At 45.6% G+C, this 71,829-nt stretch overlaps 1 protein-coding gene across 1 annotated transcript; it reads left to right on the plus strand.

Annotated features, from left to right (window-relative positions):
- The first annotated feature begins 15,825 nt into the window (after window positions 1-15,825).
- Window positions 15,826-54,830, plus strand: CCDC69 (coiled-coil domain containing 69). Its single transcript, XM_040241545.1, has 10 exons — window positions 15,826-15,911; window positions 18,505-18,703; window positions 34,560-34,629; window positions 39,977-40,083; window positions 40,601-40,688; window positions 49,232-49,305; window positions 50,182-50,283; window positions 50,774-50,893; window positions 51,817-51,914; window positions 52,549-54,830. The coding sequence occupies exons 1-10, from the start codon at window positions 15,826-15,828 to the stop codon at window positions 52,724-52,726; spliced, it is 1,122 nt and encodes a 373-aa protein (XP_040097479.1). The 3' UTR covers window positions 52,727-54,830.
- Window positions 54,831-71,829: the final 16,999 nt, after the last annotated feature.

Genomic DNA, 71,829 nt, shown 5'->3' on the forward strand with positions numbered 1-71,829 from the left:
CGGGGTTCTGCAGTCTCCACAGCCCCTACAGGCCACGTGACTCTCACTTTTGTTACCACCTGGTTATGATAGGGACAGAGTGAGGGGACAAAGTAGGTGATTTAATAGTTATTTGCACTAGGGGATTTTAAGTAGAAAAAATATGGGAGACCCCTGGAAGTTATTGATTACTCAAGAAAGCAGATTTTCTTAACCACAAAACCAAGCAGGCTTGCTTAGCAACAAAGCCATACAGTAGATGCATGATACATTCCCCCAAACAACACAATACTGATGACATGAGACTCATATGCCTCCCAGTGAGTGCAGTAAGTTAATGATCCCCAGGACATGCTCTCTGCACACATAAAAAAACAATAATTTGTGGACCTAGCTTGACCATGTAGGGACAAAAAACTCTCCCGCCCAATCTGGAGGAGGATCTGATGATGGAAACATGACATCTACTCAAGAAAAACAAAGTTCTTCTCCCCTCCCCACTTTTCCTTTGATTATAAAACTGTAGCCCAATAAGCTCTTGGGGCATGGCACCCCCACAACCACACACTTGAAAGCCTCACAGCAGTCCTGTTCTAAAGAGTCACTTCTTATTTATCATCTCACCTCTCGATGAATTCTTTTCTGCTGTAGGACATAAAGGACTGTGGTACTGGAACTCTTTGGAGCCCCTGAAATGACATCCCAATGGTTTCAGTCTCTGTGAGTTTCAGCCCCAAATTTAGCCTGGACCTCTGGTTTTAAACAAGTTAGAACTGGACATGGAACAACTGACTGGTTCCAAATCAGGAAAGGAGTATGTCAGGCTGTATATTGTCATCCTGCTTATTTAACTTATATGCAGAGTACATCACGAGAAACGCTGGGCTGGAGTAAGCACAGCTGGAATCAAGATTGCTGGGAGAAATATCAATAACCTCAGATACGCAGATGACACGACCCTTATGGCAGAAAGTGAAGAACAACTAAAGAGCCTCTTGGTGAAAGTGAAAGAGGAGAGTGAAAAAGTTGGCTTAAAACTCAACATTCAGAAAATTAAGATCATGGTATCTGGTCCCATCACTTCATGGCAAATAGATGGGGAAACAGTGGCTGACTTTATTTTCTTGGGCTCCAAAATCACTGCAGATGGTTGATTGCAGCCATGAAATTAAAAGATGCTTGCTCCTTGGAAGAAAAGTTATGACCAACCTAGAAAGCATATTAAAAAGAAGAGACATTACTTGGCCAACAAAGCTCCATCTAGTCAAAGCTGTGGTTTTTCCAGGAGTCATGTATGGATGTGAGAGTCAGACTATAAAGAAAGCTGAGTGCTGAAGAATTTATGCTTTTGAAACTGTGGTGTTGGAGAAGACTCTTGAGAGTCCCTTCAACTGTAAGAAGATCCAACCAGTCTATCTTAAAGGAAATCAGTCCTGAATATTCAGTGTAAGGACTGATGCTGAAGCTGAAACTGAATACTTTGGCCACCTATGCAAAGAGGTGACTCACTGGAAAAGACCTTGATGCTGGGAAAGATTGAAAGTGGGAGGAGAAGGGGACGATAGAAGATGAGACAGTTGGATGGCATCACCGACTCAATGGACATGAGTTTGAGTAAACTCTGGGAGTTGGTGATGGACAGGGAGGCCTGGCATGCTGCAGTCCACGGAGTCTCAAAGAGTCAGAGATGACTGAGCAACTGAACTGAGCTGAACTGGTTTTAAATCTTGGCTATTCTTCTTATTAAATTCTTTTCAAACTTTTAAAAAGGTAAAATCATAACTCTCATACAGATGTGAAATAAGCTTGCTGTAGTGATTTATTTTAACTCTTTTAATGCACGAACCTGTGAGATGTTACAGCCAGTGTAAAGGAGAGTCCAAAGAACAAACACAAGTGTGGATCACGAATTGAGATAAACATACCACATATGGAGGCAAAATTAGCCTCTTCCATAGTGGGGGAATGCAGGGAATGTCTACAATGCGGGAGACCAGGGTTCAATCCCTGGTTTGGGAAGACCCTCTGGAGAAGGAAATGGCAATCCACTCCAGTACTATTGCCTGGAAAATCCCATGGACAGAGGAGCCTGGTAGGGTACAGTCCATGGGGTCGCAAAGAGTCGGACACGACTGAGCAACTTCACTTCACTATAGTGGGGGAGAGAAGTCAGTTTAACAAGTCACAGGACAAAAATGACTGTCTATAGGCAAAGATTATTTTCCATTGCTCTGGGTTATCTACATCTTCAGTCAGCTCTTCGCATCAGGTGGCCAAAGTATTGGAGCTTCAGCTTCAGCATCATTCCGCCCAATGAATACTCAGGGTTGATTTTCTTTAGGATTAACTGTTTTGATCTCCTTGCTGTCCAAGGGACTCTCAAGAGTCTTATTCAGCACCACCGTTTGAAAGCATCAATTCTTCAGAGCTCAGCCTTCCTTATGGTCCAACTCTCACATCCATACATGACTACTGGAAAAACCATAGATTTGACTATATGGACCTTTGTCAGCGAAGTGATGCTTCTGCTTTTTATTATGCTGTCCAAGTTTGTCATAGTTTTTCTTCCAAGGAGCAAATATCTTTTAATTTCATGGTTGCCATCACCATCCACAGTGATTTTGGAGCCCCCCCAAAAATAGTCTGTCACTGTTTCCATTGTTTCCCCATCTATTTCCCATGAAGTGATGGGACCGGATGCCATGATCTTAATTTTTTGAATGTTGAGTTTTAAGCCAGCTTTTTCACTCTCCTCTTTCACTTTCATCAAGAAGCTCTTTAATTCTTCTTTGCTTTTTTCCATAAAGGTGGTGTCATCTGCACATCTGAGGTTATTGATATTTCTCCCGGCAATCTTGATTCCAGATTGTGCTTTACCTACCCTGGCATTTCACATGATGTACTCCGCATATAAGTTAAATAAGCAGGGTGACAATATACAGCCTTGACACACTCCTTTCCTGATTTGGAACCAGTCTGTTGTTCCATGTCCAGTTCTAACTGTTGCTTCTTGACTTGAGTACAGGTTTCTCAGAAGGCAGATAAGGTGGTCTGGTATTCCCATCTCTTTAAGAATTTTCCACAGCTTGTTGTGATCCACAGTGTCAAAGGCTTTAGCATAAATGAAGAAGAAGTAGATGTTTTTTTGGAATTCTCTTGCTTTTTCTATGATCCAGCAGATGTTGGCAATTTGACCTCTGGTTCCTCTGCCTTTCATAAATCCAGCTTGTACATCTGAAAGTTCTCAGTTCGTGTACTGTTGAAGCCTAGCTAGAAGAATTTTGAGTGTTGCTTTGCTAGCATGTGAAATGAGTGCACTTGTGTGGTACTTTGAACTTTCTTTGGCATTGCCTTTCTTTGGGATTGGAATGAAAACTGACCTTTTCCAGTCCTGTGGCCACTGCTGAGTTTTCCATATTTGCTGGCATAGTGAATGCAGCACTTTAACAGCATCATCCTTTAGGATTTGAAATAGTTCAGCTGGAATTCCACCACCTCCACTAGCTCTGTTCATAGTGATGCTTCCTAAGGACCACTTGACTTCACACTCCAGGATGTTTGGCTCTAGGTGAGTGATCACACCATCGTGGTTATCTGCATCATTAAGACCTTTTTTGTACAGTTTTTCTGTGTATTCTTGCCACCTGTTCTTAATATGTTCTGCTTCTGTTAGATCCATACCATTTGTGTCCTTTGTTGAGCCCATCCTTGCATGAAATGTTCCCTTCATATCTCTAATTTTCTTGAAGAGATCGCTAGTCTTTCCCATTCTATTGTTTTCCTCTATTTCTTTGCATTATTCACTTAGGAAGGCTTTCTTCTCTTTCCTTGCTATTCTTTGGAACGCTGTATTCAGCTGGGGATATCTTTCCTTTTCTCCTTTACCTTTCATTTCTCTTCTTTTCTCAGCTATTGTAAGGCTTCCTCAGACAACCACTTTGCCTTTTTGCATTTCTTTTTCTTGGGGATGGTTTTGATCACTGCCTCCTATAAAATGTTACAAACTTCCATCTGTAGTTCCTCGGGCATTCTATCAGATCTAATCCCTTGAATCTATTTGTTGCTTCCACTGTATCATCATAAGGGATTTTATTTAGGTCACACCTGAATGGCCTAGGGGTTTTCTCTATGTTCTTCAATTTAAGTCTGAATTTTACATTAAGGTGTTCATGATCTGAGCCACAGTCACCTCCCAGTTTTGTTTTGCTGACTGAATAGAGCTTCTCCATCTTTGGCTGCAAAGGATATAATCAATCTGATTTCGGTGTTGACCATCTGGTGATGTCCATGTGTAGAGTCTTCTCTTGTGTTGTTGGAATAGGATGTTTGCTTGACCAGTGCGTTCTCTTGGCAAAACTCCGTTAGCCTTTGCCCTGCTTCATTTTGTACTCCAAGGCCAAACTTGCCTATTACTCCACGTATCTCTTGACTTCCTATTTTTGCATTCCAGTTCCCAGTGATGAAAAGGACATCTTTTTGGTGTTAGTTCTAGAAGGTCTTGTGGGTGTTCATAGAACTGTTCAACTTCTTCCTCTTTGGCATTAGTGGCTGGTGCGTAGCCTTGGATTACTGTGATATTGAATGGTTTGCCTTGGAAACGAACAGAGATCATTCTGCTGTTTTTGAGACTGTACCAAAGAACTGCATTGAGGACTCTTTTGTTGACTGTGATGGCTACTCCATTTCTTCTAAGGGATTTTTGCCCACAGTAGTAGATATAATGGTCATCTGAATTAAATCTGCCCATTCCCATCCATTTTAGTTCACTGGTTCCTAAAATGTCGATGTTCACTCTTGTCATCTCCTGTTTGACCATTCCAATTTACTTTGATCATGGTCCTAACATTCCAGGTTCCTATGCAGTATTGTTCTTTACAGCATCAGACATGACTTTTGCCACTAGACATACCCACAACTGGGCATTGTTTCCACTTTGGCTCAGCCTCTTCATTCCATCTGAAGCTATTTCTCCACTCTTCTCCAGTAGATATTGGACACCTACTGACCTGGGGGATTAATCATTCAGTGTCGTATCTTTTTGCCTTTTCGTATTGTTCATGTATTCTCAAGGCAGGAATGCTGAAGTGGTTTGCCATTCCCTTTTCCAGTGGACCACGTTTTGTCAGAAATCTCCACCATGACCTGTCCATCTTGGGTTGTCCTACACGGCATGGCTCATAGTTTCATTAAGTTACACAAAGCTGTGATCCATGTAATCATTTTGATTAGTTTTCTGTGATTATGGTTTTCATTCTGTCTGCCCTCTGATGGATGAGGATGAGAGGCTTATGCAAGCTTCCTGATGCCCTTAACTTTACTGGGCCTCAGTTTCCCCATTTGTTAGAAAGTAAGATCAAACTAGATGATCCCCAAGGTCCCTTTCAACTTTGAGAGTCTATCTATACATGTAGATTGAGCTTCCCTAATGCCTCAGCTGGTAAAGAATCTGCCTGCAATACAGGAGACACAGGTTTGATCCCTAGGTCAGGAAGATACTCTGGAAGAGGAAACAGTGGCCCACTCCAGTGTTCTTGCCTGAAAAATCTAATGGACAGAGAAGCCTGCCGGGCTACAGTCCAGTCCAAAGGGTCACAAAGAGTCGGACTTGACTGAGCAATTAAACACACATACCCGTAGGTGGACCTATGGCTGATTCATGTTGATAGTTGGTAGACGCCAACACAATACTGTCAAGCCATTATCCTTCGATCAAAAATAAATAAATTTTTTAAAACACATACATACATACCTGTAGAAAACTGGTAGGAATGCTCTGGAAGTCATTTCAATCCCCTTTGGCTACCCCATTTTAGAGATGAAGAAATTGAAGCCCAGAGAGGGACAGACCTTGCCCAAGGCTACCCAGCAGAAATGAGATGATAATCCAGGTTTCTGGCCTCTCGCTCAGGCTCACACCTCTGGGTGGCATTGCAAAAGCACAGCCCCTTTCTCACTTCACCTTTCTGAACCATGAAAGCAGTTGGAGGCCTGATAGGGCCTTGGGGAGCAGAGGTTGGACTACTCAGGCAGGCCTGGCAGGGCTGGGGAAGGTGCCACAGGAGTACCCAGGGTGGGATGCCCCATTCAAATTTGCATTGCTTTTATTCCCCGAGATTTTCATCTCATTAGAGCCTTTGCCTAGAGCTGTGATTCTCAATGCTGGCTATACACTGGAATCACCAGGAGAGCCTTGAGCAAACGACCTAGGATTCCAGGCCCAGGCTGCACCGCAGAGTGGGACCCAGGCAGCAACATTTTTTTAAAGTAACCCCCAGATGATTCCTAGGTGCAGCCAACTTGGAGAATTACTGGACAAAAGCAGCTTTTCTCTAACTGTAATAAACATGCACAATACCTGGGATCTCATTAAAATGCAGATTTATGCTTCAGCAGGTCTGGGTAGAGCCCAAGAATCTGTGTTTCTAAGAAGCTGCTGATGAGGCCAGGGTTATCCAGGAGACCACAGGGTAGCAATGGTCAGGACCAGACACTCTCTCCACCCCTGAGTTGTAGGGGTGGGATACAGATGGAATCTCTTATTTCCTCCCAAGAAAGGCATCTGGTGAACTTATTTCCTCCTCCTCTGTTTATTGAAACAGAGCAGAAAGGACAAAGCCTCAGCTGTTGCCAGATTCTCACTCTACACCTCATTGCCCTGCTACATGTCGAGGCAGGATGGATTCCGTGATGGCTGAAGGTCAATGCAGATGAAGAACCCTTTGGTTCTGTGAAGTGTCTCTCTCCAGTGAGCTGCCCAAGGGGAGCTGAGTGGATCCAGGCAGTCTGGCCTAAAGCCTGTTCTTTGAACAGCTCTCCTCAACCTTTCCTACCCTTCCTCCTGACTCCTTCCCTGCCCCTTCACTAGCCTCCAAAGTGGCTCTCAAGATAGTTTGAATCAAACAGACTTTGGCTGTTGTGCTAGTAACCTTCCAACCAAGGACAGCCCCACTGACTTATGAGGAAGGAGGGCAATGCCTAACTGAGGAGGAGAGTATTAGGAACTTTGTCCCTACTAAGGGCTTGGGACATGGACTCAGGGACAGGGTCACAATGCAACAGATTTCAGTTGGGCAGCACCTTGCTCAAAACTCCTGCAAGTGTGCCTTTACAATTGAAATTGAGTCCCCCTAAAACTGAACTCCCTCTCTATCCAAACTTTATTCTCTTTTTTGTCCTCTCTGACCTCAAGCCTGTACTAACTGAAAACTAATCAACTAGAGTCAGATAACTAAAATTACTGTTGTCAGTAACATGTTAATGTACCAAAATTACTATTGTAGATATCATTATTAATGTACAAACTCAGGTAGTTTTTCGAGGGGCAAGATGAGCTAACAGACCCCTGAGCCATGGATCACCTGGCTCGAGAATCATAAACCAGAGATATCCTGACCTCCTGAAATTACGATTAAGAAATGTCACAAGGATAATTAATTCCAACCTCTTTGTTCCTCCCCTTGCAGAAACGCCTAATCAGCAACTGCACTGGAGTGGACCTCTGAGGCTTGTCTCCCAGTTCCCTACCGTGGCACCCGGCAGGGAGTGCTGTTCTTTTCTTCACTACCATGCTGTTTGGGTACATTGGCTTTCCCGTGCATTGGAGCAGCAGATCCGAGTTGGTTTGGTAATATTCATAACAGTTCCCACAGATTTCTATCAGCTATCTAATTCATTCATTCATTCAGCAAGCATTTGCTGGGCAGAGCAATGCCAGTGTCGCAACCCTGGGATGCAATCCGCCAGCACTCACTTCTATTGCTTCAGGCACCTCACACCCTGCAGGGCTGGTCGGAAATAAGCCCTCAGCAACCACCTGTAGTACATTCATGTCGCCAGCAGGGGGAGACTACTACCCAATTTGGGCTCCTTACCTGACACACTGGCCCAGTGTGGACAGACCTGGTTTTTCAAGAGAAGCTGGGAGTCCAGATTTTTATGTGAATGTTTCAAATCATTAAGGATGGGGAGAGAATTCAGATCGTAATAAAAAACTGTGTAAGTTAAAAATAAGTCTGTAAGACAGATATCCCTAAATAACCCGAGTGGACACACTCTGAAGTTGACCCCAAAGTGTGGGATCCTGAAATTCATTCAAAAATGCCAGGGCTTCACATCATTCATTTAATGCTCGCTTTTGACATGTGGGGAGACTGAGGACCAGAGAGAAGGGAGACTTGCCCAGGTTTGTTAGGGCAGAGTCAAGAGTTGGTGCCTGGGGTCCTACTTCTGGTCCAGGTCATCTAGCCGTGGGAAGCATTCCCACCAAAACCCTGGGGTCCTCAGGGAGACGAGACTGGCATGCTCCGAGAGCTGGTCCTGACTAGGGGAGCCCTGATGGGACCGGGGAGGTCGCCAGAGCCCAAGGGCAGGAGGGGGAGCCGGAGTTTATTTTTAGCTGCCTAGAATGTGCCTCTAAGCCTTATTTAGACATCAGGCGACAGAGTGAGCTGGAGGCAGCAGGGACGGGGGAGGAGAAAGCCCCCCCTCCCTGGGCTCCTCTTACAATTGCTCTTCCCTGCCCTGCCCCTTATCATCCTTTCTGGGGGCTCTGGGGCTGCTCTAAATAGCAGCCCTTGCTGGCGTGGGTGCTGTCCTGCTCTGGCTGGCTGGCTGGCTTCCTCCTCCACCTCCACCCTTCTTCCCATTCCCCACAGTCAAACAGAGAAATAGAACTCCAAGATCCTGGAATGTTTTTTCTTCATCTTCTGGGCTCACAGATCCCTTTGAGAAGCTGTAGTAATTTACTACGGTGGTTTAGAGCTTACGTTGTGGAGTGTGATGGACCTGAGTTCAACTTCAGCACACGACCCTAAGCAAGACCATACACTCCCCAAACTCGTTTCCACTTCAGTAAAGTGGAAATAGTAACCCCCTCCCACCCCCGCCCACAACCTCCATTATGGTTCCTGAAGATTAAATGTGATAAAATATGTACAGACCTTAGCCTGTCATAACAAATCCTCAGTAAATTATGGCAAGTGATTAAAGCTACAGACCTACCCAGAAAAAACAGAATTGCTCATACATGTACAGTTGTGAATGTAATTTCAAGATGTTCAGGTAGCCCCTGAAGCCTGCTGATCCCAGTCCAACTTCGGACCCAATTCAGCTAATTCAACCATTCATTCATTTGTTCAACAGATTTTGCTAGAGTTTACTCCATGCCTGGCACTGGGTAAAGTGTGGGGTCGGGGGATGTGAGGCCTGAGAAGGGAATGTATGTGAATTATCCAGGGTTAAAAATGGAAACCAATAGCAAGTTAAAGATGAGAATGAAAGTCTTTCTCTTTATTGAAGGAACTTTCTTAAGGTATAATTTATATACACACACACACACACACAAATTGCACATATTTAACCTATATGACTGAATGAGTCTGGTCATATGCATGCACCCCTGAAACCATCACCACAATCAAGGTAAGAGACATGTCCATCACTTCCAAAATTGTCCTTGCTCCCCTTTGTTTTTTGGTTTTGTTTGTTTTGTTTTTGTGGAAAGAATACTTACCATGAGATCCACCTTCTTAACAATGTTCAAGTGCACAATACTACTGTTAACTCCAGACACTGTGTTGTTCCATAGAATCTCTGGAACCACCGAACTCCTCTCTGCTTCTAAGACATTATTTGAGATACCTCATATGAGTGGATTCATGCAGTATTTGTCCTTCTGTAACTGGTTCTTTTTGCTTAGCACAATATTTTCCAGGTTCAGCCATGTTGTCCCAAGTGGCAGAATTTCTTTTTAAAGGCTAACTAAACTTTGATTGTATGCATACAATCATTTATCTGTCATCGGACCTCTGGCTGATTCCAGATCTTGGCTTTTGTTAATGTTACCGTGGACATTAGGAGTACAAATAACTCTTCACCATCCTGATTTCAATTCTTTTGAAAATATACCCAGAAGTGAGATTGCTGGATTATAGTACTGTATTTTTTTAATTTTTTGAGAACCCTCCATACTGTTTTTCATAGCGACTATACCATTTTATATTCCCACCAACATGTACCAGAATGCAAGTGTCTTGGGTGCCAATCTTGGTTTCTTTGAGGAAGAATTTCTGTGTCTGGAAAAAAAAAAAATTAGTCACTCAGTCTTGTCTGACTTTTTGCAACCCCATGGACTTGTAGCCCATCAGGCTCCTCTGTCCATGGAATTCTTCAGGCAAGAATACTGGAGTAGGTAAGCCATTCCCTTCTCCAGGGAATCTTCCCAACCCAGGGATCGAATGTAGGTCTCCTGCATTGCAGGCTGATAGATTCTTAACCCTCTGAGCCATCAGATGGTGTCCCCATGTCTGAAAGCGAACCACAATGAAGACTTCTTCAAGTCACAATCACAATGGATCTGGACATCCATTCCCTCAGGACCCCTACCCCAGCAGGCCCTTGCGTGCTTTTTCCAACATGCTTTACCTCCCAGTGTTAGCCTCCCTCAATGGGGACCTCACTGCCAAGCTGGACCCCTGAATCTTGGACCAGCTGAAAGGTCTTTCTTCCCAAGGAGGTGGAGCCCCAACAATCCCTGATTGCTCTACCCACTGCATCTAGTTTTCCAGGAACACTGATTATCTTCAAGTGCTTGAGATGCAAAAGTGCCTTGAAAAAGGCACAGTGGCAGTGGGGTGACCTGAAGATCTGATCTCCTTCCCACCTTGCCCAACTTCCAAGGCCTTCCTGACCTCGGGCTCCCCCAGCAGTCCAGGTTCCAGATCCCTCCCTCTGCAGCTGCTTCTTTAAGAAGCATCATAGGAACTGGTCCTGCTACTGTCCTTGGATCCTGTCCAGGGCCCTGATTTAAAAGGTATTGCAACGGTTTAAAAAAAAAAAAAAAAGTGCTGTAACCCAAGGCCCTGGTAACCACAACACTGCCGGCTGCTACAGCCGCCTCCTAGGCGAGAGAGAGGAAACTGCTCCCCGCCTACCCGGACAGACACTCATGCTCAGCCTCCGTGCAGCTCCCGCCTCCCTACCACATTATCTCTGGCTGCATGCTCAGCGGGGTCGGGGCCTGAGCCGGACCCGGGGGCTGCAGGCCTTCTGGACCCTAGTGCCTTTGGGAAGCGCCCCCGTTCCCTCCTGAACAGTTTCGGGAGATGTTTGAGAAGAGCCCACTCTGTCCGCTCTCCACCTGAGCCCCGAGAGGGACCGTGAATAATAACCCCAATCCGATTGCGCCACTCCCACTGTCCACATGATTAAGTAAGAACGTCTTGGCCAAGATTTCAATGTCCTCTGGTCTCTTTCCGTCCCCCACACTCCTTGCTCTCGCCGGACACACGCAAAGCAGCTGAGCCCCTCTGAAATCCCACCCAGCACTGTGCACTGGGCACGCGTGTTCTTCCCACTTTCTTTTCATTTTATACATGTATAGATTGCAGAATAATCAGCACAATAAGGTCAGTTAACGCAGCCATCTCCTCACAGAGCTATACTTTCCCACTTTCTTGATAAGAAGAATCCCTGCTTAGTCTACATAGCTCAGGTCAAATGTGACATCCCTGGGGAAGCCGGCCCTTCCTTTTCCTCCCAGATAGTGTTGGTTACTCCTTTTGCTTCCATGGTATTTTTCCATACCCCTTGTTACATTATCTGCCTACCTAGACTAGAAGAGATGTAACCGCCCGAAAATATTTTCTTTAGTTTGCATCATGGTGTGTGTGTGAGAGAGAGGAAAGAAAAACCAGATTTTAAAAATCCACCAAGATTTCTAGTTTCTCTTGAAAAGTTGGAAGGTCAGGCCAGCTTGGGGTTTCATTTCCTTCTAACACCGTCCACGCTAACATATCCACTTGTGCTTCTTTTAGAGGGGTATGTGGTCCCTGGTTTATACCCCATCCGTGTCTTATGCCTCTTCTCATTTATGTACCTTCCCAGTCTCATAGACAGGTTTTAAGCCTTAGAGCTGGATCATACCTCTCATATGTTCTGGGTTACTCCTGTTTACAAAATATTCTGCCTCCTTGTCCCCATAAACCATTTGGATGCCCTAGAAATTCCAGTATGTTGGCAAAGAGTAAGTGAATAGAATCAGGTAAATAAAAAATGTACAAGTCACAAATTCCTTTGCTAAATCATGTGTTCCAACTTTTTACTTAGAAAACAGTCCCTGCTTCACCATCTTCTAATTCTCGCTCCTGTTAGTTCACTGTGGGGAAGATGCTCCCAATGAAGTTGAGCAAGGAAGGAGGCATCAGGCAGGAAACACAGGATTTTCCAGGAAGGAAGGATTTAGGGGAAGTTATCTGTTAGAAAAGGGTTGCTTAAATTTTGATTACATAGCAGGTGACATAGATGAGAAAATATGGAAAACAGGGCACCACTCATGGACTCAGCCCTGGACCCCACTCAATCTCTCATCTCTGTGCCCATTAAAAAATGAATGTCAGGAAGACAAGGTTGAAAGCAGTTCAAACGTAAGCACACATCAGAATTATCTGGAGGATTCATAAAACACAGATTCAAGTGTCCCCTACCCAGAATTTCTGAGGCAGCTGGTCTGGGTCAGAGCTCCAAAATTTGCATTTCTAACCATTTCCCAAGAAATGCTGATGCTTCTGATCCCCAGACCACATTTGAGAACCACTGATGTTAAAAAAAAAAAAAGAGAGAGAAGGGTTTGCTACTGTTCATTACTAGCAGCCTGCAGACCCTAGAAACCACTTAAAGAGTTGATGCATATTAATAATTTTCCCTGGACTCCCTTGGCGACGCTCTGTACCCTCCTACTCTGCATCACCAAAGAAGCCCCTTGAGGTCCCGTGAGGAACTCCATCCAAACTTCATCAAACAGAGAAAGAAGTAAGCAATGATGATTGCTGTTGTTTAGTTACAAAGTCATGTCCAATCATTTGCAACCTTGTGGACTGTAGCCCTTCAGGCTCCTCTGCCCATAGGATTTCCCAGGCAAGAATACTGGAGTGGGTTGCCATTTCCTTCTCCAGGGTATCTTCCCACCCCAGGGGTCGAACTTGCTTCTCTTGCATTGGCAGGCAGATTCTTTACCACTGAACCACCAAGGAAGCCCCTGAACAATGATTGTGGCATGAAATCATTCTTGGTTTAAAGGAAGTGGTAAAGTGAATCTTGCTGCCTCTCCCAAGGCAGCCCCAAGTCCCAAACCACTGGTCTTCTGGGAAAATAGGCAGGGATGGCTTCTTGCTAATTATTATTACTCAGGCTCACTTCTCCTTTCCAAGGACCTCCCCATTAATTCAGTTCAACCCAACTCAATATGATTAATGTAGCAATTTGATTCCCCAGAGAGATGACCCACCACAACCACTGGAGCAATCAGGTTCAAATTTTAGTGTAAAAATTCCTCAGACTCAGCCCTGCAGGGCCTGACTGAATAGACGGCAAAAGGATCCAGATGATTCTGTAGCACACGAATCTGCCCACGCCTTGAGAAACACTCCAATGGAAGCCTAACAATTCAACAATTTTAGGACCCCTCTCATTTATTTCTCTTACATATATTTCCAAGAGGAAGCTGTCAAAACTAACATTTCTGTCAAGAGTCTGGCAAATCCAGGATACCTTTTCAGCAGGTCCTCCTGTTCTGCCCCTCGAACTGAAGCTGGGGTACACGCAGTATCTCCAAGAGTAAATTATTCTAATTAAATTAAATATAACAAACTTTAATTAGTGATTTATGAACTGATTAGAAATGGCATTCTACTGCAAAATCTCAGTGGCAGTAGCTTAAACAAATATTCTATTTATTCTATTATGTGATAATGTTAGGAAGGAGCTGATCAAAGCTGGTCTTGAGGCTGCATCAATTCAGAGATCAAGGCTCCTTCCACCTTTTTGCTCAGGGTTATAAAATGGCTTCTGTAATTCAGCCATCATGTCTGTATTCCAAGCAGGAAAAGCAGGGGCAAGGAAAGGGGAGTCCTGCTCCCAGCTGAGTCATTCTTCTATTACACGTTTTCCTGGAAGCTCCAACCAGTAGTGTCCTCTTACGTATCACTGACTAGCTGAGTAAGTAGCGTGTTTTCCCAGCATACCGCTGACCCAGAGAGCATCAGGATTCCATCACTAAGGAAGGAGGAAGACTGGAAGTTGAGTAAGGTGACTAGAAGTCTCTGCCATGACCTACTAAGGACCAGGAGGTATGAGGAGGGAGGAGGCAGAGCTGTGTAACCTGTAGTCCATTAGGGAGGACTCACAAAGCACACAAACAAGAGAGCTGAAGGACAGAAGCTGTAGGGCTTTGGGAAGAAGAGGGGATATGAGCTGCTTCCTGATGTGCAGGTAGAATGATAACCACACAGACAGATGGTGAAGAAAGTCACTCCCAGCAGACAACATGTTTGGGAAACTACCGGGCCCAGTCGGAACCCACACAGAGAAAACTTTCAGGGCTAGAATGTGGCTAGCGATCACTGCATTGAGAGGTACTTAACCCAGTATCCACACACAGTCGCACTGTGTGTGGGCTGCAGGGAGCCCTGAGCTTCCTGAAATTCTAGGTAAAACTTTTTATGTGTGAGTATATTGTAATTTTCATATGAAAAATGTTCAAGATAATTCCCATATCGGTCTTTCCAGTCTTTCCCCAAAATTGTTCACCCCATTCTCAGCTTTTGTTCCTTTATACCAACTTAGTCACCAACACATTCCTCCTTCCCCAGCTCCCCAGCCTCCACATTTATCCTGACTTGACCCATGCTCTTGATCCTCCCCCTCTTTTCCTCTCTCTGTTTTATTTTTTAAACTATGGAAGTATGACAACACATTTACAGGAGATATGGAAAATACAGAACAGAGTTATTTATAGTTCCACTGTATATTACAGTTATTTTTAAGTAGATAAATTAAGATTTTTAGTTAGAGTTTTGATATCAAACTCCCAAAAATTAATAGAATGAATATACAGAAAAGTAGAAGGATATAGTAGACCTGAAAAGCACTATGAACCAATTCATCATAATTAAGAATTATACAATTTTCACACAACGGTAGGATACAAATTCTATTCATGTTCCCAAAGACTATAAGCTGATCCTCCCTCTTGTAATTACTCCTTCTTGTTTCTCCTCTTCCCCCTAGATATGGAAAATAGGCAATCACTGGAAGTATTTTAACATAGACTTCACAAACACAGTCAGAAGGATAATTATAGAAGAGAAATTATTAAAAAAGATTTATCTGAGTTGCAAACAACGAAAGCAAAGCATCAAATTCCATCTCAACCTGAGACTCTAGGATTCCTTTTGCCATGAATGCCCTTTGGCTTTTGTGTTTCTCCAGGAAATCCTTCTTCCCCATCCCCATCCACCATGGTCTCTTATCTCCTTTTAATTCTAACACTGCCCACGTGGATTATGCAACTTTACTTTTGCTTTATAACCTGTTTTTATATTTTCCATCTTTTACTATATATAGGTCTAGTATCAAGAAAATAGATTATAACTAATTCAAGACAAAAACTGAGTCTTCTCTATGCCTTGCCATAGGGTGACCAACCATTCCAGGGTACCTAGTACTGATGAGTCTCCTGGGTAGTGGGACTTGGAATGCTACAAGTGGGAAATCCTGAGCAGACCAAGATGAGTTAGTCACCCTACTTGCCCAAGAAATGGGCACATCATAGTATTTGCTTTTTGATTGCTGTCTATGACAGACATCTCTGCTGTTCACCAGTATTTCTGGTTCTCTTCTCCCTCGGGGCACACATTACACGTTTCCATCCCCTTGAAGTTACCCATGGCCGTGTGACTTGCTTTAGCCAATAAAATCTGAGTGGACTTAATGTGTGTCGCTCCTGAGTGGAAAGATTTCAGACCCCAGGCACCACTCTCCATATACTGCCTTCTGAAAAACCGTGCAGCCATGGTGTTGGGATGGCTGCATCTTGGGATGCTGTCGAATGTCTCTGTGAAGCAGAGCCCTCAGCCTCCACATACTGGCTTCACATGGTATGAGCAAAGCTTCATTTCACTCATGATAAGTTGCTGAAACTTGTATGTTTTTCATCATGGCAGCAAAACCTAACCTAACCTGACTGGCTCAACAACTTCTAAAAATCTCATTAGCAGCTTATTCAAACTCAAATTCCTAAAGGAAAAAAAAAAATACTTAGGGCTTCTTTCTCAAGCGGAAACTTCAAAGCATGTAGCCAAAAAGCCGGTTGTGTGAAAGTGGGAATCTGAACCTGGACTCCCAAGCAGTTTAAAGAAGCTGGAGGCAAGAGCTCCTGAGAACAGAGGCTTCAGAAACAGAATTTGCCTTCCGGTTCCTAACCCCCTTCCCCCAAGCCCAAGTTATTGATTTCAACTCCTGATATTAAAATTGGAGATCCATTTTAGAAAGCTCAATTGTTTGATGTTCAGATGGGAAACTCTCCCAAAGGAGAAGCAAGAGGCTCAGGACCACACAGGGCATTGCTAGTTATGATGTCCCTACACATTTTTGGCCCTGTTGGCCCTTTACATGGTTTTTCTACCTAGTTCGTTCACAATCATTGTCTATTTCTTTGGGATTTCACATATTTATACCTATCACTTGCTGGTGGAAAACTAGTCTCAATCTCATGCCTGGGTTCAAAAACATAGTTTTTAGAAAACTTTTTCTTATCACAATAAAAGTTTTCATTATAGTAAGTACGTACTCATTTTTTTAAATGTAAGAAAATGAGTAATCAGAATCTCACCCTCATCTAGAGGTAACCACTATTAACACTTTTTAATATATATATAAATGTATTTATTTGTTTTTGGCTGAGCTGGGTCTTAGTTGCTGCCCACGGGCTTTCTCTAGTTGCGGTGCGCGGGCTTCTCTTTGCGGTGGATTCTCTTGTTGCAGCGTGGGGCTTTAGGGCGTGCAGTCTTCAGTGGTTGCTGTGTGTGGGCTCAATAGTCTCGACTCGCCAGCTTAGTTGCCTCTGACGTGGAATCTTCGACCAGGAATCGAAGCGTGTCCCCTGCATTGGCACTAGACCACCACAGAAGTCCAACTTTTTTTTTTTTAATAAGAATGAATTTTTTACATGGTATGACATTTTAAAACTTTATCCTTATCAGAATGCTAGCAGGTTACATGATATTCTATCTTCATGGATATATCATAATTTATTAACCAAGCTCGTTTTCTTGGATATTTAGATTGTTCTAGTCTTTTGCTTGTTGGTTGGTTTGGATTTTTAGTAAATCATGAGCATTGTTTCACAGTCACTGATAATTTAAGTAGACACTCTTTCCTCATTACCTGTTCAACACGTTGTGCAGCAGTGGTTCTCACAGGAGCATGGCTCAGAATCACCGGGAGGGCTGGGAACCGAGAGGTTGCTGAGCCCCATCTCAAGTTCAGGATATGTAGGTCTGGGTGGGGTCTGAGCTTTTGTATTTCTTTTTGTAAATATTTATTTCTATTTATTTATTTAGCTGCAGTCAGCTGCAGCACACAGGATCTTTAGTCGCAGCATGCAAACTCTTAGTTTTGGCATTGTAGGATCTAGTTCCCTGAACAGGGATCAAACCAGAGCCCCCTGCATTGGGAGCGTGGAGTCTTAGCCACTGGACTACTAGGAAGTCCCGAGCATTTGTGTTTCTCACAAAGATCTCTGGTAGTGCTGATGCTGTTGACTTGGGGGCCACACTTTGTGAATCACCGTCTTCTATTATTCTTCTTTCCAAGGACCTAATATAACCTGTGTCCTCAGTTTCCTTTCTTGGAACCTACTGTGATTGGTCTACTCTGGAGGGGAAGTTCTTTTGGGGTCTCACGTTCTTTTTCCATTACTGACCATAAGTCCCTTTCATCAATACATCTTTCTAAGTGTCTCTGGGCTGTGTATCATTTTCTAACATACACACTCACACTGACTTTCAAAGTTGCCCTGCATTGCCACTCCCAGAAACCTCAGCTAATAACAAAGCAAAGGTAAACAAAAGTTCTTTTTCCTAGTTTCTGACATTGTACGTCCCTTATTCTTCCTGCATCTGCCTATCTACCTCACAGAGTTGTTGTGATTGGTAACCTCTATTCAAAATGGATACAGTAGAATATTAGAGATGAGTGTGAGCTGGAAAGTGTTATGGACCCAGAGTGAAAGATCATTACAATTAATTTTCACATTATTATGTATTTGTAGGGAAATGGCTGAAAGCTTAGGTTCTGGAGTTAGAACTGGTTTTTATCTGGGCTTTGGTTCTGACTAGCTAGGTGAGTGTAAGCAGATCACACAGCTGAGCCTCGTTTTCCTCACGTGTAAAGTGGAGGAACTAATAATACCTTTGTGGCAAGGAGATGGCAAGAAATAGAAATAATATGTGCAAGGAAGCCAGGACAGAAACAACTTTTGATAAAGTTGCTTTAATTTTTTTCCTAGCCTTTTCTCTGCTGCGAGTCTGGAAAGAAATCCATTGTTCATTGGGACCTTTTCGGCCCTGACCCGAGTTTTCTGTCATTTACTAAATTTCTGATCACCTGTCGCAGGCGGCAGCACAGCGAGCCCCACGGGCTTCCCTGAGGCCCTGCTTTTCGGGTATTTACGGCACACGGCCGCCCCAGCTCCGGCTCAAGTCTGCGCTTCCAGGTTCAGTTTCAGGGTCTCGCCGGCTGCCCTGGCCGGCGGGCGCCAAGCGGGCAGCAGAGCTTGGACGGCAGGGTTCTCTGGGGGCCCCAGAGTTGGGAGGCGGAGTCCGGGAGCCCCCAGAGGAGGATGGGCTGCGGACACAGCAGACTGAGCTGCTGCAAACCCCCCAAAAAGGTAAAGGGCGCCGGCGGAGAAGTTTGCCTTCGGAAAGGAAGGCGGGTGCGGAACCGCTCCGCCGCTGGGGACCCAGGGCGCCCCGGGTGTACTGGGGATGCCGGGCGGTGAACACTTAGAGGCCGGCAGGCAGGGAGGCGGGTAAGGCTCGGCCGGGCGGCTCTCTCCCTGACCCAGGGCTGAGCCACGAGGGGCAGCCGAGTTTACAAACACAGCCCCAGGGCCGGGACAGGCACCTGATCCCAGCTGGCGGAGATGGGAACTGTCTAGCAGCGGCTGCAGCGGGTGCCCTTTTCCTCTGGTCAGGCGCTGCTCGCTGTGGGGCCATGGACGAGTGACTTGACCTCTCTGGGCCTTTGGCTTTCCTACCATTAAGAGGCAGATTCTCTAGGGCCGCTACTTGCGCGGCAGAATGGCCCACAGATGTACATCATCGGCATCACCTAGGACTTGCAGAATCTCGGGCTGTGTTCCCCACGTGCTAAAATAGAACTTGTCTTTTAATAAGATGCCCAGGTGACTACAATATGCTTTAAAGTTTGAGAAGCGCTGGCCTAGAGCCTCTTCAGGCCCTAGAGCCGGTGCATGTGGGCTGTCCTCAGGGGAGCTGGGAGGGGCCAACCAGGGAGGAGATTTGCGGCCTTCTGCTGCCCTTCCCTCCCTTCCTGTCGCTCCCCCAAGGGGCCTCCGAGCTGGGTTAGGGCCCAGGAGACACTACTCGGGTTTCTGGCAGTGGGACCAGCTGCCCCTTGGGTTCTGACAAGCCCGGAAGGTCAGAGGCTGGAGCCAGAGGACAACCTGAGGCAGAGAGAGGGAAGGGCGGACCCTCGAGTCCTGAGCCTTCTTCCTACTACTGCCTGCCCTCCAGTCAGGTGGGAAGAGGTGGTCCTAGGAACTTGATGATCAGTCCCCTGAGGCCCCGAGAGGCCCCACATTGTGATACTATTCAGTAATTTTTCACTGAACTTGAGCCTCTGCTGCTTTGCTTGCGCCTGAGCCCAAGCTTTTCTGCCTGTTGAGCATGCAGTACTGTCCCGAACCTGAATGATTCTATTTCTGCTCTGTGCCTAGTCCAGGGAAAAGGACTTTTGTCCCAAGTACAGCGCCTTCCCCCTTATCCTTGCTCCTCCTTATTTCCCAGTTCAAAATACCTCGTGGAGCTCTGACCCAGAAGCCCTCCTGTCTTCCTGGCTCCAAGAGGGAAACTGATGCTTGCCTCCATCCGTGGAAGCAGAAGTCTGGCTGACGGGATGATGAATAGTTAAACCTGAGACCTGCCTGAGACTTATAACAAAGCTGGTGATCGTTTCTCAGTGGTAATCCTGGCTCTGCCACAAACATGCCCGTAGTACTCTCTGTGCCTCAGTTTCTCCCTCTATATGGACAGGGAGGGCTTTGAGCAGGATGATTTCTAGGAGTCAGAGAGCCTGTGTTCTCTGCACCTGTGTTAACCACTCAGCTTGCAAAGTCCGCCAAGGGTGAATTCCATCTACTCGGTGGCGGGAAGAGACTGGAGTAGCCCTGTTCCAGGCCTTGACTTTTCCGTAGTCTGGGAAAGGGGCCCACAGTGAGCAAGGATTCCCCTGCCTGTCTGAGAGCCTTGGCAGCTGTCCCTGTCCATCCCTGGCACAGCCTGAACTGGACCCCTGTCCCAAACTGTGAAGGAAGGGCAAGTACAGTCAGCAGAGACTATCCCAGTGGGAAAGGACCTTGGGTACCACCTGTGCTGATGCACTCAACATGCAGCTGGGAGGTTAAAGCCTGGAGAGGGAAGGGTCTTGACTGAGGTCAGAGAACAGCTTAGAGCAGAACCCAAATTCCCAGTCCCCAAGCCCAGTGTCCTTCGTCTCTGCCCCTACTCAGTGCTTCCAGTGGCTTCTGATTGATTCCAAAGCCCTTTGGCACTAAAGCCTTTGCCCTGTTGCCTCAGAGCAGCCTGGGTTGCCTTTCTGCCCCAGCAGTGCCAGGCTCCTGCCCATGAGTGGCAGGATTTATAAGCTGATTTTGTTTAAAGTTCATACTAGTTTCTATCCCTCTGTGCTATGCTCCTGCCCGGTTTCTCATCCAGGTGCCAACCCCTAAAAGGCCTGAACGTCCAAGCTCACCCCCAGCAGGTTGTCAGCCCCCTAGGAGAGAGGGAACCTCTGAGGATGGGGTATACAAAACTGAGCTCAGACCCTAGGAGGCTCAGGTCACGACAACAATGACTCACCCTGAGTGGCAGTTTACAGAGTACTTTCACATCCTGCCGGCATCTCTAAAGCCTGGAAGTCAGGCTGAGCTGTGGGATCTTCTCCACTTTATAGATGAGGAGACTGAGGTTCAGGGAGGAGTGATGTCATTCAGTAGGTTGGTGGCCGAACCATGCAGTGGAGCCTGGTTTTGCTGCCTGCCCCTCCCCGCCGTTGGTACTTACTGCCTTCCACAGAGCCCAGAGCTGGTGCCTCCTAAATATTTGAGTGTGAATGAGGGCCACATCAGAGCTGGACTAGAAGTTAACCCAGAGTGCAGCAGGAGTATCTCATCTAGCCTTGAGAGACACAGGATGGCTTCTTGGGTGAGGGCTGGGCATGCCTTGGCTGGGTGATGAAGGTTTGGTAGGAATGACCCAGTTGAGGCAGAGAGGACAGCCTGAGTGGAGGCTGAGCCAAAGAAGCAAAGTGATGGTGCTGGTTGCAGAGTGGGAGTGGCCAGCCATGAGGAATGAGGCCAGGGCTTTCAGGGGGGACTTCCCTGGCGAGGGATAGGGGCTTGACCACTAGGACTTTTCAAGGTCCCTCCCAGGGGCCAGGCCTTAAGGGTTTGCTGAGTCGTATGGCTGGCAGTGCCAGTAGCCTTAGCTGACCAGCTGTCCTAGACCCCACTGAGAGGCCTGACCTGGGGCCAAGTGTTACTGGGACTTTTGGTGACAAGTTGAAATCCTGGTGAAAAAATGAGTGGAGATCCCTAACAGGCTGGGTGTAGGTACTGAAGAATCATCTGCATTATGTGGTCCTTCCTAAACCCTTTTGACAAAGACTATGGCTGCTGCGGCCACATCAGGAGGATGTGGGAGAAGGCCAGACAGAGAGGGGCAGGGCCAAGGAAACAAGCCCTCCGTGGACTTGCCCATAGGATGACATGGGGGTTTTTAGGGCCCTTCCATCCCCAAAACGTTACCAGCCCCATCTGGGCCCAGGTGGGGAGGGAACCCTAGTGCCTCTTGGTCAACCCTCTGAGTGTGCCTCATGTGACCCAGGGTTCAGAGCTTTGGCTCTGGCCCCCATGCCACAGCCCTGAGCAACACACCTGAGACCTGGGCTCAGTACTGCTCCAGAGCGGGGCCTCGGGCAACAGGTTCTCTGGGGTCAGTATCTCTTCATGAGCACTTCCAGGTAGCAGGCCAGGTGAAAGAGGCAGAGATACAAAGCGAAAGACATGGAAGTTTGGCATGGGCACAACTAATTCTAAACCAAAACCATAGACACTAAGGGCCAAGGCTTTAGAACCGAGTCCACATAATTCATTTATTGGGGCAGCCCCAGTGGCCCAGTGGTGAAGAAGGCCTGCCAGTGCAGGAGAAGCGGGTGCGATCCCTGGGTCGGGAAGGTCCCCTGGAGGAGGAAATGGCAACCCGCTCCAGTATTCTCGCCTGAAAAATCCTGTGGACAGAGGAGCCTGGGGGGCTACGGTCCATAGGACTGCCAAAAGTTGGACACAACTGAGCACATTCATTTATTAACTCTGCTCTCCAGACTCTGGGCCAGGTGCCACTTCAGTTCTGGCACCATCGTGGACCATTAAGTGACCCTGGAAGGAATTTGGGTTTTCCATGCCTCAATTTCCTCATCTGTAAAATAGACGTGATGTAGCTCCTGAGTCATAGGGTTCTGAGATTAGGTGAAAGAATGCATGTGATAGGGTCCCTGATGCACTGACTGGTTAGCAGGGAATGTAGGTGAGGGACATCACCACCTGGATTGTACCCAAGGAAAGCAAACAGGGATGCGGGAGAAGGGGGCCATGAATGTACTTGGAAGGCCGTTTGGGGTTGCGAAGATAAAGTCTGGAGCCTGGCCACTGCCTTCCAGCCTCTGAAGTGTTGTAAAGCGGCATGGAGTACAACCTGGTTCTCTGTTGGCCCCAGAATGCAGATTGTGGCCAGTGAGGGGAAGCTAAGGGGAGCCAGATTCTACTTCTCACCAGGAAGAAGGGTAGTGAGTTCCCCATCCTGGAGGAGTTCAAGCAGAGGTCAGATGCGATTGTGACAGAAATAGAAGGGGGGAGGAATAGAAGACGTGTTGCAAACCTCGGACTAGGAAATACTAAGATTCCACTCGACACCTAACTACTGTGATTATTCATAATGTTTGAGGCGAAATTTAAAATTTGGTAAAATATAAAGAAATTTAAAAATAGGTTTTAATCCCACCATGAAGAGATCACCTCTGTGTACACTTCAGTGTCATTTTTCTTCTGTTTTCCTCACTAGTATGCTATATGTGAGTGTGACTATTTTTGCAGAATTAGGGATATATTTTAAATGATTATATTCTATTAACAGTTATTGGGGTGACTAAAAAGTTTGTAACATGTTACAGGGAAACCTGAACAAACTTTTTGACCAACCCTATGCTTAATATTTTGCTGGGGGCAGTCTTGCATGTTAAAAGTCTGTGGAAATGTGATTTTTAATGGCCATCTAAGGTTCTGTGGATGTTCTGTGGCTTTTTTAACCAGTTTGGACACTTGGTTATTTACACTCTCCACTCCTACCCTTGTTATTCATGAGCATCCTTGTGTTTTCATCCTAATCCTGGGAGAGAGTGCCTTTTTGTTGGAGGGAAGAGGTGGGGGGAGGGAAGGCCTCCAGAGAAGAGATGGCATCTTGGCTGGGTTCTGAAGGTGGGTGGGGGCCAAACACTTGTGTCAGGGTGACTGGGGTACATAAGATGCAGGGTCCCTGACACCTGATCCATAGGAGTAGGGCAAACTGGACTTTTTAACTCATTTTGGACAGAGGGTCTGTGAAAGGAAATGGCCTTTGCCAGGCCCTGAGCCCCCTGTCCCAAACACTGTGGGGACACTGGTGTATATGTGGCTTCTGAGCTAATGGGTTTTGCCCAGCTCAGTTCAGTTGCTCAGTCGTGTCCGACTCTTTGCGACCCCATGGACTGCAGCATGCCAGGCCTCCCTGTCCATCACCAACTCCCGGAGCTTACTCAAACTCACGTCCATTGAGTTGGTGATGCCATCCAACCATCTCATCCTCTGTTGCCCCCTTCTTCTCCCACCTTCAATCTTTCCCAGCATCAGGGTCTTTTCCAGTGAGTCAGCTCTTTGCATCAGGTGGCCAAAGTATTGCAGTTTCAGCTTCAGCATCAGTCCTTCCAATGAATATTCAGGACTGATCTCCCTTAGGATGGACTGGTTGGATCTCCTTGCAGTCCAAGGGACTCTCAAGAGTCTTCTCCAACACCACAGTTCAGAAGCATTGACTCTTCGGTGCTCAGCTTTCTTTATAGTCCACCTCTCACATCCATACACGACTACTGGAAAAATCATAGCTTTGACTAGATGGACCTTTGTTGGCAAAGTAATGTCTCCGCTTTATAATATGCTGTCTAGGTTGGTCATAGCTTTTCTTCCAAGGAGCAAGCGTCTTTCAATTTCATGGTTGCAGTCACCATCTGCAGTGACTTTGGAGCCCCCCAAAATAGAGTCTGTCACTGTTTCCACCGTTTCCCTATCTATTTGCTAAGAAGTGATGGGACCAGATGCCATGATCTTTTATGTAGCTTCAGTAATTTAGACCTTTATGTAGGTATGAAGTGAAGTGAAAGTCACTCAGTTGTGTCCAACTCTTTGGTTCCCCATGGGCTATACAGTCCATGGAATTCTCCAGGCTAGAATACTGGAGTGGGTAGACTTTCCCTTCTCCAGCGGATCTTCCCAGCCCAGGAATTGAACCCAGGCCTCCCTCATTGTAGGCAGATTCTTTACCAGCTGAGCCACCAGGAAAGCCCTGGTTTTTGCCCAACCCACAATGTGATGTCCTCTCATCCCAGTTAAAGCCAATACAAGCTTCCATACATATGTACTGTGACACATATAGGTCTGACAGAGGGACCAACCAAGACTCCACTGCAGGCAGAGAGAAAGAGCAAGAGAAAATAAGAAAATCCATCCATCTTTAGCGTAGATAGATCTAAATCTATCCATCACCTGCAGACAAGCCATCCAACTTCTCTCACCAGGTAAATGTGGATCCCTAAAAATCATTTATCTTGTGTCACTTTATTTTCAAGACTGAATCTTCCAGAACATCTAGGCCAAATGCCTCATAATACATCCATCCCACACATCCCACGTCCCATGCCTTCTCCCCAGATAAGCAATGTACAGACTGACCTACTTCCAATTCTCCTTCCTCCCCAGGAGTGAAGTTCTTTTTCAGAGTGTACAACGAACTTTGTCATTCCTCCTCCGTCCTGTGCAACTCTATCCCCTGCACCCTCCTGGAGGAAACAGCTGTGACATCAGAAAAGTTACCTGTAATGGGCTAAATAGTGTCCCCCCCAAACTCACGTACACCCAGGACCTGTGAGTATGACCTTATTAGAAACAGGGCTTTTGCAGATGTAATCTGTCAAGATGAGGTCATCCTGGGGGATGGTGGGCTTCAGTCCAAGGACTGATGTCCTTGTGAGAAGAAGGGACAGAGAAGCAAGGGAAGAAGGCCATATGCTGACAGAAGCAGAGATGGTTGTGATGCGTCTGCAAGCCAGGGAACGTCAAGGGTTGCTGCGACCACGAGAAGCTAGGAAGGACGGATGGAGCAGAAATTCCCTCAGAGCCTCCAGACTGACCCAATCCACCTGACACCTTGACTCTGGACTTCTCGCCTCCAGAACTGGAAGAGAAGAAATTTCTGTTGTTTCAAGTCACCAACCGCATGGTAATTTGTTACAGCAGCCCTAGATGTATATATTTTATTGATTCCCCACCCTCTCTCACCCCTCCCTGACCTGGCCACCAGTTGAAATGGGCAGGGGAGACCCAGCGCCTCTTCTTTGGCAGCAAAGTAGGGAGCACGGTACACAAGGAGGTGCTTGGGCGCGGCCCCAGTGCTTTCGGACCAGCTGCAGCATCTGCAGAGGGAAGAACACTGGGCCGGGGGTCAAGAGTGGGTCCTAGTCCTTCCCGGTTCACTAACTTGCCATGTGATCGCTACCCAGGCCGTGACCTCCCCACCTGTAAAATGACCTCCTTGGCTGCTTTTAGGTTCCAAGAGAGGTATTGATTCTGTCTGCTGTTCATTTCTTTGTACACGAGTCAAACTTGAATATACCGTTGTTTTAAAAATTCTAAGAACTTAGGCAAAACTGCAGCTTCCCCTCACAATAATTCTAGTCTTTTCTCCAGAGATGATGACTGACTGCCCTTGGTGTGTGCTTTTCTAGGTAGTTTTTCCTGTGCATGTTTGTACAGTAGAAATTGTTTATTTTGCTATTGATATTCTACCAAATGACTTCCCACCTTTGTTGGTGAATACCTACTTGTTTTTCTAAACAGATGAGTGGCTTTGCATAGTGTCATGTATTGATACGTTAGTGTGTGGAGCCAATGCCCCGTTGTAGATGCGAGGCTGGTTTCCAGTGTTTCCCTGTTCTAAGTGGCCCTGCCCCAAGCACCCTGCAGAGGCCATCGTCCTCACTAATGGGTGCCTCTCTCTCTGCTGGCAGTTCTGAGGCAGGGCGCTTGCTGCCTGTACTTTGCGTGGTGGCTGCTGGGCTATGTCCTCCTCTTCTCTAGGCACTCCAGTCCCCGCTTTTACAGCTTCCCCACAGGGGCTGCTCAAGAACAGAGGGTGGTCTGAAGGGTTCAGGACACTCCCCCCACAGGCCCTCCTGAGCAAGTACCCCTCCTGCCTTGTCCTGCAGAGAAGCCCTCTGCATGAGGGGGCTGGCCACTGAGTGTGTGCAGCCACCAGCCCTGCTGTGCTGGGAACCAGGAAGCGTGACAGGACTGATAGAGGGTGAGGTGTCAGAATGACCTCACTCTGCCGCTTCTCTTGCGTCCATAGCATATCAAGGCCAGAAGGGCCATGATGTATCCCATTGCCCAACTCCATGCCTGAGAGAGGAGGACACAGAAGCCCAGAGAGGGGCGGGTGCTCCCCCAAGGTCACACAGCAAGCAAGTAGCAAGTCAGGGCCCTGACTCTGGACTCGCACTGCGGGGTTTGCCACTGGGTTGGCGAGACAGGCGGACATCCGGCCGTGTGTCTGCGTCCTCAGCCTGTCTCTTCTCCCATGGTGGCTACTAACACCACTTTCTGTCCTGCTCCTTCAGAGTCCTTCTCCCACATCAGCTGACCCAAATGCCAGAAATGCTGCTGAGTGCTTCTGCCAGCTCTGGCCCCTCTCAGGAGATCAGAGCAGGCAGACCCATGCGAGGCTGATACAGGACAGGAGAAGGTGGGCTGTAGGGAGGAATGAAGGGCTATGGTGTATTGGAAACCCTTCCCTAGGCCTCAACCTCTCATCCGTGCAGGAGGGGCTGGGCCCTGTGCTCACTGTCTGGCGTGGGCAGTCTCAGCAGGTGCTTGGGGGGAAGTGGTTCTGTCCTCCCCTGAGACCTTTCATCACCTGGTCAGATAGGAGGGATAGAGACCACATCCGCCCCTGACTCGGGGTGTTCTGGGGGCATTGCAGGTGTTCAGAGAATAAGCAGGGCCTCCTGACACAGCCGGGAAGAACCTGCGGTTGCTCCTGCCTTTCACTGGGCTATGTGGTCACGTTGGTGTGTCCCCAGGCAGGTACTGGGTAATGCTTGACAATGTAATGTGTAAAATGAACGAGTCAAAGTCAATCTTTAGTTGTCCTGGCTGCGTGAAAATGAAATCACGTTCAGGCATTGCTTGACAAAATACTTCTGCCCATCTTAGAGATGCGGAAGCTGAGGCCAGTGATTGTGGTATTCTTACCTCTGAGCCTCTGTAGTCTGGGTGTGAAGGCTAACATTTCTCAACAGCTCTGAACATTTAGGCCCCGCCTTTCCTCCACCCCAGGCCCTTGAGGGAGCCCCTTGAGTCTCCGCCCCACCTCCTTCCTGCCTCTACCCTCAGCCAATGGGCTCTGCCTGTGGTTGTTCAGATCCGAAACCAGTGGTGCCAGGGCCCCACCCGTGCATGAGTCCTGACACTGGAAAGGCAGCTCTGATGTTGCAAAGGAGTGTGACCTGAGTCCCTTGAGGCTCAGAATTCCCTAAATGTTGGACTGCTTGGATCAATCTGGCGTATGCACGAAGGAAGGGGAAGGGCTCCGCCTTGAGTCTGGACTCCCAGGAGGCTCTGATCCTGCTTTGTGGCCCCTCTGACAGGCCCTGCCCACTCCACCTCTGGGCCTCAGTTTTTCCATCTGGAAATAGAAGGTGGGGGTTGGATAAGCTGTTTCCAGGGTCCCTTCCAACCCTATCTTCTGGGTCCCAGTAAGCCTTCCACAGCCAAGGAGGGTGTGACAGAACTACATGGCCAAGGGAATCCAGGTCTGCAGTTTATGGGGACAGTGGAGGAGCTTGGTGAACTCTCAAGGGTCCTTTGATTATGAAATTCTCTAAGCTAGTCAGGGATAATGAGGCCATAAATCACACCACTCAATCAGAAACACACAATGCCTGAAGGGCCATGAAAAGGATGGCATGATGGTCCCTAAAGCAAGGTGAGACCCAGTGTCTTCAGGAAAGGCTGTACCATCCTCAGGGTTCGACTTCCATCCTGGTAGAATCCCGGAGGTAGAAAATAGCTGGGCAGCTTCTATCCAAGTTGCTTCTGCCTTCCTCAGTCTTTCATGGTGAAAGAAATTCCCAGCTCAAGTTTGAGGGAAGTTGAGGAGTCTATCCCTGACGCTTTAGTATAAGACTATGAAAATTCACCCTGAATTCAACTTGAATAATACTCAACAGAGCCCACTGAGATGCTGTTACTATTGGTGGGTTTTTCATACCACCTGCACTAGCTAAACACTTTGTTTAACAGAGATATTTACTTCTTAAATGTCAAGGATATCTTACAGAATTGGATTGTTGGAGTTGATTGTTGGAGTTTAGGGGCCTCTGAGATCAGTCAGTCCAACCTTCAAAATGAAGTTTGCTTCTTGCATGCTACCAGTGATGGAGAGCTCACTACCGCCAGCCCACTCCACCCTCCAAGACAGCAGCCTATCTCTGGGACCATTCTGAGATCCTTCAAGTTGCACTAAAACTTCTTGAAACTTCTAGTCCTTGGTCACCATCCTGTCCTCTAAGGTTGCGGACCACACTAGCAGCCTTCACATCATGGTGGTTCTGCAGAGATTTGAAGCCAGAGTCCAGAGTCTTTGTTTTTTGCATTTTTTATTTTTCAAGGCTGATCAACCGTTACTAGTCCCTCCTGTTAATTTACCCTCTAAAATGCAAGCAAATTTGAGGGGGTCTTGCCAGGACCAGTCCAAGCTTGCTGCTCTCCCCGCCACTCTGCTGTCCTTTTGCTCTGCCTGGACTCTGTGTTTGAAACCATATTCTGCCACAGACCAGAATTACCTCTGGTTGACCCCAGAGCAGAGCTCTGGTCTGCTTGAGAGCAAGGAGCTGGGCCCCAGAACTGCGCACAGTCCCAAGATGGAGAGGCCCTGTTTCCAGCCCTCCTGGTCAAAGGGCTGCCCTGGAGCCCATAAGGAGTGAGAAGAACCTCTGTTCCAACCCTGACCCATCAAAGAGGGTCCAGAGAGGGGACAGCACTTCCCTAGAGTCACACAGTGAAGCTGAGACTTGGGTGTGCTGGCCTTCCCCCTCCTCCCCGGTCCAGTCTGTGCTGCTGGCAGCCACCTCATAGTGTCTTCTCCCAAGTTTCCATTGACACAGGAAGCCTCCAGCCCTCTTCCAGAGCTCAGCCGGATGACCCTCCCAGCCTGAGGCCTGCCCCACTCTGCTTTTGGACGGAGAAATCCTTGTGGCCCCCTCCCAGCTGCCGTGCTCGCCCACTGTAGAGTGAACTCTGCTCCTGACCTCTGAGGAGAAAGCAGCCCAGGCCCCGCCATGGGAATTTCCCATGCAGGAGTTGCTTATTGATTCCTGCTCAGTTCTGGGCTATGCGCCTTCAGGAGCCCCAGGATCACCTGGATGCGGTGGTAGAGCGGAGCTTCCCAGACCGCACACACACCCTCAGATTCTGTAGGTCCAGAACTGGGCCTGGGAGCTATGGTAAGCAAGTGCTTCAGGCGGTCCTGAAACAGGAGACCTTCTGTTAGGCCTCAAAATCCCTAGAAATACTGTCTGGGCATCACAACAGGCATCAAATCCAAAGTCAATTTCAAAATTGGTCCCTGTCCTCAAGGAGCCCCCTTGGATTAACAGAAGCATGGGTAACTGGGGAACTAATTGCATGAGCATTTGAACAGGCCTGCTGATAGGCACTAACTCAGCCCTGGGGACAGACCAAGTAGAAATTATATATGAGCTGGGCCTGGAAGCCTGAGAAATTATCGACCATATGTCATGCTGGGATGGTCTTGAGCAACTTGGGATGGTGTTGAACACATGGTGTGCGTGTCGGGGCCAGGAGTACAGTAGGTTGTTTTTGGTTTGGTTTTGGCCTAGCAAATTGATCAACATTAAAAAAAAAAAAAGACACTAGTCCATGTTGGCGGAGTTGCAGTAAAACTGGCCTGCTGTTTGCTACTAGTGGGTTAGTTAATTGGTAGAGCCTTTCTGAAGTGTAGAGACAATAACTTTAGATGTGTAAAAGTCTTACAATCATTATGTTCCCTAAGGCATGATTTAAAAATTTAAAAATGAAAATAATGTAAATATTCAACAGTGGAAAGTGAAAGTATAAGTCACTTAGTTGTGTCCAACTCTTTGCAACCCCACAGACTCCACAGGCTCCTCTGTCCATGGGATTCTCCAGGCAAGAATACTGGATTGGGTTGCCATGCCCTTCTCCAGGGGAATCTTCCCTACTCAGGGATCAAACCCAGGTCTCCTACATTGCAGACAGATTCTTTATCGTCTGAGTCACCAGGGAAGTCCATTCAACAGAGGATTATTGATTAAATGATTAAGTTCATCTATAAGATATCATATTAAAGTCATTAAAATTAATTACAAAATATTTAATGCCATGTAGTAAATGCTTCAGTTTGAAAAAATGAGATGTAAGGGAATATATATAAATTCCAAAAGTGAATAAATGTGTATTCTTTATTACCACTATATTTGGAAAAAGATGTTTACCAATATTTAAATGTTAATAGAACAGTAGCATGAGGACTATTATAATGAGTCTTTTTTCTAAAAATTATTTTTAAAATACTTATTTTATTTTTCAAATAGTTATTTATTCAGTGGAGTTGGGCCCTAGGTGTGACCTGTGGAATCACTGTGGGGCTTGAGCTCTCCAGCTGGGGTGTCCCACATCCCTCACATTGCAGGGACCTGGACCCCCAGGGATGTCCTAAGATGAGTCTTGAATGCCTTGATTCTGGGTGGTTATCCTGGGGGCAGAGGTGCTGTCAGGATCTGGAGACTCAAGCACAAAGCCATGTCCTGCCTAAGGTCTGGAAGCTGTTAGTGGAGAAGAGTTTTTCACCTTCCATGGTGGTTGTTTGGGAGAAGTTTCTCATGAGCTTTATGATCTTATTTCAGACAACCTGAGGCCAATGACAGCCTAAGCGGCCTAACAAAGCACTGTTGTCTTAGAGCCTGCCATGCTTTTTCAGATATAAAGTGATAAAAATCATCATGCCGTGTTTGAGCTGTTAGAATTATGGAGTTATAGGTGCTTTATCTCAGCTAATCCTTAAAATAACCTTGTGAGGAAATCAAGGCTTGGAGAGGCAATGTGGTCACATAGTGTTAAATTTAGGGTTTGAATCCAGATCTGGGTGATTTTAGAATCCAAGAGTTGTTTTTTTTTCTTTTCCTTTGCTGTGTTGTGTGTCATGTAGGATCTTAGTTCTCCAACAAGGGATGAAACCCATGCCCCCTGCATTGGAAGTATGGAGTCTTAACCACTGGGCCACCAGGGAAGTCCCTAGAATCCCTGAGTTCTTAACAATACTGTTCTGGTCTCTACTCTTCTGAGACCTGGTTCTCATGTTGATTTTGACATCCGGGCCACATAGGACTGTGTCTTACCTCCCTGAGCTCCACTGTCCTCCTTCGTAATAGCCCTTATCTCTCAGTGCAGTCGAAAAGAGCTGAGATCAGACCCTCGGAGTATGAACGCCGTTGGCATTGTTGAGCGAAAGTAAGAATGCCTCACACCTCCACTTCCTCCACAAAAGAGAAAGCGGGAGCCCAGAGGAGGGAAGAGATTTGTCCAAGTTTGTAGAAGAGCTGGAACTGGAATTCTGGAAATCTCACTCCCATTAAAACATTGACCAGATTAAGTGTAACCAGGAGTGGCAACAGGGACAAGACAATCAACCATTGGTGTTTGTCTGCCTCCTTCCTCCAGCCCAGGGGGAGAGGCTGGCTCCTGTCATTACCCCAGAGTCCTGTGTTGACAGCTTGTTCCTGGGCTAAGCGCCCCCTCTCCCCTGCACGGGAAGGGACAAGACTTCACAGGGTGGGTGGAGGAGGGTGGCTGTATTGCCAGCCACTGAGCAGATCCTGGGGACCAGGACCTGGGGGAGACACTGTTTCCTGCTCAGTGTGCCAGGCTTAGTTTGCACCAGGCTCTGTGGGGCAGGGGCAGAAGGTTCTAGAAGCCTTCCCCTCTCATCCATCCCCAACCAGAACTATGCTTTCCAGCAGCATTTCGTTCATTCTCGACTTCAGGAAATTGTTAATAATTTTTATTCTATTAATCATTTAATCTATTATCACAGTAAAAAGTAAAGGTTTTCTTTTACAGCGGTAATTCACAATTGAACACTTTCATGGGTTTTTCATGAGCTGACTTATTTAAGTGTTTTCTAAAATGAGGCTTGGGTGGTGTTGGAGAAGACTCTTGAGAGTCCCTTGGACTGCAAGGAGATCCAACCAGTCCATTCTGAAGGAGATCAGCCCTGGGATTTCTTTGGAAGGAATGATGCTACAGCTGAAACTCCAGTACTTTGGCCACCTCATGCGAAGAGTTGACTCATTGGAAAAGACTCTGATGCTGGGAGGGATTGGGGGCAGGAGGAGAAGGGGATGACAGAGGATGAGATGGCTGGAGGGCATCACTGACTCAATGGACGTGAGTCTGAGTGAACTCCAGGAGTTGGTGATGGACAGGAGGCCTGGCGTGCTGTGATTCATGGGGTCACAAAGAGTCGGACATGACTGAGTGACTGAACTGAACTGAAATGAAAATGAGGTTTAGACTATCTTTTTTTTAAATAAGAAAACTTTTTTGAGGTACAATTGAAAAATAACATACTATTTCAGATGTACAACCAAGTGATTCAATATTTGTACACATTGTGAAATGATCACAGTAAGTCTAGCTAACATTTTAGAACATTTTGAAAAGTATACAAAACGGCTTAAATTTTTTTCTACCCCACATCTTGGTCCAGTGACCAGTGCTAGACTTTGACCAACTTTTCACCTCTCTGGGGTGAAAGGAGAAAATTAAAGATATTCATTGTGTGTAACTTTGAGTAAGATGTTATTTCTCCTTTCCTGAAAGAACTATCTCGAGCTTTCCTTAGTATATTTTGAAAGGTTAAAATGTCTTCTATTTTATGAAATGATAGTGGTAGTCTGCAAATTATTTTTTTTTTCAGCATTCTTGCTTGTCAACCCATACCAAATCTCCTATTTGAAAATATTATTTCTGAAAACTGAAATCTTAGAGCCACTGACACTGTTTTGTGGTATAGAAAACCCTTCTGGGACTTCCCGGGTGGCCAGTGGCTAAGACTCTGCATTCCCAGTGCAGGGGGCCCAGGTTTGATCGCTGGTCAGAGAGCTAGATCCCACATGCCACAGCTAAGAGTTCACATGCCACAATTAAAGATCCTGTGTGCTGTAACTGAGACCCAGCACAGTCAAGTAAATAAATATTAAATAAACAAATATTTCTACAAGTTATTGTAGAAAGCCCTTTTGCATCAGTTCTCTCCTCTGATTCAACCCCCACTGACCAAGGTTAGTTAAAGTGCTTGCTAGGTGTGGGTCAAATACTTGACTCTGCCAGATGTCCCCTGATCTGCCTTGATGGAATCCTCTTTTGCCTCAGCCTTCTCATTTTTAAGCTGGGGGACGTACATATTTCCCGGGCTCTTCTGAAGATGAGCTGAGGTAGTGCCTGGTATGACCTGGCTGCAGTATTTCACTTCCAACTGCCACATTATACACTGCCATCTCCACATAGCTGGGGAAGCAGCCCTTCTAGCAGAGAAGAAACGTAAAACCATGGCTTGAAGTTTGATGCTCTGCCTTCAATACAGTGAACTTGCTGAAAGTTGTGGTAGCCAAGGGCCCTGAAGAGGAAGGGGAATTGTCTCTAAACTGGGGGTTGGGAAGTTTTAAGACACTTAAAGGCCATAATTGGGATGAGGGGAATAGCATAAGGTCTGGCCAAGTCCATGGAGAAGGAAGATAAGGGCAGGGAAGGGCCCATGGTTGGTCGCCGAGCCAAAGTACAAGAATCTAAGGAGACGTCAACCAGCATCAAGCTCCCCGCTGAGAGTTTCCCTGGCCAAGATGAAATCCTATCTGAGAACCGCTTCCCCACAGAGCAGATGCTGCCTTGGGACTGTGAGGAAGAAAGCCTAAGGGAACTGGGCATAGTGCAGGGGTTGGCACAACTGGAATTCCTATCTTGCCTTTGGAAGAATTACAATAGCATCTATCCTCACATTAACCTTCTACCTTCATCCTTACTGTTATCTCATTTCTTCCAGAGGCGTCAAAGACCAGATCAGCCTCCCAAACCAGAGCCTCAGGAACTGGGTCCCCTCAATGGTGACACAGGTGAGTAGTCTGCCCTATAAATGCCCTCTCTGATATCTGTGAGGCTTCCTATTTTATAATCAACAAACATGATATGGCTATTTAATTATCTCCTGAGATTTTAGTTAGGTTACTTTAATAGGAGTATCATTTCTAAAATCAGGGAGGTGATAGTTCTTCCCTGATCCTGGCTATTGCTACCACACCTGGAGTGCTGAGTTTATTTCTGAAAAGCACATTTTCAGAGAAATCTGGAAAAAAATGGAGAGAGTACAGTGGAGAAGAATCAGGTTAATGAGGAATCTGGAAACCATGTCCTTTAAGGAACAGTTAAAGAAACAGAAGATGTTGTGATAAAATACAACAGTTCTCTCCAAGTGACTGAAATGCCCTCACAGAGAAGAAAGATGAGCCTTGTTCAGTGTGACCCAGAGATCAGTACCAGGGCCTGAACGTAGCCAAAACACACTGGCAGAATTCAGTTCACTCTCAAAGGAATTTTCTTTGTCTGGTTGATGGTTTAAAATCATCAGAGCTACTGATAGAATGAGCTCTCCATCTCTGAAAGTGTTTAATTACCACCTGGAGACTATCAGGATATTGTAGACGAAGTTAAAGTACCAGATAAGCAACTGGGTCAGAATTTAGATGTTCTCCAATCTGACTATACATAAGAATTACCTGGGGTGGATTTTCAAAAATACCAATTCTGAGGCCCCACCACAGACCAACTAAATTAGGATCTCTAGGAGTGGGGCTGAAGACTATACATTGTTAGTTAGATAGCTAGTTCAGTCACTCAGTCATGTCCAATTCTTTGTGAGCCCATGGACTGCAGCATGCCAGACTTCCCTGCCCATCACAAAGTCCTAGAGCTTACTTAAACTCATGTCCATCACATTGGTAATGCCATCCAACCATCTCATCCTCTGTCATTCCCTTCTCCTCCTGCCTTCAATCTTTCCCAACATCAGGGTCTTTTCCAATAAGTCAATTCTTTCATCAGATTGCCGAAGTATTGTGATTTCAGCCTCAACATCAGTCCTTCCAATGAATATTTAGGACTGATTTCCTTTAGGACGGACTGGTTGGATCTCCTTGCTGTCCAAGGGACTCTCAAGAGTCTTCTCCAATACCACAGTTCAAAAGGATCAATTCTTCAGCGCTCAGCTTTCTTTATAGTCCAACTCTCACATCCATACATGACTACTGGGAAAACAATAGCCTTGACTAGATGGACCTTTGTTGGCAAAGTAATGTCTCTGCTTTTTAATATGCTGTCTAGGTTGGTCATAACTTTCCTTCCAAGGAGTAAACATCTTTTAATTTCATGGCTGAAATCACCATCTGCAGTGATTTTGAAGTCCCCCAAAGTAAAGTCTGCCACTGTTTCCCCATCTATTTGCCATGAAGCGATGGAACCAGATGCCATGATCTTAGTTTTCTGAATGGTGAACTTTAAGCCAACTTTTTCACTCTCCTCTTTCACTTTCATCAAGAGGCTCTTGAGTTCTTCTTCACTTTCTGCCATAGGTGTGGTGTCATCTGCATATCTGAGGTTATTGATATTTCTCCCATCAATCTTGATTCCAGCTTGTGCTTCCTCCAGCCCAGCGTTTCTCTTGATGTACTCTGCATATAAGTTAAATAAGCAGGGTGACAATATACAGCCTTGATGTACTCCTTTTCCTATTTGGAACCAGTCTATTGTTCCATGTCCAGTTATAATTGTTGCTTCCTGACTTGCATACAGATTTCTCAAGAGGCAGGTCAGTTGGTCTGGTATTCCCATCTCTTAAAGAATTTTCCACAGTTTATTGTGATCCACACAGTCAAAGGCTTTGGCATAGTCAATAAAGCAAAAGTAGATGTTTTTCTGGAACTCTCTTGGTTTTTCGATGATCCAACAGACATTGGTGATTTGATCTCTGGTTCCTCTGCCTTTTCTAAATCCAGCTTGAACATCTGGAATTTCACGGTTTATATACTGTCAAAGCCTGGCTTGGAGAATTTTGAGCATTAATTTACTAGCGTGTGAGATGAGTGCAATCGTGCGGTAGTTTGAGCATTCTTTGCCATTGCGTTTCTTTGGGATTGGAATGAAAACTGACCTTTTCCAGTCCTGTAGCCACTGCTGAGTTTTCCAAATTTGCTGGCATATTGAGTGCAGCACTTTCATAGCATCATCTTTCAGGATTTGAAATAGCTCAACTCTAATTCCATCCCCTCCCCTAGCTTTGTTCGTAGTGATGCTTCCTAAGGCCCACTTGACTTCGCATTCCAGGATGTCTGGCTCTAGGTGAGTGATCACACCATTGTGATTATCTGGTTCATGAAGATCTTTTTTGTATAGTTCTTCTGTGTATTTTTGCCACTTCTTAATATCTTCTGCTTCAGTTAGGTCCATATCATTTCTGTCCTTTATTGAGCCCATCTTTGCATGAAATGTTCCCTTGATATCTCTAATTTTCTTGAAGAGATCTCTAGTCTTTCCCATTCTATTGTTTTCTTCTATTTCTTTGTGCCGATCACTGAGGAAGGCTTTCCTGTCTCTCCTTGCTATTCTTTGGAACCCTGCATTCAAATGGGTATATCTTTCCATTTCTCCTTTGCTTTTCACTTCTCTTCTTTTCACAGCTATTTTATTTGTAAAGCCTCCTCAGACAGCCATTTTGCTTTTTTGCATTTCTTTTTCTTGGAGATGGTCTTGATCCCTGTCTCCTGTACAATGTCATAAACCTCCGTCCATAGTTCATCAGGCACTCTATCTATCAGATCTAGTCCCTTAAATCTATTTCTCATTTCCACTCTCTAATCATAAGGGATTTGATATGGGTCATACCTGAATGGTCTACTGGTTTTCCCTACTTTCTTCAATTTCTGTCTGAATTTGGCAACAAGGAGTTCAGGATCTGAGCCACAGTCTGCGTTGTTAGTGATGGTAGGTCCCTGTAATAAATAGCACCCCACACACAAACTGGGACCAGTTTGGTACTGCTGACCAACATTTGAGATCTTGAGCCAAATGGTATATGAGAGCCTGGAACTCCAAGATCATGACCTCTGCCTCCTCTCATCCCCCCTCCCCCAGACCCAGGGCTCCTATCTGATGGACTGACCACAGCCTCTTTCTTCACACTTCTCATTATACCTTGTAACCAACCTGGCCTATGAAATTCTGTAATAATATTATTACTAGCATTAATATATAATATTATATATTTATATTATATATTTAACATTATATTATATTACATATTATATATTAATACATTATTAATATTAATATATATCAATATATTATATGTATTATATAATATAAATGATATATAAATATTATATAATATTATATATTAATATTATATATCATAAATATATAATGTTATTAACATTAACATTAATAATATAATTAATAATATTATTATTACTAGCATTTATAACAATGCTAATATAAGCCTCCAATGCTGTCATGAGCCCTGAGAAATATTTAGTGAACAATGAAGAGCATTTTTTTGCCACATCACACAACTTGCAGGATCTTAGTTCCCCGACTAGGGATCAAACCTGTGCCCCCTGCAGTAGAAGTATGAAAGCTTAACCACTGGACCGCCAGGGAAGTCCTAAAGAGCACTTACTGAGCACCTCCAAATGCCTGGCACTACACCTACTGCTTTTGTTTTTTCCTCATTTGTTTGTTGTAGCTTTTTAGATTCCACAAATAGGTGATTGCCCACAGTATTAGTCTTTCTCTGACTTAGTGTTCTAAGCGTAAGACCCTCTAGGTCCATCCATGTTGTTGCAGATAGCAGAGTTTAATTCTTTTCTGTGGCTGAGTAATGCTCCTTTGTATGCATAGACTTTTGTTGTTGTGCATCCTATTTATTCATTCATATGTTAAAAGACACTTAGGCCGCTTCCCTGTGTTGGTACACTCACTGCTTTGATGCGTGAGCAGACAGAAAGAACAACAGGTTAGTTCAGAGTGTTTGCTGTGGAATCAGCTTGTGTAGGTTCACAGCCGCTTACCCCAGTTGGGAACTGGGTGATCTTGGACAGGTTGCATAATTTCTCTGTCCCTCAGCTTCCTCGTCTGTGAAATGGGAATAATCATGGTACCCACCACTCTGGGTAGCTCTGAGGATTCAGTGAGTAACACCTGTGAGACACTTGGAGCAGAGCTGGGCATGTTTCTGAGCATAGTAAACTCTTGGTATCCTTTGTTGTTGTTTAGTCTCCATATTCTTTACATGCTGTTGTTATTTTCATTGCCATTGTTTCCTGACTTAATCATCTCAATAGCCCTATGAGGTAGGTATTATTCTTATCCTGATTTAACAACGTATTAGGTAACAGAGGCCCGGAGAGGGTGGATCCCCGCCTTAGGTGAGACCCAGAGCCTGTTGGACTCACCAGAGTGACATCACCAGGCCTGTTTTGCAGTTTCCCTCATCAATGGCTAGATTTTCTGTTTTCAAGGTCTCCTTCCTGCTCACAGCAGCCTTTCTGCGCTGGGAGGTGTCTCACTCAGACCCAGAGCCCAGCAGATAAAGCGTGTGACCAACTAGCCCCTTAGTGAGGAGAGGAGAGGTGAGGACGGTGGTGAATGACAGAACCACATCCTGGATGGAGGGGGAGGCCGCGGTTCCTCAGGCCAGCTCCTGCTGGACACTGAATCACACACTGCTACTTCTTCGGCTTCTTCAAGAAGAGTTGGAGGACTTCCCTGTTGGTCCAGTGGTTAATAATCAAGCTGCCGATATAGGGGACACGGGTTTGATCCCTGGTCTGGAAACTAAGATCCCTCTTGCCACGAGTGCTGAAAGCCGAGTGCCCTAGAGCCTCGACTCCACAACGAGAGGAGCCACCACAGTGGGGGGCCCATGCACCGCAGCTAGGCCTCAGCCCCTATGTGCCGCAACTAGAGAAAGCCCGCGCCGCAACTAGAGAAACCCCACCCCACAACAGAGACAGTCAGTAAACAGAAGCTTAAATTGGGACTTTTAAAGAGAGTTGGAAGTCTGTAGGATTAAGTAAAAGCTGCCCAGTTATTAAGTCAGCCACTGTTTTTTTTAATTTAGACACTAGATGGAGCAAACAGCACCTTTATAGGCTGAATGTGTTCTGTGAGTCACCTGCTCTCCTGTAGATCTTAGGGGCAAGATGAGGCCTCTGGCTCCTCCGCTTCATGAAGGAGGGTCTCCAAAGGCAGGGGGATATAAGGAGCTGCCTCTGGAAGTTGATCCCACAACTGAAACCATTTTTGAGGGGGAGACCAGGCTCCCCAAGCCGTAGCTCCTGCCTCCCACACCCTCTCCATTGGGCCTGGACCCAACCTCCACTCTGTGGCTTTTTCCTCCCTCACCTATAGCTACAACCGACCATGTATGTGCATCTGAGGAGGCTGAGCAGCACCAGAAGGCTATCACCAGAATCCTCCAGCAACATGAAGAGGACAAGAAGAAATGGGCGCAGCAGGTAAGTCCCAACCCCTTTCTTTTCCTCCTGCTCCACTAACCTCATTAAATTCCAGAGCAAGGCCAACTTTTGGTTTTATCATTGTTGCAAGTATCTCTTACTCCTTTTGCCCAGAAAAGAGTCCTATATCTGTTGAACAAATATTTGTAACTGTGGGCATATGATTTGTTTTATTTATTCTATTCAATAAAAGTGGGGAACCACCAACATAGCAAAGGGCTTTCTGCCTTCAATGGCATCAGGATTAGAAGGCTCCAAAATCTCTATCCACATGGTAAATCTCTGGAAACCTGCTCTTAAGCCCTAAAGAGGGTGAAGTCAGTCATATCAGCTATGTCTTGGAGGCTTTGCGCCCTCTCTGCACCCTCATGGGAATGTACGCGTCATTTCCGTCACTCAGATCAGTGTGGGGGACTCTGATCACCAGCCTCCAAAAGGCTCCAGGGTTGGTGAGTGGATAAGTGAGGCTGCCCTGAACCTAAAGAATCTCATTCTGCTCGGGACCCTCTGCCCCCAGGTGGAGAAGGAGAGGGAGCTAGAACTTGGAGAGAAACTGAATGAACAGCGAAAAATCCTAGAGGGAGAGCATGTGGAGGCCCTGCGAGGTAAGGAAAAGATGAATTTGGAAGGCTGTGGACAAGACTCCTCAGTTTCACCTGCCGAGGTCACATGGGACTCCCATTTTCCCCTCCCACCCACCTCTGGTCCCTAAGCAATTGTCACTTCAGGACTGGAGTCTGCAGGATCCTAAGACTTGTCCTTTTGGGCTTATAATATTTGACCCCATGCTTTGTTTTTCCTTAGTTGAGAGATGTTTTTCCTTTCCATTTTAAAAAACAATCTGTATTCATTATAGGAAATTTGGAAAACCTAGACAAATAGGAGAATATTTAAATACCCGTGTTTCCTTCCCACAATGACGACAGCTCTATGCTTCAGTTCAGTTCAGTTCAGTCGCTCAGTCATGTCCAACTCTTTGTGACCCCATGAATCGCAGCACGCCAGGCCTCCCTGTCCATCACCAACTCCCAGAGTTCACCCAAACTCGCGTGCATCGAGTCAGTGATGCCATCCAGCCATCTCATCCTCTGTCGTCCCCTTCTCCTGCCCCCAATCCCTCCCAGCATCAGAGTCTTTTCCAATGAGTCAACTCTTTGCATGAGGTGGCCAAAGTACTGGAGTTTCAGCTTCAGCATCAGTCCTTCCAATGAACACCCAGGCTGGTCTCCTTCAGAATGGACTGGTTGGATCTCCTTGCAGTCCAAGGGATTCTCAAGAGTCTTCTCCAACACCACAGTTTAAAAGCATCAATTCTTCAGCACTCAGCTTTCTTCACAGTCCAACTCTCACATCCATACATGACCACAGGAAAAACCATAGCCTTGACTAGATGGACCTTTTTTGGCAAAGTAATATCTCTGCTTTTGAATATGATATCTAGGTTGGTCATAACTTTTCTTCCAGGGAGTGTCTTTTAATTTCATGGCTGCAATCACGATCTGCAGTGATTTTGAAGCCCAAAAAATAAAGTCTGACACTGTTTCCACTGTTTCCTCATCTATTTCCCATGAAGGGATGGGACCGGATGCCATGATCTTAGTTTTCTGAATGGTGAGCTTTAAGCCAACTTTTTCACTCTCCTCTTTCACTTTCATCAAGAGGCTTTTTAGTCCCTCTTCATTTTCTGCCATAACGGTGCTGTCATCTGCATATCTGAGATTATTGATGTTTCTTCCAGCAACCTTGATTCCAGCTTGTGCTTCTTCCAGCCCAGCGTTTCTCATGATGTACTCTGCATATAAGTTAAATAAGCAGGGTGACAATATACAGCCTTGACGTGCTCCTTTTCCTATTTGGAACCAGTCTGTTGTTCCATGTCTAGTTCTAACTGTTGCTTCCTGACCTGCATATAGGTTTCTCAAGAGGCAGGTCAGGTGGTCTGGTATTCCCATCTCTTTCAGAATTTTCCACAGTTTATTGTGATCCACACGGTCAAAGGCTTTGGCATATGCTTAGGTTGATTATTTTTTTCAAATACCTTTCTTTCTTTTATATGTGATAATGCTTATCATAGAAAATTTAGAATGTATGGATTAAAAAAATGATCTTATAATGGCTGGAGCTCAGGCTCTGCAGCCATGGTCTCAGGGTTTGAATCCCAGCTTTACCACTTATCACCTGTGTAACCTTGAAGAAGTCAGTTAACTCTTATTCACAGGGTCTTTTAGAGAGTCAAACAATTTAATTTACAGATGGATAGATAGATAGACAGAAAGACAAGCAGACAGATGAAAGAATCTAGAACAGTCCCTGATATTTTGCAAGATACTTAGCAAGTATTTATTAGCATTTATTATTTTATTACTGAGAAAATTAAAATTGTGTATAATTCCACCCAGAACTAGTCACTGTTACCCCTTTGATATAGATCCCTTGTACTTCTTTAGTGTGTGTTTACCTAGAATATACATCTATACACACACCTACTTTGGGGGGAGGAGATAAATTGATTTTTCACTGTGCACTGTATTAACATCTTGTCATTAAACTCCTGTAGCACAACTTTTAGTAACTACATAGCATTCCAGTGTGTTCCCTTGTTCTTTTAACTAGCCCCTTGGGTTAGGCATTTCAGCAAGTTCAAACTTTTACCATTGTTTATAACATCAATGATACACAGTGAACCCCATTTTGTAAAATCTTTGCCACATTCATGATTTTATCATTAGAAAAACATTCTAGTAGGGTTGGTATGACAAAATTTATGTACATATATCTTTTATTTGGGTAAAATAAACATAAAATTTACCATTAGTGACATTTTGTCTAGTCACAGTCCCCTGAAACCATCACCACTGTACCCTTCCAGAACTCTCTCATCCTAAAAGTAAACTCCATACCCACTAAGCAGTCACTCCCCAACCCCACACTCACCCTTCCAGCCCCCCAGCAACTACCAATCAGCTCTGAGTCTCATGACTTTGCCCACTCCAGACACTCATGTGAATGGAATCCCACACCCCCACAGCTGGCTTCCTTTACCCAGAATAAAGCTCATCCATGCAGCAGTGTGTGTGGGCACTCCGTTCCTTTCCCCAACACCATTTTAAAAGTTATTCCCTTCCTTTTTTGTGGCATATAATATCCCATTGCCTAGGCACCCCACACTCTCTTTTATCCATTCATCTGCTGATGGATGGGCTGTGAACTGGTGCCTTCACTACAAGCCCCTGGTTGATCACCTGCTTTCAGTTCCCCTGGCTGTACCCCCAGGAGCAGAACTGCTGGGTCACTTGGTAATTCTGTGCTTAACTTTTTGAGAATCCACCAAACTGTTTTCCATAGTAGCGGTACCGGTTTTCAGTTCCAACAGGAGCGCACGAGAGTCCCAGTTGTACCACATCCTTGTCAATACTTGTCAGTTTCTGTCATTGTTGTTCTTATTATTATCGCCATCCCAGTGAGTGCGAAGTGGTATCTCCCTGTGGTTTTGACTTGTATTTCCCTAATGACTGATTTTGCTGAGCATCTTTTCATGTGCATGTTGATTATTTGTATAGCTTCTTTGGGGAAGGTTGTCTAGATTTTTGATGCTATTGAAATTGACCCCCCAAAAATGATACCAATTTTCTTTCATCATCAGTATTTTTATGACTTTCCCCCAGAATTTTTTATCTTTTAAAAACACAGTTAAGATTATTTTATATGTAAAATTTTATACACAGTTCTTTTTATTTAACATTGTGTCAAACATATTTGCAAGTAATTCGTCTGCTGCTAAAATGTTTGTAAAGTCTAGACCACTGCACACATGGTTTTCCTTATTTCCTGTGAGTCTAGACATTAAAGATTTTAACTACTGTTTAAGTAATACTGCACTAAATGTGTTTTGCCTAAAGATGTGCCCATATTTTACATTATATCCTTAGATTTCCAGAAATGGAATAACTAGAACAGAGGTCTGAACAATTTTAAGAATCTTGAAACATATTGCAACATTAGCATAAAATGTTTTGAAATAGAATTGAAGCCTTTGCCCTGGGAATTTGAAGGGTACTAATGTACCCTGTGAAACTGGGCCTGTCAGTTGACCTCAGTTCACTTTCTACAGTATCTCTGAAACTTACCTTGAATATCATTTCAGTATCTATATCTCTAAAGTCCTTCCCTCCTTCTCAAAGCTATTATGGGAAAACAGCTTTCTTCTCCAAGCAGAGCATTGATTTGATACTAGTTTCAGTGTTATAAAGATATTAATAAGACAATTTTCCTATTGTAAAAACCCAGAGGGGAAGGGACTGCCTGTCTTGAGTTCTTCCCAACAGTCAGAATTCTTTCATAGTTATTTTTCAGTTGCTTGGCACCTGTTAGGTGCTGCTTAAGGCTTGCCTGGGGGCTCAGTGGTAGAGAATTCACCTGCCAATGCAGGAGACGGGGTTCAATCCTGGGGCTAGGAGGATTCCCCTGGAGAAAGAAATGGCAGCCCACTCTAATATTCTTGCCTGGGAAATCCCACAGACACAGGAGCCTGGTGGGCTACAGTCCATGGGATTGCAAAAGAGTCAGACACAACTTAGTGACTAAATGACAACAATAAACTGAACATTAAATAAATGACTAGAAATATACCATGGGAGAAGTGTGACTGGGAAAGACTAGGGGTGGTTTATTTTTACACTTGTAGATACTTTATTGTCTTTTATTTCCTATTTTTGTTTTTTGATTATTATACATTAAAATGGACTTTCTGATGTAGTTTCATAAACTTTAACCCATGTATAGATTCATGCAGCCACCACTATAATCCAATATAAAACAGTCCCATCACCCCCAAAACACTCTCTCAGGCTGCCCGTTTGTATTCACACCCTCTCCCACCCTAACCCCTGGGAAACACTGATCTGTTCTCCACACATGCTTTTGTCTTTTTAAGATTATTGCAGAAACAAAATAATACAATATAATATTTAACACTGGCTTCTTTCCCTCATCGTGGTGCATTTGAAAGCCATCTAAGTGACTGGGTATATCAGGAGTGCCTCCTATTTCATGGCTGAATTGTGATCCATTGTTCACTCATCCCCTTGTCCAAGTGGGGACAGGTCATTTCCAACTGGAGGTAATTATGAATAGTGCTCTCCTCAACATTTGTGTAAGGCTTCTGTGTGTTCTTAAGTTTCCTGGGTAAATATCTAGGAGTGGGATGGATAGGTCACGTGGTACATGTATATTCAGCTTTGTGAGAATTGACTAAACTGCTTTCCTAAGGGACCATCATTTTACATTCCCATCAGTGATGAGTGAGCTCCACTGTTCCTTTTCACTAACACTTCTCAAGACTTGAGTTTTCTGCTGCTCTAATAAATAGGTAGTGATATCTCATGGTGGGTATAATTTATATCTCAATAATGATTAATCATGTTGAACATCTTTTCTTGGGTTTATTTGCTGTCTGTATAACCTCTTTGGCAGAATGTCGGTTCAAGTCCTATGTTAGCTTGTTTTGTTCTTACTGTTGAGTTTTGAGAGATCTTTATATATTTTGGATACAGGTCCTTTGTATTTACAAATATTTTCTCCTAGTCCATGTGTGTGTGTTTAAGATTTATTTGTTTGTTTTTTCATTTTCTCATTAATGGTTTTCACAAAGCAAAGCTTTTAATTTTAATAAATTCTAGGCCATTTTTTCTTTTATCAAGTATGCTGTTGGTGTCATGTCTAAGAACTCTTTGCTGAACTCTAGGTAACAAAGATACTCTCTCTTTTCTTCCAAAAATTATATGGCTTTAACTTTTACATTTAGATCCATGATCCATATAACCATGTGATTTTTCTTTTTTATACTGTTAACATGGTAGATTATATTAATCTGAGCTTTCAATTTTTCAACTTGCATGGACAAAACCTCTCTTGGTCTTTTTTTACATGTTGCTGAACTTGATTTGCTAATATTTTATTGAAGATTTTTATCTGCGTTTATGGCGATGGCACCCCACTCCAGTACTCTTGCCTGGAAAATCCCATGGATGGAGGAGCCTGGTGGGCTGCAGTCCATGGGGTGGTGAAGACACAACTGAGCGACTTCACTTTCACTTTTCACTTTCATGCATTGGAGAAGGAAATGGCAACCCACTCCAGTGTTCTTGCCTGGAGAATCCCAGGGACGGGGGAGCCTGGTGGGCTGCCGTCTATGGGGTCGCACAGAGTCGGACACGACTGAAGCGACTTAGCAGCAGCAGCAGGTCTATAGTTTTCTTGTACCATCTGTCTGGTTGTAGTATCAGGGCAAAGCTTGCCTCATGGAATGAGCTAGGAAATGTCCCTTCCTCTTCTGTCTCTGAAAGAGATTGTAGAGAGTTGCACTATATCATTTTAAAATATTCAGTAGAATCTTTCAGAGAAACCTTAAGATCTAAACAGATATTTGACCATGGAGGATACACAGACACCAGATAAACACAAGCAAAGACATGCTTGGCCATTTCTTTTCTAGGCAGTATTTAAGTACAAATTTAACTTCAATGGGCTTCCCTGGTGGGTCAGCTGGTAAAGAATCTGCCTGCAATCCGGGAGACCTGGGTGCTATCCTTGGGTTGGGAAGATCCCCTGGAGAATGGAAAGGCTATCCACTCCAGCATTCTGGCCTGGAGAATTCCATGGATTGTATAGTCCATGGAATCACAAAGAGTTGGACATGACTGAGTGACTTCCACTTTTCTAACATAAGCCCTTAATGCTAAAAATTTCCCCCTAAGCACTGCATTATCTGCATCCTAGAAACTGATGTTTTATATTTTTTGTTCAGTTCAAAATTTCTTCTAATCTCCCTCAAGACTTCCTCTTTAGCTCACTGACAATTTAGAAGGGTATTTCCTTCTAAGTGTTCAAACATTTTCCAGTTCTCTTTTTGTTACCGGTGTCCAGTTTGATTCCTTTGCAGTCAGAGAACATAGTTTATAGTTCATTCCTTTTTTAACTTGTTACAGCTTTTTTATGATTCAAGATGTGGTCTATTTTATGAATGCTTCATGTGCACTCAGAAAGAATGTGTATTCTGCTGTTGAGTACTTTATAAATTAATCAGTTAAAACAAGTTGGCAGTATTGTTCAGGTCTATATTCTTACTGGTTGTCTGTGTATGTTTTCTATCGAGTATTGAGGAATGTTTAAGTCTTCAACTGTAACTATGTATTTGTCTGTTTCTCCTTTCAGTTCTGTTGGTTTTTGCTTCATGTAATTTGAAGAATGACTATACTTGTATAGATATTGAAGGTTGTTATGTCTTCCTGGAGAGTAGACCCCTTTATCATGATGTAATATACTTCTTCATCCCTGAGAATCTTCCTTATTCTTAAATGTTGCTTTTTTCATTCTTTTACTTTTAACCTACCTGTGACATATTTAATGTAGGTATCTTCTATCCATAGAAATTACCATAAATCTGAACAAAAGCCAAAAAAATATTGGAAAAAAATGAACAGAGCCTCAGGTATCCATAAAATAATCCTAAGATGTCTGACATTTGTGTCAAAGACTCAGAAAGGATACAGTGCAGAAAAACTATTTGAAGAAGGAATGGTTGGATGCTTCCCAAATTTGGCAAAAAATAATCCTACAGGTGAAAGATGTGTATTAAACCCCAAAGCAAGCCCAACAAAATCCACACTCAAACATATCTCTTTTTTTTAAACTAATGACAAAAAAATCTGGAACAGAACCAAAGAAAAATGGTGCATTACATAGAGGAAATACGTTTGAATGAATTGTGGATTTCTCTTTAGAAAGCTTAGAGGCTACAAGGAATAAGAACATTTTAAAACTGCTAAAATAAAAGAACTGTAAATCAAGAATCCTATCTTCAGAAAAAAATGTTCTTCAGGAAAGAAGGTGAAATAGAGACATTCTAGATGAGGAAACACTAAAAGAATTCATCACCAACAGATTCTTTTTTATGTCATCTCTGTTCCTCTATTGAGCCACCAAGTGAGTTTTCACTTCATTTTTTGTTGCTGTTATTCTAAAATTCCCTCCTGGTTTTAATGTTTGGTTACACTTTCTGATTTTTCATTCTTTGGAAGAGTATTAACCTTTATTTCAGAGCTTCCTTATATATATAGTGGCTTCCTTAAGGTCCCTTCATAATTCCAATGGGCTTCCCTTTTGGCTCAGTCAGTAAAGAATCTGCCTGCAATGCAGAAGACCTGGGTTTGATTCCTGGGTCAGGAAAATCCCCTGGAGGATGAAATCTGTGGCACCTCAGTGTTGGCATCTTTTCAATGTCTTTTCTCAGGAGAGATGAGATTTTCCCACTTTGTATGCTGAATATTTAGACTTGTCACCTGAGGAATTTTGGATCTGTATGCTGAGCAATTTTGTATTGCATTCTGAACATTTTGAATATTTGAATACATCAGATTCTGGGTCTTGTTTAAATTAAATAAATAAATTGGTTGAGCAGTGCTTTGAATTCTGATCTTCTTGCCCAGTCTGCCTGCCACCATTTACTGTTCAGAGTCTGAAAATAGTTGTGTCACTCATTCTGTCCTGGTTTTATAGCTAAATTCAGGAGACTGGATCGCATGTGCTTCCTTCATCTTACTTGGAACCAAACCTGTCTTGGTAAATTACCTGTCCCATAATTTATCAAAAAGTTTAAAATTAGTTTTTATAACAATTTGTATAGTTTTTATAGAGCTGACCTTATCAATTTGGATAGCTCTATCACCTTTATGTGACTGAGCATTCTTTTTCTTGTGTCACCGCCCCTGCGACACAGGCCCTTGCATCCCTGGGCTTTGGGCTATATTATACTTTCCTGTTCTCTGTCCTGTTTCCCATCCCACCCAGTGACTGGTCATTTCCCTCTTGTCTTCTTTCAATTGAGACAAGGTTGGAATTTTCCAAAAGGAACTTTGTAGAGGAGGCAGGATGCAAGATCTTCCCAGGATCTCATTTGTTTCCCTTTCCATGAGCTTCTATTAAATATCTACTATAATTCTAGTTCAGCCCCAAGCCCATGAGATAGAAAGATGAATAAAAGCATTCTCAGACGCCTGACCCCTATGGTCCCAAGCGGTCACCTGGGCTCTCTGGCCCTGTGGGGTGAAGTGTCAGGGGTCTGAGCTTACTGCGCCTCCTTTCCCTCCAGTCCTCCAGGCCTCCTATGAACAGGACAAAGAAGCCCTTACCCACTCCTTCCAGGAGGCCAAGGCGGCCCTGCAGGTGAGAAGGGTTGGGCTGTGTGAGTCTCTGTGATGTGGCGACCCTGCTGTCAGCTCAAGAGATCTTGGTCTGAGATGAGGGTTGGAGTCTTTTTCAGGGATGGTTGGGAGCATCTTGGAGACACTGTGGGCCTGGGGCAATGGTGTGATTAGAGCCTTGGGTGGTTGTGCAGTGAGCCGTGGAAGCATGAAGGAAGGCCTCTGACCCAGATGGACTGGTCAGGGATTTTCTAGAGAGGGTGAGGTCTAAGCTGGAATCTGAGGGTGGGTTGGAATTTTTCAGATGAAGAAGGGTAGAAAGAGTGCCTTAGCAGAAAACAAACAAACAAAAAACACGTGTTTAAATGCATGGAGGAAAGGGGGAAAAATACGGAGTACCTGTGGAACTGAAACAAGTCCAGGAGGCCTGGGTATAGAGCATGAGTGGGGGACAGTGGAGGCCAGAGAGGCAGAGACCAAACGATGGGAGTCTGTGAGCCCTAGTAAGGGGGTACCGTAGCCTAGAGGCAATGGACAAAGTTTAGGTGGAGGAAAATCCTTGACAGGGGAGCAGTATGGAGGCAGGCATGTACCTGGCAGCTGCAAGAGTGATGTGATGTTGGCTGCAGGAGAAGGCATGTAGAGGGAGCAGTGAGAGAAGAGACAGAGTAAGGACGCTGAGCCCGGCTTGCATGCACTTTGAATGCCAGTCTGCCTTGAATACCCTGACATCATCCCCAAGGGTATGGAGAGCTGGGGCTGTGCTTAAGCCTGCAGTGCTGGTAGAGCAAAGACAGACTGAAGAAGCCAACGCTGACCCCTCCCCAACGGGTGGAGAAGTCCACCTCCAGCCTTATGAGCCAGGCTTGCATCATCTCCTGCCTGCTTCCCCCTCCAGGAGACCATTGACAGACTGACTGCACAGCTGGAGGCCTTCCAGGCCAAGATGAAGAGGGCAGAGGAGTCCATCCTGAGCCGAGACTACAAGAAGCACATCCAGGTAGGTGGCGGTCCCCACAGCCTGTCCTCCTTCAGTCTCCAGAGAGGTCCAGGTCTGGGCAACAGGAAAGGCCAGTCCCTCTTCAAGGTTGGGGCTAGAACTGATGCTCTTACCTTAATGAGGGTCTGGAAGAAACAGAGTCCCCGTGTCACTGAGAGGGAACGTAAAGATCAGAGAGAGGCATGTGGGTGGTCAAGTGTTCACGCTCTGGACTCAGAATGAAGTGCCAACAGCAGACTTACCACTTAGCAGAAGCAACTTAACCTCTGTGAACCACGGTTTCCTTGTCTGTGATGGTGCGAGCGCAGCAGGCACTGTTGGAACAGAGTAAGATACAGCACGTTAAGCACTTGCCATGGGCCAAAAGGGGGAGGTGACTTGTCAAACACAGTTGGGGGCAGAATGGGGAGGAGGGAGGTAGCCCACTCTCCCCACTCCCCTGCCCCTCCCCATGCTGGCTGGTCTAAGGTCACTCTGTGTTCCTGTCTAGGAGCACGGGAGCCTCAGCCAGTTCTGGGAGCAGGAGCTGGAGAGCTTACACTTTGTCATCGAGATGAAGAACGAGCGAATCCATGAGCTGGACAAGCGGCTGATCCTCATGGAGACAGTGGTCCGTGGCTGGCAGTGGCTGGAATGGAGGGATGGGGAAGAGGGCTGGGGAGGCAGCCTTGTGCTTCCACTTTCTGGGCGTTTCTTCAGTCATGTGTGCAGGGGGTAGGTACTGATTATACTCTGAGGAAGGCCCAGCCTGGTCCGCACCAGCTTTGACCTCCTGCCCATGCTGGCCCTTGAGTCACTGGGGCTGGTCTGGGCCCAGCAGTGGCTCCTTCTCATCCTGGTCTTGTACTTTTTGACCATTAGTGTTGCTATCACTTGGGTGACACCAGGACAAGTAGCCTGGCTAACCAGGAGGGGCTGGCAGATGTCACAGGTCTGGCAAGGGTTGAGGAAGGAGTCAATGCCAGGGCAAAAAAAAATCAGACAGATATGGGAAATCAGAGTCAGCAAGGACGGGCCTGGGCAGTGGTGGGCGTTAGGGACACCATGGCTTTGTCTCCAGAAGGAAGGCCTTGGGGGATTTAGGATTGAATCCAAATAGATTATGTTACATTATTCTGGAAGAAGTTCCCTGGCCTCTTGTGTGCCATACAACCTAAAGTTAGACCATTTCAGTGGACCCTTATCCATTTTGTTCAACCATTTTTTGTGGAATAGCGTAACAGATACACTTACATTTATATACATTATTTAATTATGTCTTTTGGAGAACCAAACTATTTTTTTTCTCTTGGGAACTGATGGAGATTTTAGATGGTAGTGGCTGTCTTCTTTTTTTAATACTCGTCTGGCGAAGTGAAAAGTTGGCAGTCCTGTGTTCACGCCTTAGTTGCCTTGTTCCAAGTAATCTTAGTGCCTCATGAAATGTAACATTTGGTCTAAAGTGAATCAGTATTTTTGGTGGCCACGGATAAGAGGGAGGTGATGGCACACGTTGTGCCGGGGGCTCTCTGAGCTCACTCTGATTTGTTACAGAAAGAAAAAAATCTGCTGTTGGAGGAGAAGATCACCACCCTGCAGCAGGAGAACGAGGACCTCCACGCCAGAGGCCGCAACCAGATGGTTGTGTCAAGGTAGTTGCTCCCACACCCTGCTCCTCCCATCCCCACCGCTTATTTTTTGTGAATCTCCAGTTGGGAGAGTCTCCAGGAGGCCCAAGCCTGTCTGGGGGAGGATGCTGGTTCCTCTTTGCTTGGGGGTCAGGAATCCCAAGGGACCAGCTCTGCCCGGAAACAGAAGTAGCAGGACTGATTAATATCTGTTTGTCCCCATCCCAGCTGAGTGGGCTCCATGGGAAAGCCCAGCTCAGGAAGAAGGAACAGGAAGCTTAGGGTTCAAGAGGCCAAAAGAATGACTGAATCAGTGGTAAGGGGTCAGTCAATGACAGCTGAGATCATGTGTCAGATGTGATTTGTTGACAACATATTATCTCATCTAATCCTAATCATTATAATGACTCTAAGAGCCGATCCTGTTAGCATTCCCATTTTGCAGATTTTCCCAGAGTGAATACCTGGGGCAGAATTACGCTTCTTAGTAGTGGAGCAGATCTGAACCCAAAGCTGAGGGCCACCTTGGTCAACAGCTGGAGTTGCCTTTTCAAGTGGGGCCACTGGGCAGGCTTCCTGGAGGAATAGGCTGGTCTTCGCAGTTGCTGGAGGCCCCAAGAGGTGGTCCCCTCAGGCAGCGCTGGCTCTGTGTCCACAGGCAGCTCTCGGAGGACCTGCTTCTTGCCCGTGAGGCCCTGGAGAAGGAGTCGCAGTCGCGGCGGCAGCTCCAGCAGGAGAAGGAGGAGCTGCTGTACCGGGTCCTCGGGGCTGACGCCGCCCCTGCCTTCCCGCTGGCCTCTGTTGCCCCCACTGAGGTCTCCTTCCTGGCCACATAGGGCCTGCACCTCCAGGATGCCTGCGGTCACAGCTTCCTCTCCAGGACCTGGTAGAGAAGGCAGCAGGGGCCTCTTGTCCTTTTCCCAGGAGGGGATCAGGGCGGGAGTGAGACGGGGAGCCAGGGTGTGTGCCCAGCGGGCCTTGGGGGCTTGGGCCACACAGAATCACCTGGGGGCTGCCTAGGCCCCGAGCAGCGCGCTCCCTCGAACCGGTACAGGGGACAAGCGACAGGAACCCTTTTGTTCCCCGCTCCCCCGACCCTTCTCTCTGTTCAGGTCAGGTCAGAGAGCACTGAGGCTTTCCCCAGGGGCAACCATGCCACACTGGGCATCCAACCAAGAGGGAACACGCCCCTGGTCCTAACTTGTCAGCTTTGCTGCCGGCTCCTCAGTGACCTAACTTGCCCCAGCCACCTCACCCCGCCTGACCTTTCCTCAGCCTCTAAACCAGTTAGGGCAATTGAACTGACCGCCCTTGAGTCACTCACTGTTCCATTCTAGACTTGTCTGAAGGTCAGACTAGGGGCTGCAGGTCAGCAGGGGAGGAAGGAGACCGCACGCTGTGAATTAAAGTGGGGAGGCACTGGAGTCCCTTGCCCACTGGGCACACCATTGGCCCCAGGCCCAGAGTCTGGTCCATGCAAGGGCTAAGGCCAGAGCTACTCCTCCTGGACCAGGCAGGGTTCACTTGCCACCCTCCTGCTCCCGCAGCCTCAGCACCGTCAGGACTCGGGTGCCCCCTAGTGGATCTACGTACCCTCAACAGCCAGAGCTGGAACCTCATCCCCGTGCAGATGAGGAAACCGAGGCGGGGAGAGGGACCCAGAGCCAGGACTGGGGCTCATCTGTCATCTGAGCGTACTTTGTCTTCCTCCCTGAAGTCTAGGAGGCCGTGTATGAGACGTGGTCTTTCTCCTTGCTCTGTTTGCCCCACCCTGTCCAGTCTCTCAGTCCTGCTCTCCACTCAGTCCTGCTCTTTCTAGCACCCCAACCCCAGGCCTGTAAATCCTGGCCCTCAGCCTCCCCATCAGTGCAGAGGGGTGGCTGGAGTAACTAACCTCGGCAGGCCTGTCCAGGCCTGACCATCTGTGGATTCAAGATTCTTCTCAGGAAGCACTGGGTCATCTGGAGACAGTAACAATCCTGTCTCTGTATAAGCATTTTGATTAAATGTCTGCACATGCACCTCACTCCCCATCCGTGAAAGATCCTCAAAGCAGCTTCTTTCCAAGCTTTAGCAGAGAGCACACTGAGATCACAGGATCCAGTGGGCCCTGCCTGAGGTTCCCCAGCTCCCGGGGGCTAGCATGTAGGAAAGGTCAGGTCATGGGAACAGAGCTTTCCTCCATCAACCCAGACAAGCTTCTTCATTCCCCTCAATCTGGGCTTCATCCATTTCTCCTTCTAGGTATTCAGATATCACTCTGCTTCTCCAAACCTGTGCAAACACATTATCCAGGGGCCTTGGGGGCAGCTCTGGATGTGAATGGTCACAACCGAGAAAAGAAGGGGTGGTGAAGTAATTTGGGAAACTCTAAGTTCACTCAAGTTACACAGCTCTGCTGTTGGCTCAGATGGCAAAGAATCCACCCACAATGCAGGAGACCTGCGTTCAGTCCTTGGGTTGGGAAGATCCCCTGAAGGAGGGCATGGCAACCCACTCCAGTATTCTTGCCTGGAGAATCCCATAGAGAGGAGCCTGGCAGGCGAGAGTCCATGGGGGTAGCAAAGATCAGACGTGACTGAGCAACTAACCACATAGGTTCACTCAAGTTACACAGCTCTGCAAACTGCAGGACTTTTCAGAGCCTTTAATATGCTAACGTGCATTGCAAACTCACAAAGAAGGAGCCAAGAAACCAGCGTCTCTTAAACATCTTTAACCAAGTTTCTACCCCAACCTGAGCACTTCAGGCTGCAGAATGCAAATTAGAAAACATTGTTCAAATTGAAAAGTGCCGGGCAGGGCTGGAAAAGGGGCAGGTTGAGGGAGGTGGGGTTTCCCTCGTGTAGCCCGTGGTGGCTGTGAAGAGGTGAACTGTGGTCATACTTTCACCCTGGGGCAGGCAAGCTATGGAAAATAAAAAGAACACGTGATACTGCATTCATCTGGCCTCGCTTTCCTGGGAGAGAGAGGAAGTGGGTCTTTACACAAGGCCTGTGCTGGGGGCAGGGTTCTTTGCGGAGTGAGTCCTGGGAGCTGAGGGACTCACCAGCAGTTCTGAACTTCTCAGGAACTGGCATGGGCCCTGGCCTTACCCAGGGTTGGTGTGGGGGCTGAGGCTGGAGTAAAGGCTGGCTCAAATGCTGCCTGTCAGAATAGGCGAAGGCTTGGAGTGAGTCCCTGAGGCTGAAACAAGACATGAAAGCACTGATGGGCTGGCAGAGTGTACGGGTGATGGCGAAGATTCTTTCTGCTTTTTAGGGGGCACCTCCTTGGCATCAAAACCACCAAGGTTCACACAGTTACCTACCCCTGCTTCGACCCACTGCTCTACACCTGGATGCCAGGGGTCAGGGTGCAGGGGGACACAAGGACATGGGTGGTAGCTGTCCCCATACCCTGAAGGTTCCTGGCCTGGCAGGTATCAATGGCAGCATCCCTGGACTAGCTCTTTTCCACACAGAGTGTGTCCCCTGCATCCCACCTGGCTTTCCTAGCACATCGTGTATCGCTGTGGGCCTGGCGCTGACACCAGGGGTGGGCCCAGCTGCAGGGACAAAATTTTGCTGTCTATCAGCTGCCCCAGGTGCTATCTCTGAATGGGGCATGGTGGGCAGGTAAGAGGCGCAGTGCAAGAAGAGTGACTTGGCCACATGTCAGTATCAGAGCACCTGAAAGGCCAGGTATTTGTGGACAAAGATAAGCTGTTCAGGTCCCTGGAGAGAAGCTGAGGGCTCCTCCCCACTGGAGGAGAGGCATAAGTTAACTCTGTACTTCCTGGAGTGGGTTTTGTCACACTCTTCTGTACCAAGGTCGCTGAAGCTTGGATGGTGGGTTTAGGGGACAAAGAAGGGTCTGCCATGGAGAGAAGGGGAGAGACATGGGTACATACATGTTGAACTGATTTTTAGAATGGTTGGAACAAAGATCTGAGTTGGACCCTGAAGAAAATGGCTGAGTATGAGGACGTAGAGCTCACCTCCCCCCACAAACACACCAAAAACACATCTACGTGTGCAATAAGCCTCTCAGAATACTATCTGGAAAATGGAAGAGTTCCTGTGTAACCAACGCTATGAAAAGATTCCCACAGAATCAGGTAGGGCGGGAAGAAAAGCACTGGGTGAGCACCTGCGACCTTGGGAGGGGGCTGAGAAGGAAATCTGATCACACGAGTGGACACTCATCCCGGGGAGTGAGCCGGTGGAGCCACAGCCTGGACGCCCCAGTCCCGGGGTCCCACACAGAAGGGACAAGCCCTTGTGGCTGCCTGGAGAACCAGTGGGACCTACAGAAATGCTGGCAGAGCCTAGACTCCACTCATGAGGATTACACAGTGCTGGCCTGTCAACAGACAGGGCAGAGAGGTCTACCCTGGCAACAACCACCTCGCCACAATCCCCAATCTGAGCGAACACCCGGCTCCACTCAGTCCACACCACAGCCTGGCACTGGGTCTAGGACAGCAGGACCTGGGAACAGAGCGTCTAGGGATGCAGAGGTGACCTGGGGCCTGCAGTGTGTGTGTCCAGGTGGGGCAGCAGTGGCCTTTGGTGGCACCTGCTCTAACAGCACCACATGGTATTTTATAACGGCTGTAAATGGAGTATAATACGGAAAAGTTTTGATAGCATGAAAATGAAACTTTAAAAGAGGGAGACGTTGGTCCCACCCCCTGGAACCTCTTGAGTGGGGAGCTCCCAATGCAGTGTCCCCTAGGCCAGGGGGTCAGCCACCTGACAGGGAAGCAGAACTGGCCGATAGCTGCACAGCTGTACCATCTCATACAATCCTCATGGAGGAGGAAGAGCTCCTCTGGGTCTAGAAGGAGAGAATGAGCTTGCCTGACTTCTAGCTTACTGATGTTCTACCACTACCTACAAGCAGGAGGTCCCTGGTGGGGACTTAAAATCCCACTTTTTCTCCCCACCCCCATTCTCCATGCTCCTTGCTCGCTGATACGGGGTCCTGCACTGAAGACTAAAAACCAGTTTACTAGTGTCAGTTTGTCATCAGTTTGCTGTGCACCTGCAATCTCCCTCCCTTTCTGATCTTAGCATCTTCATTTGTACAGTGAGGGTGTTCACACCAGTTGGTCTGTAAAGGGCCCTTGTGAAAAACATCACTGGAAGTACTGAACTAGAAGTCCAGGTTTCTGACTTGATTCCTAACCTTGCCACCCGCTAGCTGTGGGACCTTAACTCCCTTTCTTCCTGTGAGCCTTGGTTGTTTATCAAGTGGAAGCAATAATCCTCCTCTGGCCTATTTTGCAGAGCTGATAAGAAGCACATGAGATACTGGATATGAGATGCCAGGCCTGTGGGAGGCAAACATTCATCAAACTCTTTCATGGTACTTTGAGCAACACAATCTCAAATCAGATTCTTCGGTACATCATGGTGCTGCTGCTGCTGCTAAGTCACTTCAGTCGTGTAAGCTCCTTGCGACCCCATAGGCGGCAGCCCACCAGGCTCCCCTGTCCGTGGGATTCTGCAGGCATCATGGTGCAGTGAGTAGGAATTATGAATATCTGGGGCCCAGTTTCCTAGAGCAGCAGCCACCAATGGAACTTTCTGTACTGGCATCTGTGTTGCTGAACATGTAACCACTAGTCACATGTAGCTATAGGGCTCTTCAAATGTAGCTAGTGCAACTTGAGAACAGAATTTTAAGCTTTTAGTTAATTTAGATTTAAATAGCCACATCTGTTAAAAGCCTTCTGTATTGGGTGAAGCAGCTCAGAGGTAGACAAATGCATAGATTTCTTAACTTTGGCTGCACAGTAGAGTCACTGAGGTGCTTGTAAGATAACCAATTCCTGGGCCCCACCCCCAGACCAAACCCATTGGAACATGGCTTGAGGTGAGGATTTAGTGCCAGTAGTTTTAAAGTTCCCCAGTTGGGGACTTCCCTAGTGGTCCAGTGGCTAAGACTCCATGCTCCCAATGCAGGAGTCCAGGTTCGATCTCTGTTCAGGGAACTAGGTCCCGCATGCTGCAACTAAGAGTTCACATGCAGCAATGAAGATAGAAGATCCTGTGTGCCGCAACTAGGACCTGGCACAGCAAAATAATAAATCAATACAAAATATTTTTTAAAAAACTCCCCAAGTGACCCTAATGTGCAGCTATAGTTGAGACACACTGCTTATCAAATCTTCCTGAAGATTGAAATCACCAATAGGACTTGTTAGGCTTCTAGAATCTGTCCAGACTTAATGGCAGGGGGCTCTAAGAATCTGTTTTTAACAGCCTCCCAAGTGATGCTGATAGTCATGGCCAAGACCTTCTAAAGTGGATCATCGTTACTGTTGCAGTTGGAATTGAGTAAGGGAGAGACACCGCTGAGTCTAGAAGAGTCATCTCTTTCCTGTGTTGGACAAAGGTGGACTCTGACTCCCCCATTCTGCATAGAACTAGCCATAAAATCCCAGAATGTCACAAGAAGGACCTTAGAGAACCACTAGTGCAGTTCCCTCATTTTACAGGTGGGTCTAAGAAGAGATACTTAAGGCAGGTGTGAAGGACTTTCTGAGTTGAGGTTCTTGGAGACCCTGACTCCATCACATCTGTGAAGATACAGGTCTTTCCCTGGTGGTCCTCTCCTAATGCACTCATGCTGTCCTGGCAATGCTGAGCCCAGCAGCTGTATTTCCCTGTGTCTGCACCCCGGAGTCTCTCGGCTGAACTGACAGTGCTGGCTTCATTCTGGGGTGCCAGCTCAGGTGGGCAGGAGATGGGCAAGAGCTGAGATACCTAGTGAGCAGCATTCTTTCAGCTGACAGTCTCCTTCTCCATCTTTTATTTCTCCACCCACCCAGTCTTCCCCTCATCCCCAATCAAGCTGTCAGGATTTGTATTGGTCTCTGGCCCTACCCACCATAGCTTGCAAGATCTTAATTTCCTGGCCAGAGATTGAACCCAACACGCACAGTGTCCTAACCACTGGACCAGGGAATTCTCTCCACCCACAGTTTGACCAGTTCTCCTATCCCACTGGCCTCAAGTGCAGCTTCTAATTGGTCCATCTACCACTCCCCTCCCCACCACCATCATTGACCTTGCCCACACTTTGCAAACGGAATCTCACAGATCCTTTTGCCCTTCTTGGCTTCTTGCTCGTGTCCCTTTGTTCAGGCCAGCAAATGCCCGCTGAATACCTCCATCTGCCAAAAGAGGCAGAGTCCCAGGAAATCTTATTTTAAGAGACTCAATTGAGAGAGGACAAATCTGAATTCAGTTTTTATATCCCCGCCTCTACCCATTTTCCCCCTGGATTCAAAGGGGCAACGCTCTAGGACCCATTTTGCCTTTATTCCTGTCTTCCCTGTGATGGAGTCCCTGACAGAAGGATGTCTCCAGCCTGACATCCCAGCACCGACAGGTCATTCTTCTTGGCCTTTACACTGCCACATTTCTCCCTACAGGCAGTATTTGCTGCCTCCAGCAGATACGCTGCTCGTGGAATTACCATGTGCACACAGAAACCAGAGTGTAGCCCCAGCTCTCTGGAACTAGAAAAAGCCTTTGCAGGGTATAAAGCCCCAAAAGAAGCCCACGCACCTATGGTCAATTAATCCATGACAACAATGAAGAAAAGAGAGTCACTTCAGTAAGTGCTGCTGGTTGCACTGGACAGCTACATGTAAAAGGATGAAATTAGGACATTCTCTAACACCATACACAAAAATAAACTCAAATGGATTAAAGACCTAAATATAAGACCAAAACTATAAAAAACTCAGAGGAACACATAAGCGGAACACTCTTTGAGATAAATCACAGCAAGATCTTTTTTGATCTGTCTCCTAGAGTAACAGTAAAACAAAAACAAACAAATGGGACCTAATTAAACTCAAAAGCTTTTGCACAGCAAAGGCAACCATAAACAAAATGCAAAGACAACCCACAAGATGGGAGAAAATATTTGCAAACAATGGGACAAGCAAGGGATTAATCTCCAAAATTTACAAACAGCTCATGAAGCTCAGTAATGTTATAATTAAATATTTTTTAAAAAATCAAAAAATGGGCAGAAGATGTAAACAGACATTTATCCAAAGAAGACATATAAATGGCCAAAGAGCACATGAAAAGATGCTCAACAGCTCTAATTATTAGCAAAATGCAAATCAAAACTATGATGAGAAATCACCTCATACCATCAGAATGGCCATCATCAAAAAGTCTACAAACAAATGCTGGAGAGGGTATGGAGAAAAGAGAACCCTTCTACAGTGCTGGTGGGAAGGTAAACTGGTGCAGTCACTATGGAAAACAGTATGGAGGTTCCTTAAAAACAACTAAAAATAGAGCTACCATATGATCCAGCAATCCCACTGTTGAGCATACATTTAGACAAAATTCTAATCCAAAAAGATACATGTACCCTCAACATTCTTAGCAGCAATATTTCAATAGCCAAGACGTGGAAGCACCTAAGTGGCCATGGACAGAGCAATGGATAAAGAAGATGTGAGAGGCAGTGGAATATTACTCAGTCAATAAAAGAAATGAAATAATGCCATTTGTACAACATGGATGGATCTGGAGATTATCACACTAGGTGAAGTAAGTCAGATAAAGACAAACATCATATGATATTGCTTATATGTGGAATCTAAAATAGAGGCTACAAATGAACTTATCTATAAAACCGAAATAAAGTTACAGATACAGAAAATAAACTTGTTGTTACTGGAGGTTGGGGAGGATAGATTGGAAGATTGGGTTTGACACATACACACTACTAGATAAAAATAGATAACTACTGAGGACCTACTTACAGCACGAGGAACTCTACTTAATACTCTGGGATGACCTGTATGGGAAAAGAGTCTGAAAAAGAGTGGTATGTGTATTTGTGTAACAGATTCACTTTGCTGTACACCTGAGACTGACACAGCACTGTAAACCAACTCTACTTCAATTTAAAATTTTTTATGGAGCCTTCTTCACGTAGACATCCTCCCTCAACTCAGTCTCCAGCCCCTCTCTCCTTCCCAGAGGACACAGGTAGAGCTGAAAGTTCCAAGCTTCTAATCATGGTTTGCTCTTTCTGGTGACCAGCCCTCATCCAGGAGCCCACAAGAGTCACCTCATTAGAACAAAAAACCTGGGAAATCCAAAGAGCTCTAGAACTCTGTGTTGGGAACTGGGGTCAAAGACCAAAGATTTTAAGATGCTTCTAGTGCACCTATCACTTGGGAAATTCCAAGGGTTTTTAGGAACTGGTGTCAGGAACTGAGGATCAATGTATATTTTTTTCTGTTATTTCACTACAGTATAAAAGGTCTCTCTGGTGTCCCTGGTGGGGTTAAGTATCCTGGAAGGTGCTCCTAGCCTTGCAGGGAAAGGATGTTGCAAGGTTTGGGGAAGTCTTGGTAGTTTGAAGAGGTTTATTCTGAATTACTTTCATGGAGAACACTTAACAGTTCAGAGAATTTTACCACCCACATTCTGGTTTAAATTTCGCCGTAGCCCAATAAGCATTATGACCCTCTTTAAACGAGAAACTAAGCCTCTGAGAGAACAGCTGGACTCAAAATACTGAAGAGGCGGCCTGGAACAGTGGTCCCCAACCTTTTTGGCCTAGTGACCGATTTCGTGGAAGACAATTTTTTCACAGACTGGGAAGTGGTGGGGGATGGTTTCAGGGTGATTCAAGCACATTACGTTTATAGTGCACTTTCATCTAAGGCCGTTACTGATCTGACAGGAGATACTGGTCCACAGCCCAGAGGGTGGGGACCCCTGGCCTAGAATACCGAGGTCTGGCATCTGAAAACAAAGATTCCCTGCGGAGTTATTATCTAAGCCACTCCAGATAAGCAGAGGTGAGCCTGGACAAGCTGATGGTACGTGGCCGAGCTAGAGGTGCTAGACTTTGAATCTTTGCTCTGCTACACACTAGCTGTGTGACCTTGGCCAAGTCACTAAATTTCCCTGAGCCCCATTTTCTAAATTTAGAAAATAGGAACAAGAACCCCTGCTTTATAGACCTATTATATGTATTAAGTAATAATTGTGAAACACTTAACACAGTGCCTGAAATATGATAGAAGTTCAATAAACAGTTATCATGAATAATTTATTCATTTCCTACTGGTGCTATAACAAACTCAGTGGCTTAGAATGACATAAATTTATTATCTTATAGTTCTGGAGGTCAAAAGCCTGAAATGGTTCTCATGGGGCTAAAACTCAGGTGTCAGCAGGGCCTCGTGGAAGATGTTTCTTTGTCTTCTCCGATTTCTAGAGGCTGCCCATATTCCTTGGCTTATGTTTGCCTTTTCTCTGTCTTCAAAGCCAGCCTCATTGGACCAAGTCTTCATCATGGTGCCACCTCTTTGGCTTGTTTTTTTCAGTGAATAGACAGTCAAAACACTGTGACACCACTGGAGTTTGAGAACAGGAAGATCAAGTCTCAAATCCGCATCCCAAAGGCAAGGGGCTCAGAGTGTCTACAAGATGAAAAATAAAGAAGCAGCTTGGTCTGAGGCGTGGGGAAAGGTGATTCGGAAAAGGTTCAGTAAGTATTATTCTGTGCAGGCGTAACTAGGCCACATGTTCTGAACATGGCGTTTTCCACCCTCTAATGTCCAAAGGTCACTAGCGATTGCTCAGTTGAAAGGTCTGTGGTCCACTCAATCTTCAGCAGCTCAGATCAAACTAGCTATGGCTGATTCCAAGTCCTAGAAAATAACTTGAGCAAACATCTTATCCTTTAGGCTCCTTGATGCTTGGGGGACATACAAGTTTTAAAATGACCTGAATTAGTGAAGGTAGGTGAACCAGATTTAACCCAAAGTTTCATTTCTTCCATGTTTAAGGATCCTTGTTATTACATTGGGCCCACCTGAATGAATAACCTAGCATACTATCCTTATTTTAAGTCAGTTGATCGGCAACCTTAACTCCATCTGTGAGCTTAATGCCTCTGCTATATAAGGTTCTAGGGATGAAGATTTGGACATCTTTGGGAAGCCATAGTATATTTTTTAAAACTAAAGTTAAAGTTTTAATAGCCAAACCTCTATGGATAGGAGCTTTCAGTGAAGCAACCAATCAGTGGGCAGGATAAAAGAGGGGCCAGGAATACTAGCTGGTTCTTTGATTTGCCTGAATTGAGATCTTGTCAGAGCAACAAGCTAAGGGTATCTCTGGGACTTGGGTCTGAAACCCTATTTGGTCTGGAGTTGAAATCTGACCACTGACTGGGATAGAGCAGCTCCCAGTGCTGGGGTTGTCCTGGCTGGATTCAGCCAGGACCCAGAGCAAGTCCTGATTACAGGGCAGCTGCAAACACTTCCCTAGCAGAGGCCTCCCAGGATGGAGATTCTTAGATGCTACCTCTTTATTCCTCATCTTGCTGTCTCTGGACCTCCGTTTTTGTACTTATAAAATGAAGAGGTTGGAAAACGAGGATTTTCAAGTTTAAAAAACAAACCAATGAATAGACACGCTCTAGATAACAGAACCCTCTCTAGACATGTTGAGAAAAAAAAAGGTGGGGGGGATTCTTCTGGTTGAAGAATTGAGGGGGCTGTAGACTTACCCAACCAGCTTTTCAAACACTACTCTCCCCATCTCTTGTCCTGACCCCAAAGTAGGCAGTAAGGCAATAGAATGAATTCCGTCAGGCATCATTTTTAAATTTCTGGTCTGGATGAGCTCTCAAGGATCATTCTCAGTGCCCATGCTCTAAATGTATGACCACATCACCTTCAGAAACCCCATCTTCCAACTCCTTCTCCTTCAAATAAACCCTCCAGGCTCACCAATTAACCCTTTCTTGAACTGCTGCCTTATTATCAACAGGGTCCTGCCCTTCCCTTCCATCTGAGGCTCTCTAAAGGGCATCTGATAGCACCACATGGGAATACCTAGTGCCAATGGCCAGACAGATCTGGCAGAGGACATCTGGGCTGATGCCAGCTCTCTAAATCCTATTTCAGCCACAGCTATTCTCTCGCAGAGATTGTTATGGCCCCAGCCTCTTCCTGGGATGGTTGGAAGCAGAGAGAGAGAAGAACGTCTCCCTGGGGTCTCAGCCTCCCCTGAGCATTTACTGACTGTCAGAAATCCTTCAGGCTGTACCCCTGATGGAGCCCTACAACTGTTGATCTTTGTGAGAAAAATCAGAGATTCTTAGAGAGGGGCTTCCTTGGTGGCTCAGAGGGTAAAGAATCTGCCTGCAATGCAGGAGACCCAGGTTCAACCCCTGGGTTGGGAAGATCCCCTGGATAAGGGAATGGCAACCCTCTCCAGCGTTCTTGCCTGGAGAATCCCATGGACAGAGGAGCCTCGCAGGCTATAGTCCATGGAGTCACAAAGAGCTGGACAGGACTGAGCAACTAACAGTCAGAGAATCTCGAAATAAACACGTGTTTATCTAGAAATAAACACTTCTAGACTTAGAATTACATAATCTTGGTGTGATCAAGAATAATCAGGTTCCTTTAAATTCATAGTGCTACCACTTAGTGAGTGTTTGTGTGTTAGGCTCCAGGCCAGATGTTTATATCAGTTCAGTTCAGTTCAGTCACTCAGTTGTGTCTGACTCTTGTGACCCCATGAACTGTAGCACACCATGCTTTCCTGTCCATCACCAACTCCAAGAGCTTACTCAAGCTCATATCCATTGAGTCAATGATGCCATCAACCATCTCATCCTCTGTCATCCCCTTCTCCTCCTGCCTTCGATCACTCCCAGCATCAGGGTCTTTTCCAATGAGTCGGAAAAGGCATCAGATGGCCAAGGTATTGGAGTTTCAGCTTCAGCATCAGTCCTTCTAATGAATATTCAGGACTTATTTCCTTTAGGATGGACTAGTTGGATCCCCTCGCTGTCCAAGGGACTCTCAAGTCTTCTCCAATGCCACAGTTCAAAAGCATCAATTCTTCGGTGCTCAGCTTTGTTTATATGACCAACCTAGACAGTATATTTAAAAGCAGCAAAGCTTTGGTTTTTCTAGAAGTATGTATGGATGTGAGAGTTGGACTATAAAGAAAGCTGAGTGCTAAAGAAAGATGCTTATATACATTATATAAATTAATCATTGAAACTACTCTATAATTTTATGATTAACTGTTATCCCCACTCTACTCACAAATAAACTGAGTCTTGGTTTGTTAAATCTTACCAGTGATCCTAGGAGCCAGGTTTTATTCTGTCAGATTTCAGAGTTCCACACACTGAACCACGGGTGAACCCCAGATTACTGGGCTTCATAGTTTCTGACTTTCGGACCAGATAGGCTTGCTGGGTCTGGAAGAGACGTGGGAGATAATGCACACAGTCCATCCCTGTCACTATGAAATAAGGAAGCTGAGCTCAAAGAGGTGACAGGACCCAGCACAGAGAGTGGGCCACAGACAGTGAGGGAGGAGCTGGGCTGAGTGCTGTGTTCCAGCATCACTCCGGTGCTGTCAACAGACACTCCTGGGAAAGAAGAGGCAAGGCTGGGGCAGGCAGGGCATCCTCAAGAGGACTGGGGAGGAAAACGATCTGCTGAGATGGAAGAAGTCGTCCATACCTGACATGACTCAGATGAGCAGACACCAGGACAGGAAGCAAGAGGCTCTGCGGGCCATGGTGGAGCCGCCTGGAACTGATGCAGCTGTGGGCCTGCAGGGGAGAGATGGCACCAGCAAGGTGTGATTAGGGAAGTGGGAGGGATCCCTGGGAACAGCAGGGGAGGAGAGGGCTAATTTCAAAGGCAAATCAAAGCTCTGGTTCCTCCAGTAGGCTCCACACACAATTATTTTCTCTGTGTTCCCCCTGCTAAGGTGAATGGAGCCATTCAGAGCCTAGCTAGGTGAAAAACAGCCCTGCAGCTCTGCAGGGTGGGTCCCCAAGCACAGACAAGCGAACCTAGGAGGCAGCTGGAGGGGCCACTGCAGGTCACTAGAGGGCCATGAGGCGGGCTGAAGGGCAGGAATACTCGAGGACAAAAAAAAAAAATGTGTGTGGCTAGCAGGGAGGGGTTTGACTGGACTTAGAGCAGGGTCTGGCTACTGCCGTGGGGCCAGATCTCCTGTTGCCTGCTTCAAAAGAGCCAGTGACCTGAGAATAGTCTTAACATTTTTAAATGGTTAGAGAAAATATTTGATGACATATGAAAATATGTGAAATTCAAATTTTAGTGTCCATAAGTAAAGTCGTATTTGAAAACGGCCACACTCATTCTTGTATGTACTGTCCAGGGCTGCATTTGCACTTACAACAGCAGACTATAGCCCACAGAGCCTAAAATGTTTACTGCTACCTCTGGGCTTCTCTGGTAGCTCCAACAGTAAAAGAATCCACCTGCAATGCGGGAGACCTGGGTTTGATTCCTGGGTTGGGAAGATCTCCTGGAGAAGGGAACATCTACCCACTCCAGTATTCTTACCTGGAGAATTCCACGGGCAGGGGAGCCTGACAGGCTTGCAATGAGTCAGACACGACTGAGAGACTTTCACTTCACTTCATGGACAGGAAAACTTTGTCAGCCCTCGCTCTAAAGGTATTTTTCATGCCATTTGCAGCAACTTGGATGGAGCTAGAGATTATCATCCTAAGTGAAGTCAGACAGAGAAAGACAAATATCATATGATATCACTTATATGTGAAATCTAAAAAAAAAAAAAAAACACAATACGAATGAATTTATTGACAAAGCAGAAACAGACTCACAGACTTAGAAAATAAATTTATGGTTCCCAAAGGGCAAAGGTGGGGCAAGAGATAAATTAGGAGTTTGGGATTAGCATATACACACCACAGTGTGCTGTACATAAAATAGATAGCCGTCAAGAGCCTACTGTTTAGCACAGGGTGCATTTATGCTCAGTTGCTCAGTCATGTCTGACTCTCTGACTCCTGGACTGTAGCCCACCAGGCTCCTTCTCTGTCCATGGGATTTCCCAGCAAGAATATTGGAGTAGGTTGCCATTTCCTCCTTCAGGGGACCTCCCCGGCCCAGGGATCAAATCCATACCTCCTGCAGCTCCGGTACTGGCAGGCAAATTCTTTACCACTTGAACCCCTGGGAAGCCCATAGCACAGGGAATTCTACTCAATATTTAATATTTTGTAATAACCTACATGGGAAAAAAATCTGTAAAAGAATAGTATATGAATATGTATAACTGAATCACTTTGCTGTACATCTGAAACTATACAACACTGTAAATCAACTATATTCCAATATAAAAAAAAAGTATAGTATTTCTATAAACTAGTGTAACTTGGGACTTCTCTGGTAGTCCAGTGGTTAAGACTGCATTTCCATTGCAGGGGACACAGCTTGGATCCCTTGTTGGGGAACTAAGATCCCATATGCCACACAGCATGGCCAAAAAATAAATATTGATAAATAGATAAATAATTTAAAATAGTTTAAGTAAATAAAATTTATTCTTTTTTCTTGTCTATTCATTTTTTAAAATAAATTTATTTATTTTAATTGGAGGCTAATTACAATGTTGTAGTGGTTTTGCCATACATTGACATGAATCCGCCACAGGTGTACATGTGTTCCCCATCCTGAACCCCCCTCCTACCTCCCTCCCCATCACATCCCTCTGGGTCATCCAGTGCACCAGCACCGAGCACCCTGTCTCATGCATCAGACTGGCGATTCGTTTCACATTTTATAATATACATGGTTCGATGTCATTCTCCCAAATCATCCCTCCCTCTCCTCCCACAGAGTCCAGAAGACTGTACATCTGTGTCTCTTTTGCTGATGAGATTCCATTTGACCAGTCCCTCCCCCAATACATAACCTCTTCTCCCAATACATGGCCCCTTCCCCTTGCCTCTGAGGGTATTTATTAACTTGGTATGTGTTTTTCCAGATTTTATTTCTGCATTTATATAAGCACATGTGTATCCACAGAAAGATACAGGATTGTTTCATGAGTTCTTTTGTTTTCTGTATGTGGTTTTACACTGTAGATATTTTTCTTAAACTTGCTTTTTCTTTTTTTTAACTCAACAACGAGCGGTAGCCCCCTATATAGACCTACTGCTGTACTTTTAAAGTGCTACAGAGTGTCCGATGCCTTGGTTCCACCACCATTCATCTGTTGCTTTAGCAAGGGATGTTAATTAGGCTGTTTCAGTAGCAGTTGTTTCCATTTTTTTGCTACAGGAAACCATGCTACAGTGAGCAGGAACTAGCCTTTCAAGGCTCACATAGCTACATTTACTCCAAGAAAATGTTTGTTAAAGGAAAATAATATATTCAACACAGGCATGTCATGGATGGGTTTTCATTCATTCACATGTTTGTGACCTACGTGAACACAACCATGCAAGTCTTTCTAAACAGAGCCTGGTGGGGCCCTTGCTCTCCTGCAAAGTTTGGTCAACATTCTAACTGTGATTTGTGAGCTAGTAGAAAGCTTCCTGTCTCTTTGTTGAGACAAGACTCCCCATGTATATATATTTAACAGTCATTCTTAGAAGGAGGGAAGTAGTGTGTAGGGCAGGAGGCAGCAGAGCATGGGGGGGCTGCGGGGCTCGGGGTCTGGTTCTCACTTTACCATTTTCTGTGTGACCTTGAGGAGCTTCTTCTTCCCTTTGGGCCTCAGTTTCCCCATCAGTTCCAAGAGGGCGACAGACACCTAGAGCTCCCGGCTTAACTCCCAGTTTCATGGGCACAGTGCTCTTAATGGAGGTGCTGGATGCTGGGCAAGTCACTACTTCATACTCAAGCTTTTGTTGACCATTCCCTAGGGGAGCAATTTCAGCAGGAGAGCAGCCATGTGGCCCAGACAATGAGCATGGGGGAGCCACTCCAGGTTCTGGGTCTAGACCACAGGTCATTACACAATCTCAGAGACCCCCATCCCTCTTTGTCCCACAGCATCTAACTCAGTTTGTAATTTTATGATCATTTGTGATTGTTCGCCTCCAATGCTCTAGGGTGTGAGCTCTGAAGCTGGGACCAGGTCTGCTTGGCTCCCGCTTTGTTCCAGCCTCCTGCACACTGCCTGGCACTTTGTGGGCACCAGACAAACATTTGCTGAATGAATGAATGAACTGCTCCAGGCTGGTTTCAACAGAGAGACATAGCCCAGCCTCTTCTCTAATCCGAGGGCTCCCAAAGAGGCAAGTAACAGAAAGGTGGGGAATAGAGGGGGGCAGGACATAAATGGTCGAGGAAACATCATGGAATTGGAAAGATCACTGCCTTCCTGTCAGCCCTCAGATGGGGTAAGAGTGGGACTAAACACCCATGAAATCTTAAGATTGTGGAATTTATTTATTTATGGCTGCACTGAGTATTTGTTGCTTTGTGTGGACTTTTTCTAGTTGCATCGAGCAGGAGCTACTCTTCTGGTGTGGTGTGCAGGCTTCTCATTTTGGTGGCTTCTCTTTTTGAAGAGCACAGGTAGGTGTGCAGACTTCAGTAGTTGCAGCACACAGGCTCAGAATTTGTGACACACAGGCCTAGCTTCTGCTTGGCATGTGGAGTCTTCCCAGACCAGAAATCGAATCCATGTCCCCTGCATTGGCAGGTGGACCCCTAACCACTGCGCTACCAATTTATTTTTCATTCATCAAATATTTATTGAAAATCTGCAGTCAGTGGAGACATGAAGACAGGCATTAACCAAACACACAAATAAATATATAAATACCAACTGGGACCCAAGTTATGATGAAAAAGGATAGGATTCCATGAGAGGCAATGGAGAAGGGTGTATAAAGTGCACTAGAGGAAGGACCGAAAGGAATTTCTGAAGAAGTGCTGTTTGAGGAGAAACCCACAAGAATAGTAAGAGCTAGTCAGGCAAGCTTTGTAGGAAAGCTCTCATTCCATGCAGATGGACTCTTTCAATAGAATTTTGAGTGAGCCATGGGATTTCGGAATCCCAGAAAGATGACTTTAAAGTTACAGAGCCTTAATCTCACAGAATTTTGATCACACAGATTCCTCAACAGCAAATGGAGTCTTAGAATGTTACAGACTAAGAATCTTCACAGACAAGAAGAAAGGCAATCTTAAGAGATCTTTTTTTTCCCATCCCTTCCTCTCTACTAATGTACAGATAGTAACAAAACAAAAACTACACTGCAAGGTCATATGACCCAGCCAGAGTAGCTCTTGCCTCTTACTATTTACAGACCAGGACAATATCCATTTAATAAATAATAATAATGGTGGTGGTGGCTTGGTCGGTAAGTCAAGTCCGACTCTTGTGACCCCATGGACTATAGCCTGCCAGGTTCCTCTGTCCATGGGATTTTCCTAGGCAAGAACACTGGAATGGATTGCTTCTCCAAGCAATCTTCCCTACCCAGGAATCGAACCTCCTGCATTGCAGGCAGATTCTTTACTGACTGAGCTATAATGATGCTTAAATTGATAGTCTCTACTAAGTGCTAATTGCTGCTAAGGGATTTATATCATTATATCAGTAAATTCCAACAGCAAACTTGCAAGGTAGATACTTTTATAATATCCATGTATTGTAACTGAAAAAAACAGAATCTCAGAAAAATAAAGGGTTCTCAGTTGCTCTGCTAGATGTGGTGGAACCAGACCCTTACAGCTTTGATGGTTATTTGCCTTTTAATTTAAACACTATGCTCTAGAGACTTCCCTGGTGGTCCAGTGGTTAAAAATCTGCCTTCCAATGCAGGGGACAAGGGTTCGATCCCTGGTTGGGGAACTAAGGTCTCACATGACTCAAGGCAACCTAAAAAAAAAAAAAGACTGATCTAAAGCACTGTACTATGCCTCCTTTTCTAATTACGGTGGCTTTCAAGCCTGCCCTTTTCACCATGACCCCAGCTCTGCTGTGGCTTTCTCCCTAGGCGTTAAGGGAATCTCTTAGTTCAGCTTTGCTGTGGGGTGATGAGCTGTCTGGAGGGTCCACAGTACACTCTCCAGTCGAAGAAGCCTTCTGAAGACGTAGTTGTTGTTGTTGTTGTTCAGGCACTTGGTTGAAAAGCTGGCTTTAAAAAAGCTGGCTGAAAACTCAATATTCAAAAAATGAACATCATGGCATCTGGTCCCATCACTTTATGGCAAATGGGATGGAAACTGAAGACCTAGATGTGGTGTCAAACCTGAAAGAAGTGAGTTTGTTTCTGAGACAAGAGACACCATGAGAGAACCTGAGTTCGAGTCAGCTTGGGCACCAACTGGCTGTGCTATGTGACTAAGTCATGGAGCTTCCTGGGGTCTCAGGTTCCATGTCCTTTAGATGGGATTATAGCGTCTGCTCCATCTGCCTCAGCTGTGCTGAGATAATGGAGGCCAGCATGTTTCTTGATGTATGAAATACAGGTAATGATTCTACAGTTCAGAGGTTTCTCTTTGACTGTGTACACTGATTACCTCTAAATGGAGGCTAATTTGGTAATATTTATCAGAAGCCTCAAAAAATATTCACTACTCTTTTTATTTGGATTTCAAGTTTTAGAAAATAATCTCAAAAATGTGCTGAAAAAAACAGAATCAACCTAAACATTCAACATTGGGCAAATACATAAGTAAATTATACTATTATCGTGGAAAGGAATTTGATTCAGCTACTTAAATGTTTTGAATAACAATATTCAATCACATGAAAAAATGTTTAAATAAAGATTTATGGAGGATAAAGTAATATTTGAGAGACTTCCCTGGTGGTCCACCAATTAAGACTTTGCAGAGTGTTCGGGTTCAATCCCTGGTCAGGGAAATAGGACCCCACAGGCTTCATGACACAGTCATAAATAAATAAATATGACTTTTAAAAACAAGTTATTTGTGAAAAAATAAAAATCAACTTATTAAAAAATAATGATATTTTCAATATGTTACAGTTTTTTTGCAAAGAAAAGTCTGTGTGTGGCACATAGTTCAGTTCAGTTCACTCAGTCGTGTCCAACTTTTTGCAACCCCATGGACTGCAGCACGCCAGGCCTCGCTCTCCATCACCAACCCCCAGAG

The sequence above is a fragment of the Oryx dammah genome, unplaced genomic scaffold (assembly GCF_014754425.2).
Source record: "Oryx dammah isolate SB20612 unplaced genomic scaffold, SCBI_Odam_1.1 HiC_scaffold_5, whole genome shotgun sequence".
Taxonomy (NCBI): domain Eukaryota; kingdom Metazoa; phylum Chordata; class Mammalia; order Artiodactyla; family Bovidae; genus Oryx; species Oryx dammah.

What these genes read in the sequence shown, in the direction of transcription:
- CCDC69 (XM_040241545.1), top strand. Translation starts at nt 15,826, where the DNA reads ATGGTGTTGGGATGGCTGCATCTTGGGATGCTGTCGAATGTCTCTGTG. An exon ending in CCACATACTGGCTTCACATG is followed by an intron (nt 15,912 to 18,504) that starts GTATGAGCAAAG and finishes CGGCCGCCCCAG; the next exon opens with CTCCGGCTCAAGTCTGCGCT. An exon ending in AGGCCAAGGCGGCCCTGCAG is followed by an intron (nt 49,306 to 50,181) that starts GTGAGAAGGGTT and finishes TTCCCCCTCCAG; the next exon opens with GAGACCATTGACAGACTGAC.